General features: G+C 42.9%; 2 protein-coding genes across 5 annotated transcripts; one reads left to right on the top strand and one right to left on the bottom strand.

Annotated features, from left to right (window-relative positions):
- Positions 1-23,280: 23,280 nt before the first annotated feature.
- Positions 23,281-43,120, bottom strand: MAP3K8 (mitogen-activated protein kinase kinase kinase 8). 4 transcript variants are annotated; one of them, XM_069006563.1, is made up of 9 exons: positions 43,103-43,120; positions 39,511-39,637; positions 38,268-38,628; positions 35,043-35,207; positions 33,317-33,578; positions 30,723-30,829; positions 26,569-26,721; positions 25,704-25,950; positions 23,281-24,946 (listed from the first exon to the last, which is right to left on the bottom strand). In XM_069006563.1, exons 2-9 carry the CDS (start codon positions 39,543-39,545, stop codon positions 24,813-24,815), a joined length of 1,464 nt encoding a protein of 487 aa, XP_068862664.1. In that variant the 5' UTR covers positions 39,546-39,637; positions 43,103-43,120; the 3' UTR covers positions 23,281-24,812. The 4 variants fall into 4 exon arrangements, with proteins under 4 accessions (XP_068862664.1, XP_068862661.1, XP_068862662.1 ...); XM_069006560.1 differs by lacking the exon at positions 43,103-43,120 and adding an exon at positions 42,741-42,795; XM_069006561.1 differs by lacking the exon at positions 43,103-43,120 and adding an exon at positions 40,176-42,426.
- A 4,071-nt stretch (positions 43,121-47,191) lies between these two features.
- MTPAP (mitochondrial poly(A) polymerase) lies at positions 47,192-61,725 on the top strand. Its single transcript, XM_069006559.1, has 9 exons — positions 47,192-47,333; positions 49,112-49,284; positions 49,730-49,963; positions 50,287-50,511; positions 54,258-54,469; positions 56,658-56,884; positions 58,085-58,177; positions 58,276-58,349; positions 60,016-61,725. Exons 1-9 carry the CDS (start codon positions 47,192-47,194, stop codon positions 60,352-60,354), a joined length of 1,719 nt encoding a protein of 572 aa, XP_068862660.1. The 3' UTR covers positions 60,355-61,725.
- Positions 61,726-71,178: the final 9,453 nt, after the last annotated feature.

The following is a 71,178-nucleotide window of genomic DNA, read 5'->3' as shown; positions in this document are numbered from 1 at the left end:
AAAGATTGGACCCAAAGATATTGGAGACCTTTTCCAACATCAGTGATTCTATGATCCCATTGTCTGCAATCTTTCATGGGTGGGAGGCTACTACAGAAAATTCTAATGTGCACAAAGGACCCAGCATAGAAAGTTTAAATAAGTCATCTAAGGTCACATATTGTTATAAATAAAGCATGTAATTCGTGCTATTATGTATAAAACTGGAAAGTAATCAGACCATGTAGAGACAGAGTTTCAAAATCCCTCCACCAGCCTGGCTGAGAGAAAAATTTCACAACACTAAAATAAGTTCTCTCACAATAAGTAAGGATTCCACCTAGGTGGGGTTAGATCTTATCACCGGGACATTTGCACCATGACGACTTGATCACCACACTCTGATATCTACATCGCATCTGATAAGGAATTGGACATTCAGGGAACTAAAAATTACTGTTCCAGGAACCAGAGATGGCCCATTCATCATCAGAGATGGCCCTTCCATCACCAGAAATGGCCCACTCATCACCCAGGATGGACAATTCATCGGACCCAGGAAAGGCTTTGTGCAGCCCAACTCCGGGACAAGAAAACTTCATGAATATGCTAAAATTACGAGAAGAATAGAATTAATTCGAACTCTGCCCAAAAACTGTATAAGAAGGGACCAGCCGAAGCAGCAGTCGTGAACTTGGGAGGTCTGGTGCGATAGAGATCAGATCCATGTGTGTTCACCCTGCTCCAACCTCAGTCTCAGACCTGCTGTTTTCGATCGTGGCTTTCTGTGTGACCGATCTTTCAGCCGCAGAATAAAATCTATTTCTTTATTAAATTTAATTTGGCTGAATTTCTTTACCTCACATATCAAACTGAGGAGAAACCCCTGGGCCCCAGGTGTGTATTTTGCAAGTACTGCCTGTCTCCTGACATGGAAACACAGCTAAAAAATACCGAGAGCAGGGCCGTGTGGGGCTTTTTCTCCATACATGCAGCCAGATATGCCTCTTATCCCTCTCAGCCCGCTTCAGACATCACGTTAAACACCCTTCCCAGGTGTGTCCACACGTGGAACAGAACCATCCGGGGCCAAAAGAACCACCCCCTGTCCCCGCGGCTCGCCCGCAGCATCCTCACCCCGAGCCCTCCCTACTGCGGAGCCATCACCTTTGCCGGGGATGCGCCGCCACCTGCGCTGTGCTGAAACACACACACACCCCCGGGCGAGCCCGGGAGCCAGCGGGGAAAGGAAAGGCTCTCCTGCCCTCAAAACCACCGCTTGGGAAAGGGCCGGGCAAAGGGAGGGCGACGGCGGCCAGGGGAGAACCGAGCGATGCTCAGAAATCCCTGAGCAGAACGCGAAGGGGAGGACGATCCCTGGTGTGGGGACAGCATGGTGACACTCACCAAATGCAGAGGAAGCGCAGAGCTGGGCATGGAGAAATCGGCCTGGCCAGAGCTGAGGTGCTGCAAAACCAGGAGCCAGGCCTGCCTCCCTCCAGCTTAGAGACCACCAAGTTTCCTAATGCAGGCAGGGGGATAATGGGGTGATTTTCCAGCCTTTGACACCTTAAGCTACATAAACCTCACAGCAGTGGTCGTATCTCACAGCCATCCGGACCAGATGATTTTTAAATAAAAGCACAATTTTCATAAATATTTGCTGACTCCAAGAGTTAGGGAGTGTAAAAAACCCAAGCTATTGCAGAATTTGGGGTAATTTGCAAGTTTTAGTGTTGCAAGAACATAAATAGAGAAGTGCTGTCATTTAAAGAGGAAGGAAAGCTGTATAAAGTGTTTTAGAGGGCAGTTTAAATGTCTTTAAATATAACAACAAATTTCCCTGTCTGAGATTTTTCACTTTAGAGTTACACCAGATAGAAAGTTTTTGCAGGTATGTATTAGTTTATCAGACACTAAGGTTTCTTTTAGCTCCCAAATAAATTAATTCTTGTTAGAGATTTGTAAGCTTTCTAAGATTTTTCTTTAATGGAAGCATTCTCAGTGTTTAGTCTTGTAAGTGCTTGTATATAGAAGTGACACACAAGCATCCTTGCAAAACCAGCTCCCAAACTCAGATTCCCTGGCTGGTGAGCTCATCTATGCAGAAAATGCCAATATGGTATTCCCACAAGATCCATGAAAACCACCAGAGTCTTCCAGCCTCCCAATGCCAGCTCTTTCCTGCTTTAATCCCAAACAAAAATCTTAATGGTAAATGTATTATTTTCACTTAGTCTTAAATAGAAGTAACAATTTGTGCTCAAACTATTATAAAACCTGACCACTTTCCCCCAAATCCCAGGAAATAACAGTATAAAAGATTCATCAAGGTGAAGTTTGTGAAAACTTACATTAATTTAAGACCTACTTATAAAATCAGCTGCTAATGACAGACTGAGAGGCCCCTAAACCAACACAGTTACAAAAAATATTAATAGTGAAAAAAAAAATCAGAAATCTGCAAGTGACTGGGGATTCTTTTCAGTGGAAACCACTGCACACTAAAGCTTTGCTAAATGCCAGTGGTAAGAGGCTTGTGTACAACTTTTATCAAGATACACGTTCCAGGCTCGTAGAGGACAGGACCAATGGTTTGTACTTCAAGGAAATGACGTTGTACACTGATGATTATTTTTATACATCTTCTTGTTGCTACTGAAACATGAAAGCACTTATCTTTATGTAGTTTCCTCTATCTGTATCAACTAGTTGTAAACTGTGTTTGATTTTCCAGATCCTTTTCAGTCAAATGTCATTTAAAAAGAACTGTAGTGTATAGAGAGCAGAGCAGACAAATGGCAATTTTAAATTTGCAGGCCAAAGAAGCCTGTATTATAGTCAGGCAGGGAGGAACTTCCTGGCCATTTTATATAAACTAACAAAAATTTTGAGAGAAGGTAGCTGATCTTCTTGCTGTATGATTTCCCTTCACCTGGAACAGGAACCCTTTGCCAACAAAAAAGCAAAGCTGTTTGCAGAAGACAGCTATGCTCAGCCTTCCTGATCCTGTCTGCAGAGGAAGGAGGGAGGCAGCAGGATATGCTGCACATGTATTTCAGTCCTTGCATTGTTGCCAAGGAAGTGATACGAGCTTCTGGAAAATCCATAGTTCTTTAATATGTCAACAGCTTAGCACTGTTGTGCAGGCTGTATCTGGCTGTGCAAGCAAGGTGATGTTTATCTTGGCTGGATAGTGATAACAACACCTGGGTAAGTTCTGATTCCTTCTGGAAATATCATCTTTCCATATGAGTGTAAGCACAGGTGTTGACTTAATTTATCCTTACTGGCATGCTTTTGTTACGGGACACCAATTCATTCAGGAAATTCAACCTGTAAGTGTGGAATGCCTTCATCTTTGCTCAAAACCCACTGTACAGTACTTGTCCTTCATAACACATTTTGAGCTTGAGAACAAGTGCTCTTTTTAAAACCCTGTCCTCAACAAATGTTGGAGAAGTCTTTGAAAACTCGGAAGTCCGAAATGATGCAACATTTTTTTCTCTTGTTCTCTGCCTGGGAAGGGCCACTTGGCTTCAGCAGGGTTTTGAGGTGGGTCTCCAGAAAGTGTCCCTGGGTGCTGCCCTCCCTCCCAGCACGCACGCATGGATTGGGTGGCCCACAGGGAAAGCAAAGGACCTGCTACAGGGCAGGTGCAGGCTGGGGACTGTGTGGGCAACTAGTGAGAGAGGTCAGAACGACTTCCTATAATTTTTTTTGTCCCTTCAGTCCTCTCCTAAGGCATATGCGCTAAAAACCCATTATATCATAGCACAAGAAAGTACTGCCACCCTGAGAGATGCCAGCACATTTCAGGCCTTCTGCAAGCAGAAGGAATAATTAGATTGTTTTTCGTTGCCACATGAGGAAGAGCCAGGGCCAGCTCAGTGGTCTTACCAACAAGAATTGGATCAATGCTCAAGAAGGACGCAAAAAATGATTTTTTTCCTGATCACAAAGTCTTCAGAAACATCTGGAATTGGCAAGGGAAGCGTATTTTTTCATACTTAGAGGTTATTTGCCAAATGTTGAAGGAGAGAATCTGTATAATATTTGGTTTGTAGGTTTTTTTCCTGTGCCTTTCAGGATGAACACACCACATCCACGCTTTTGATCTCTTTGGGCCATAATCAACATTTGTGTTTTGTGAGATTTCAGTGGTAAATGGGTTGGGGTTTGGGGGTCGAAGCTATCTTCTTGCATTCCTTCTGCACTGCTGGCTTGAAATGCACTGGAAAACCTCTGCATCTATTGGGCATTTTTTCGTCCATGAACACATCTCCTAAATACTATTTTGAAGTGATGACACAAGCTAAGAATAATCCCAAAGACCTTGTTCTATAGTTTTGACCAGGATTAAAGTATAAATAAATTAAACCAGTCACTGGGAACAGTGAATGAACATTTTTTACAATTCTGTATCACTTTGTAGCTCTCCGTATTTTCAAAGGCAACTTCCTTCCGTTTATTTATTTTTGTGCTAGCTTTGTGGCTTTGTCCCTTCCACTCCACCCTGAGTGATCTCACTAGAAACTCCAGGTATGTCTCAACATAAAGTTTACGAATCCTCCCAAGCTTACAAGAAACCTTCTCACTGCCCTACTTCCCCAATTACTTTCCATTTGGTTATAAAATGTGGTTCTGTCAGTGTTCTTTCCAGTGTTGACCCCAGGCACCAGAAACATGCTGTGGCCAGCCTGATCTCAGCCTAAAAGAGCAAATATCTCCTTCCTCCTGTGCTGTGCAGAGAGAACCAACTGGGACTGAGTCATGCCTGGTGAAACTCTAGGTGATGTTATTATAGTGGAAAAGCCATTTGGAGGAAAGTGAGACCAAGAACTCAAGGGAGAAGCAGAAATGCTGCATATCAGCAGAGGTGCAGAGAGTAGAAAGCGCCGGTTGGATTTGCACAGCAGTGAAATCAGCATCAGGGCTGTGCCTAGAAACCTCTCAGTGCCACCCAGCCACCAGCACCAGTGAGAGCTCAGAGATGCACTCAGGTACCCCATGGGGAAGTAGAGAAGGAAGAGACTGGAATGGAAGAAGAGAGGATTCAAAAGAAAATGGAATTGGGCTCTAAAATGGGATGGAAAGCAAGCCACAGCTGTCAGAGTGTCTGTCCACAGTACACTGAGACTGCAGGGCTGGGATTGGAAGCTCAGCAGCAGTGCAGCAGAAAGCTCTCTAGTTGCCCATCCTTGCCTGTCCACTCTCATATTAATTCAAATTTATTGTGATGTCATTTTAAAATCAGATCTAGTCCCAGGAAGGAGGGAGACACTCTCTGCATGGGGATGGGAACAGGAGCCAGGAGCAGGGCCAGGAACTCCTTGTTCAAGCTTTGTAGCAGGGATGTGCTCACAGGACTCCACCTGTGTGAACTGCACCAGGCGAGGTAGCATGGAAGGACATAATAATTATGCTTTTTTTGAAGTTTTTTGTGTATTTATGTTTTCATCTTGTGAATCGAGATCCTCCTGCTCCCACTGCACAAATATCTTGGGTCACCTCTTAAGATTTTTCTGTTTAATAAAGTTCAGTTGTAGTGGATTAAATTTACGTTACTGGTAAGTTGAGAAGTGTTTGCCCTTTTCTAATGAACAGTTTAAAGAGTTTATCTTTGCATAGAGGATATTTATGTGCGTTGTGGTTCATCTGTTCTTTGAGTCACATTAATTCTTGCATCTGAAGTTTGTTCTATATTTTGTGGCAGTAATGCACATAAAATGCTTGTAACACCAAATTGCCAAGATATTTATATTCCTAATTTAATCCATGAAACACAAGGGAGTTGAAACAAAGCTCTCGGTACCCCTTAGCAGGACACTGGCTCGTGTCCCTGGGCTGCCACAGGTCAGCCGGTGGCCGCCAGCAGAGCAGGGCATGACAAGGTGGCAGCCACAGATACCCACTGGCAGCACGTAACCCCCGTGCCCTCCCCTTCACCTATGCAGGCTCAGACACACTTTGGACCCACAGCATTCCCAGGGGAAAGCGGGGAGCTGGCGCAGCGCGGAGCCAGCCCGCCCGCCCCGCTGCCAGCTGCGCTTCCGTCTCTCCATGCGAAATCCCGGGCTCCGGGGACGGGACTCCGTGCCCCCAGCCGTGCCACTCCCGAACATGTGGCTCTCGCAGGGACATCACTAGATGGCGATAGAAGTTTTAAAACCGAGTCGGAGTCCCCTGAGGGTTTGCCAAGGCTGCGGTTCAGGCTGTAGCCGAACCCTAAAGGGGCAGGACCTGCAGCTTGGGAGGCTGAGGGGTCCCTTTAGCTCCGGCCATCGCCCCTTTCCCTCACAGAGAGCCAATACGCCACGTTCTGCTATACTTCTGTTCCAAGGCAAGAATCCAGCACGCCGGGCTGGAGGTACAGAGGTAGCTGGAGGGCGTCTCGTGTGCCAGAGAGGCAAAGCAGGCAATCACGTCCCGTTACGCCTGCTGCTGTTCCTGAACGTGGCTGAGTAACCTCAGACCAGAATAATAACGCTGAGGTGCCCAGAGTGGCATTTGCCACATCATTCGGGAATATCAGTCTTTAGACTCACTCCTAGGCTGCAGCACACTGCCTTCTCACCAGTCAGCCATCCCCAAGAGCCCTGGCCTGGGGCATCTCCGTTCTGCACTCAGGCTTAGGGTTATTTTAATTCCATGCAAAAAGAGTGAGGGGGGAAAAAAAGAAAAAAAAAAAGAGAGAGAGGAAAAAAGGGGAAAAAAAAGAAAAAGAAATGGTCAAAAGAGGAGAAACCAAGAAAAAATAATTTTATATATAATAAAAGTCATCTTCAAGGAAGTCTCTTGCCATCCTGGGTGTTAGGCTAGCTTCTGAGGGAATTGTGGGAAGTGTATCTCCTTATTATATGCTGTAAACATGATTAACTTGCTTTTCTGTATAAAAGAACCCTGTGATTCATTGCTGTCAGACAACCTGCAGAGAGTTTCAGTTCCAACTGAATTTATAAAAAATGGTTTGAGCAAATTGTTGGTGTTTTCTGGCCCATGAGGCAAAGCTGTAAAGTCACAAAAGGGTTAATTATTGAAAAGACTTTGGAATATTACTGAAGTTATTATATTACTGCTCCTTGCTGTACTCTGCTAGGGGAGCAGAGGTGGCATCTGTAAGTGATGACAGGTCACCACCTCACAGCAAGGACAACAGGACCTGTTGAGGCACTGAAACTTGACTCCTGCTCCTCCAGTCCCCATAGCACATCAGCTTCAACATGATATTCACAGACTTGCAGGGATATATTTTGACAGCCTTTATATGTGCCCTTGTACCACATTTCCCTAAGGAAACTCAGGAAATAACAGACTACCCTAAGAACAGATTGTCTCTTCCTGGGAGTCAGTGTCAAATGTAGGGACAGGCAGGGTCTGGTGGCCTCTCTGCAGCATGAAAAGGAGTCTTTTCCATTCCAGGGTGAAAACAAGGACAAAAGCAATTTTCTAGGGGCTTCAAATTCTAGCAGCACCCTCTAAGTGCCCTGTCTGTTTTATACACCCCACATCATGCAGGAGGGTCTGGATGAAATTGGACCCAGTAAGCTAGATAGAAAGAACCAACCGTGGTCTAGATGACAGTCTTTTGGTTTCTAAGGGCCAAATCTCAGTCAGAGAGTCTATCTGCATAGACTTCAAAGTTTTTATCTTCTCAATAGCTGTATGAGCAGGAAAGTGCAGATGCACCAAGGCATCAGGAGCAGGAGTGACCCACCAGCATCCTGAGAACCTGCTGCAGAGGAGGGAGTTGTACCAGCTGTTGAACCACCCTTTCAGCCACAGCTGGGTCATTTTCAGGAGAATGAGTCTTTCAGTGGCACTGAGAATAGAGAATATTAATCACTCCTGCAAAAGTGGTTCAACCACTGCAAGGCCCGGTGGGCAGGACACTGCCCTGCAGGACTTCGGGGTAATAACACATCGGTGAGCATCTGCTGTGCTGGGGCAGACAGCCTGACATGTGCCCTTATTACCAGGCTGGTATCAGCATGACTTTTTTTATCAGGATGGTGCTCACAGCTGACAGCAAGAATAGTTGCTTTGTTTTTCCCCAGAAGTAGAAACCCAAACCACATACTCCCCCACCCTCAGTCACTGTTCATAAGCCAGGTGGGTTTTTTTTAGAAAACATACTGTTGGACTGTTTGAGAGAATTTTATGGGTTTTTCTGGTGCTGTTTCTCACCTCTTGTGGTAATCCAGGTGTGTTAGTACCCACCAAACATCTAACTGTGACATGGTTAAGTGCTGGAAATCCTGGAACATCACAGAAGCCATTAAAAGCACATTTCTATGTTTCTAAGGTGGTTTATGAAAAGAGAATGAAACCATGTTGTGTCCTTCCCGACCTGCTCCTCAAACTGGTAGTGGGAGCTAAAAGGCAAGAGCAACCTGAGAGGGGAGCAAGAAGAGGCACAGCCCAGTGGTGCCAGGGCTGGGTGCAGTGGAGGAGCCCCTGGTGGGGAGCATTGAGGAGACAGAGGACAAAACCCTCAGGGTGCATCTGCTGCAAGGGCAGAAGGTTACCTCAAAAGGCAGGGGCTGCTACACCAAAAACTCACCCACTGTCTGGATGGGTTCCTGCCAGGGCCAAGGATGCTGCTGGGTGCTTCCCATGGTTCTAGAGGGTTGTCTGAGGGAAGGTTGGAATTGCACCACCTGCTTTTCATACCAGTGGAAACTGCTCACAAACCCCTGCTCACCCTGGCAGGACTCAGGCTGACCTAGCAAGCAGTGTTCTTGTCAGAACCAGGGGCTTGGGATCAAGGGCCCCCTGCCTGGTGCCAAGGCAAGATCCTGGGAATTCCTCCCTGAAGGACATTCGTACCTGGGAAAAAGGGAAAAGGAAACTCCCTCAAGCTCCAAAGCTGCATTTTTGCCATTCACAGTCAATGTCAGTGATTCAGATAATCCCTGCATCTGGGTGGGCACTCCCCAGACAGACTGGAGGCAAATAACCTGGCTCTCACCCCATACACTGGCAGAAACAACTGCAGTGACACCAGCCTCCTCCCTTCAGGTTCCACTGAAAGCTCAGGCCAATCCGGGAAGTTTTAGCTTTTTTTTTCCACTGGTAGTTCAAAGGAGTGAACGTAATTCTCCTTCTCCCGTCACTGCCGTTTTCGTGCATGCTGGAGCTTCTGGTTTCCAGTTACCACTGAAAGCAGAAGTGAAAACAGAAAGAAAAGCTTCTCTCAGGGTATTTTAGGTTCAAGCAGAGTCAGGAAGTTTTAGAAACAAAACAGGGGCACTATGAGATAATTTGGTTTGTGCTTAGCTAAAGGCAAATCAAACTTTGACACTTGCCTACCCTGTGAACCAGCCACAAATTCTCCTCCCTCTTGAATACCTGCTCGGTATCAGCATCCACAGATTAGTCCCAGTTTTGCCTAGCAGAAGGTGTTTATGAATAATAAAATTCTGCTGTCCAGTCGGAATTCCTGTCCGAAGGTCTCAAAAGAGCTGTAAAATTAAAATTTTGCCAAAGTTAGAGCTGAGTAATAACAGAGTAACTCATTTGTACAGGTTTGGTGTTAGCCACCCAGAGATGCAGTGGCAGAGATTAGAACAATGCTGGAGTGCCTTAGCTAGAGGCACAGCTGTGCTTCAGCAGCTCACCCAGCTGTCCTCCCAGTTGTCCTCCTACTACGGACCAAGGATGCGTGGGGGGATCAAGTCTTGAGACAGCCTCTGATAACTTCAGTCACTCAAATATCATGAGAAGTGTTGGAACAGATCCAACAGAAAGGCTCTGATTTTTATGTTGCTCTAAATCGGCCCTGTGTACAATGTTGCCTTGTAGTGAAGATGGCCTGGACCCAGAAACCAAAGATGAACAAAGAGATTTCAGGAAAAAAACAGAAGAACAACAGGTCAGGATGGAGAGGTGAGATCCAGATCCATTTATCTGCCTGTACACTTTTTATGAGGGAGGATGACAAGTTTCTGTGCAGAGCAAATGTGCTTGCCAAGAGGAATGACACCAAGTGAAGATCTGAAAGCACAAAGTGAAGATCTGAAAGTGCAAATATAATCTGAGAGCAGTGAAAGCCTGCAGGTTTTCTTTGTTAGACCAAATGACTGTTCCTACTGGAGTAGGTCAGCAGCAGGCTCACGGCAAAGAAGTTTAGGTGATGTCCAGTGGAGTTTTCTGGCCACAGAAAGGAGAGTGAAGCCCTGACTGCAAAGTGAAAACAAAGAAATATTTCAAGACTTCACGCAGTAATGACATTTTGGCAATGTGACAACCTAAAAGACATGCACAACATGAAATCTATGTAGCTGAAAGACTAAACTTTAGGGGCTGGATCTGTCCTGGCTGATCCTAGTTGATACTTCAAGTTCAAAAAAAAACTTCTGAAACTTAGATCTGGAGAGGGAATTATTCTTGCAGCCTCCGACATGTCATCAGAGGGACTTCCCATTCAGCTCCAAGTTTCAATTGCTGAAAAACTTTGTTTGCTGTGCCTACTCTCACTAGACAGGAAGAGAACAGTAAGATAGAATAGGATATACAAGAAGTCTAGTGGGCAAGAGAATGTGCATCAAGGAGAAAGGAAGTAGTTATGCTGATAAGAACAGCTACTAAGGAAATATAACAGTAAATGAGAGAATTGTGCCTGTTTCCATTAAGAAATATGGTGATGAAAGAAAGAAGGAAAGAGAGAAAGAGACAAAGAGACAAAGAGAGAAGAAGAGAAAGAGAGGAAGGAGAGAAAGAGAGGAAGAGAGAAAAAGAAAAAGAAAAAGAAAAAGAAAAAGAAAAAGAAAAAGAAAAAGAAAAAGAAAAAGAAAAAGAAAAAGAAAAAGAAAAAGAAAAAGAAAAAGAAAAAGAAAAAGAAAAAGAAAAAGAAAAAGAAAAAGAAAAAGAAAAAGAAAAAGAAAAAGAAAAAGAAAAAGAAAAAGAAAAAGAGAAAAAGGATCATGCATAAATGCAGCCATAAATAAATAATAAAGGTAATAAAATGGAGGAGTATCCTGATCTTCCAGTGAAAGACATTAAATCAGCTAGTACAGAGATAGCAGCAGAAATCTCAGTTAAAGTTGTAGGGTCAATATGGAGCAGGGAAGAGAATAGTACAGGGGAGGGGATGGACAGATTTCCTCACTTTGGGAATGGGAAAGAAAGTAATTTTGATGTGTGCAAAATTCAATTTGTTGAACTGGTCATAAAGAAGTTCTAGCACAGCAGTGTTAGGAATCTGTTATAAATTTCTTAAGATAAAATTTGTGATAGCATTCTCCCGAGAAGGGACAATTTTGGAGGCCAGGAGGTTTTTCTTCCCTTGTGGACTGGATGTGCTGAGGTGCAGGGCCAGTGTGTGACATCCATCCCTGCTGCAGAACCAGACATGTTCCTGCCACATTTCCCCCCTTCTTCCAGGGGGATGCTGTTGCATGCCCAAGAGCTGTCTCTTTGGTTTAATGACAGATGCTCACAGATCAGGTAGGAGGGAAAAAACACAGAGCCCTTGATAGCCAGAGCAGCAGAAAATGGGCCGTGGGCTGGCAGGGCAATTCCCTATCCAGGTGTAAGTGTTGACAAGCTTACAGGCTATACACTATCCAAACCTCCAGCAAGAAGAAGATGCAGAAGATGTTTGGAGAAACACCTCTTGAGAGAAATAAGAAGGCATGGAAAGGCTTCAACCCTAATGGAATGAGTTGGTAGCAGAGTGAGGGTTTCAGTGGAAGTGGGAACCTACAGGGGCAAGGAAAAGGCTCTGAGCAGACAAGTTCATGCCTTGGGCACCTCAGTGCAAGGGGAAAGTGAGAGTGAAGAGGCATGTAAAATCAGTCAAAGGATATTAAAACAAACAGAAAAGTATGGGTTAAATGAAGTGGAGAAAGAACTCCCTGGTGAGAACTCTTCCTCTTTTGTGCAAGGGCTGCTGTGTGATGCAGCAGTGCTGGAGGTGTTGCACAAACCCAGCACTACTGCACAGACATTTTCCCTGACAGTGTTTTTTACTACATCCTCTTAGTTTCTCTGTAGTTCTAGATTTCCTCCAGTTTCTAGGGAAGTCTGAGCATAAAGAAAAAATAGACAGCCTTTAGACATGATCAAGGGTTGGCATCAGCTGATCAGGTGCTGGACATCAGTTCCTATGTCCTTTTTAGGATCTGGCTGTAGACACCTTCCTCATTTGAGCGCTCAGGAAATCCCCAAGCTAGAAGGGCTGAAAATAAAACTAGCCTAGATTTACAGGAGTATGGAAAGGCACTTGAAAATATAACAGGAAAAAAAACCTTTTCTTTGCATTCAGCTAAGTACGAAAGTGGTTTTTAGAGCAAACTTTCCTCACTGCCACCTCATTTCTGCACTCATCTCACGCATAAGAAAACATCAGCCTGAGACAGACTTTTCCAAGAAAATGGTAAGAAGGTGCAAAATGGAAGCAGCCCCTTGCTGAGGGGTCACCTCCCTTTCTCCCTTCATGTGGGCTCACATTGTCCAAGGAAGGTGGGTGGGCAGGGTGGGCAAGTCACAGGGGAGGTGGGCAGGGGAATGCTAACACTTTGGAGCCCGTGAGTGCTCACTCCATCTGCTGCAAGTACACTAAAACCATTGGGGCATCAAGAAACAGCCTGGGAGAGAAGGCAAAGCCTGGGTCTCATTGCTCCATGAAGGAGAAGGATGAGAGCAGAGGGGATTAGGGACTCAAAAAACATGGAGACATGAGACAGATGAAGCCATAGACAGGGCTGTGGCTCCTGGAGTGGCCAGCACAATGCTGGGGGCATGGAATGGACCTGAGACTGTAGCCAGCTCCTGTGTCCTTCTAACATAGCACTTTGCACTGCCATCAGCAGAGGCATGAGAGGACCCTCTGCTGCTCCTGCCCCAGCCCAGGGGTGCTCACGGTGCCCACACTGCCCAGCCCGGCTCAGTGCAGGTCCTCCTGCATTTCTGTGTGCAGCAGAAATCCACGTAGCTCATGTCCATGAGGCCAGTTTTTACAGCTGGGATCCCTCAGCAGTGGCATTTGGGTCTTCTTGTATTTCTGAAGTACTTCATCCACTGCTCTCTATTCCTTCTGCACTGGGGGGCAGGGCAGAGGAGCTGAAGGAGTTTCTGCAAGGAGTCCTTCAGCTTGTCTTATGCAACAGGTTAGACAAAATGGTAATTATTCCTTTCATATTTTAGGGTTCTCAACCATTTCTTGTCTCTATCTCACACATCTGCTCTGTTAATTTTGCCCCACACTAGAGGTTTCTCCTCTGTCCAAGCTGGTCTGCAGCAAGGCCTGATTCCCAGGGCATCTCCACCAACCCTCAGGGACTCCCCAAAACCTTGCTGTGGAAAGCACCTCAGAGGCTGGGGAACCACTTTGGAGGGAGGCACAAGACAGGAAATATGCCATTGCTGAAATGCCCAGCCCAAACTGGGGGGAGCTGCATTCCCCCTGCAGTCCTGAGGGCCACGGCTTTCCTCTCAGTGAGGGAGACCATTTACCAAGCAGGACAAGCACAGGAAGATCTCCTGCTGCTGGCAGCAGGCCTGTACAGTCAGTGGCGTGACACAGGGAGTCAGCGACGCACCAGGAGTGAGCCCGTGGGAGCTGTGGAGGTTGTGACTAATCCTGCGTGCACCACCCGGGGATGGAAAGCTGTGTGAAGTTCATCACTAGCAGCAACACATCTCTCTAAGTACATGTGGCTGCCTGTTGACCCAGCAGACGTGAAAGAGGTGGGCTCTGTGTGGGGTTTCTGAGGTGCATGCCCAGGACTATGCTGCTAGCTGCTGGGAAGGAGATAATTGTAAGGATACTGCTGTAAATGAGTGGCTCAGGGCTCAAGTGGCTGAGTGACAGGAGGCAGCTCAGCTGCCATGGCTGGGCTGGGGCAGGAGCAGGCTCACTGAAAGCAGGCAGCTTGCCTGTTTTGCTGCCTAGATAGCTCCATACAGACTAGTGGGATATGGGCAGATGCAAGGCAAGGGGCATGAAAGAATCACCCTAGCAAAGGTGTAAATGTCTCAGGGTACTTGAGGGCAAGGTAACACAAAGTGCACCGTTCCTTTTCTTAGAGAAGAGGAGGGATTTAAAGTGAGAAACACCAGCCTGCTCATCATGGCACAGAGTGCCGCTAGTTAGTGTCCTGAAAAGTGTGCAGTGCTAGTTAAAGGCCAGTAAAGGTCTTATTTGAAATTATATGTGGATGTTATGTAAATGCACCAGGCATATAAATAGACTACATCCTGTGTCTCTGGACAGCTTCTGCATCCCCATTTCCTTTTGGTGCGTGTATCACCCAATGGCTTTGACTCACACATTGGCACCGGAACAGCTTTGGGTGTACTGTCTCGTGTCCTGAGAGGAAATGAGGTGGACACATTGACATTGCTTGGAAAGTGGAAATAATCCTTAATCACTGGACTCTGTATTACAGCAGTGTGCTGAGGGCCACACTCAGCACCAGCTGGTGGGTAGCACACGACCTGATCCCATAACCAGTGGCTTCCCAAAATACATGACATCCAAGCCAGCCCAGCACTGCCAGGGCGCTGACTTAGGGCAAGCACAGGGCACAGGTCACCTCTGCTCTTCAGCAGATTTTGGTACACAGTGTATCTATGCCAAGTATTGTACCTCTACCAAAGGCTTGTACCCTTCCTGGCTTTCTGCCTGCCTTCTCTCCCAGTAAAACCTTCCCTGGCAGGGGCTGGCAGAAGAGAGGGGAGTGGCTTTCATGTCACAGATCAATGATGTGGATTGTACCACTCCGGAAGGCACTGAGGTCTTGGCTGTCCCTCTCCCAGTGACTGCAGGGGAGAGGGGACAGAAGGTGACAGAGGCAGGCAGGAGGAAAGCATGGGGGGACATTGCCCCACAGCATGTTAAAAGTTGCCTGAATGGGGGAAACAAGTCTCCTCCTGTAGCTTCATCCAGGCACAAGGAATAACCTGGGAGAATTGCAGGGAGAGGGAATAAAACACACTTTCTTGAGAAGGTGAAATTTATAAAATCCATTCCTGAGATCTTGTGAGATTGGGTAGGAGGCTGAGGTAATCAAGCACAGAGGAGGAAGGATCCCAATGCTCTGGGACATCAGACAGAGGCAAGGGTCCAGGCAAATGCTGAAGGGAGACAAGGTTTGCCTTTTTGTGCCTGTATTTTTGTGTATCAGCCTCTACTCTCTCTCCAAAACATGGGTCAGTGGGCAACAGTGTGCAGGGTGGCCCAGCTTTCTCCTGCTTCCCCTCAAGGTTGGGTGCCCATGGATCAGGAAGTATCTCTAGTCCAACCGCTGCTCCACATGGAGCAGACTGCAAGGTCACACTCAGTTATTTGGGCTATCCCATTCAAGCTTTGAAAATATATCCCCATGTCTGTAAAAATAAAAATTTCCAAACTTAAAGTGACCTTATAAATTAAACTTGAAATTGTGTCTGCAATCTTATGCACCGAGTTGTTTGTTTGTATTTCCAAGCCGCGGGTCTGAAACTGTTATGTCACTGTCAGTGCATGACTTCAGCTGAATAATCCCTCAAGGGACCTGGGAGAGGAGCACCCGGCCGGGAATGTTGCAGACACGAGTCATCCTCAGCAGGCCCATATTTAATAGCTGGACATGTTTCCCTGGTGTCTAACTCTGCCTCATTTCTTAATCTTTCAGGGACAGAGGTGATCGTGCTGGGACAACATTTACTAATACAACACCAACAGTATCATTTCGGAAAAGATGATCTATCTTCATGGCTTCTTGTACTAATTAGGTCTATGAGAAGCTTGACCCTGACATGATAACTTTTCTTATAGCAGCCCTATCCAGTTCACTAAAACACTTCCTAAATACAAATAAGAGCCTTTCCAATCAAAAAGGCACAATGAAGTCCTGTAACCAGCAGTATTGCAAAATCTAGAATAGTATCAACTGACATGCAAAGGCTGGGCATGCAAACATTAGAGTCTAAGGGAAGGCAGAATTCCAGCATACAACAGCTGGAGTTAGCTGAAGTTTGCAAGGAGCTAAAGTTTGGAAGGAGCACTGTATTTCCTTGTATAAATACAGAATTTTCCTCCTTTCCCCATGTAGCTGAGTGATGGAAGGTCTCTATTGCTGCCCATCTCCAGCAGCCTTCCTACCATGCTGGTTTGGTTTCCCATGTGTCCTAACAAGTGGTCTGGAGGCAAAAAAAAAGTGGCTCTTGCCCGAGACTTGCCTATGGAGGGGGTTTCTGGGTGGCCCTTCTTGTCCTTTGGTATGCCAGAACAAGGGGTGTGCAGGGACAGGCACGTGCACTAACTCTGACTTCAGGTGTCTGAATGTGCAAATTCGCTGTGGAAGTCATTCCCCTTCACCATGGAACAGGGAATGCTTCAGCCCCATTTACAAATTTCATGGGGTGCAGGAAGAAATACCACACCTCTCTTCGAGATATGTGCTCTCAGAGACTCACCTTGAGGCCTCCTCCTTCCAGGTAATTTCTGACTTCTTATCAAATCTGCACTTACCCACACATAGTACAGAGAAGGCCAAGAGAAGATGCTGCAGTTAATACTGGAGTCTTGCTGCAAGGCTGGGAAGTAACAGCCTAGCTGGGGTACTACTTGCATAAAACAGTGCAGAAAGGGAGACAGATCTTCCTGAACATTTTTAACATTATTTGGCTTATTTCCCATGTTGCTCTTTTGGCAAAATGAATTATCGATAGGTTGTAGACAAAGATGTTTTCCTATTTCTAAGAAAGAGCCAACTTAATGTCACAGGGTACTTGTTGCTTGCTTTAAAACCTCCTTTCTTATGCAGAAAATGGTCTGATTTTCCCTGAAGACAACTCAGTGCGTACTTGGAAATGCCATGGTGTTTGGCTAGCTCTGCCTGAGACAGTGAAATCTGGTCTCCTGCTCTTTCAAAACCACCTACACTCAAACCCACAAGGATGCAGTATATGTGTCCCTCCTCAGAGGGTCTGCAGGGTAGGCAGGGAGCCAGTTAGCCCAGTCATCACATGGGGTTTTTAGACCACTTTTCAAACATGTCCCTTAGTGGAAGCCTTTGCTGGCTTATTGCCATCTCTGTATGCCAGAAGGTACAGCCGTGGTCCTCACAGTACCCAGCCCCAGTGTCCCAGTGCTCCCAGGGGTCCAGGTTGTCTTTGGGCCACCAGTATCTGGGGGATGGGAGCACAGTGTCACCGGGCTGCTGTCATCCCTGGGGCACAGCCATGCTTCTGGCTCTGCTCAGGACAGCAGTTGGAACCAGACACCTCCAGGCACCATGGCAGGAGCTCAGTGGGAGAAGGAGGCAGGGGTTCCTAAACACCTCCACCTGTGCCACTACTGGCAGATGCCATCCAAGGGCCTGGGGACCCAGTGCAGAGGCAGATCCATGTGCCAGCCTCCCACTAAGTCCCTCTGCACCTGTATCAGAGGGCCACCACGCTGGCTGGCACTGCAGGATGTGCAGTGCAGACAGTGGCTCCTGAGGACCAGACAGAGCTGCAGAGGGAGAGCAAGCACTGTGAGATGGGAGGGAAGCTGCATGGGTGGTGGGGACACCAGGTCAGGCTTGGAAACTACTGTCATTACACACAAAAATAAGGAGAAACAGTTCAGATTTTGGAGGGGATCTTTGAACCACTGGTGAATAAAGGCTACTGAAGGAGCACCTGCAGTGATGGTGGGTTACAAACACAGGCTCTGCTCAGGGTCAGCTCTGCCATGAGCTTACCTGCACCAGGACCACATGCAGCAGCTCCTGTTCACTTGCAATTTGAACAAGCACTTGACAAAGGGAAAACTTTGACCTACACTGGAAATTCACACGAGTTTTGCAGACTTCCTCTTTGGGGAAACTGTGTTTTTCTTTCCTTTTATTTTTTTTTTTTTTTTTTTTGGAGGGGGGAATGTGTTCTTGTTTCAGCTGGAATAGAATTATTTTTCCTCCTTAGTAGCTGATACAGTGCTGTGTTTTGGATTTAGAACAAAACTCGTGTTGATAACACACTGATGTTTGGGTTGTTGTTAAGTAGTGCTTAGACTAAGACAAGGACTTTCCAGTGTCTCATGCTCTGCCAGTGAGGAGGAGCACAAAAATCTGGGAGGGAGCACAGCCAGGAAACCTGCCTCTGACTGGGCCAAAGCATGTTCCCCACCACAGAAAATCATGCTTAGTATATAAACTGGAGGGAGCTGGTCAGAGGGAGTCAATTGCTGCTCAGGGATGGGCTGGGCATTGGTCAGTGTGTGGTCAGCAATTGAATTGTACATCACTCATTTTTTATTCAGTTTTATTTTTTCTTCTTTTAAATTACAATATCTATTATTATTATTATCACATTTAACTTTGCTTCAATTATTAAACTGTTCTTGTCTCAACCCACAAGTTTTGTTTTCTTTTCCTTTTTTTTTTTTTTTCTGAGTCCCTTGTGTTCTTTCTTTCCCTCCAGGGATGGGGAGGGGGTGAGCAAGCAGCTGCACTTGGGTGCCAGCTGTGGTTACATCGTAAGAGAAGGGGGAGAAAAGTTGACCTTGGCTTACTGTAAGTGAGCGTTAGAGAAGAGGGCAACCCTTTGCTTGGCTGGCAGCCTTGATAAGCCCCCAGGCTGATCACTGGCTGTGGCACTTCACCTCTGGAGGTTCAATGCACACCCTCCTGCCACCCTGTCCTCTTGGGCTACACATACACCTTGTGGAGTCCCTCCCGGCCTTCGCTCATTTCCATCTGTTGCCCTTCTTCGGCTGCATGATTTCAGCATGTGACCTTCTATCAGCACCAGGAAGGATTTAAACTTTGCAAACATCACTAATTATTTGACTTTTACATATTGACAAAGCTATGCTCAGTGTCATCGCTTGCAAGTGGGGCATTGGTCTCTCTGTGCATGGGCACCATGGTAGCATCCCTCCTCTGACAATGGCTCCTGCAGGAACAGGGTTGTCATAGGTTAGCAAGCATAGTCCTGGAAGGGATGTCCTTGCTAAGGGGTGCTTACAGCTTCCTCTGGGACCTGATAGAACCTATCAGCTGGCCAGTCTGAATATGGACAATTCTTTAAGCCACTTAAAGTTGTGACCGCCTCTGTGACACACACTTAAGAATAGACAAACTCCCCCCCAAGCTCTCTCTCGTTTCCGGCGCTGGCACAGGTGGCTGCAGGCCCCGTGCGGGGGCCAGCGGGCCCGGCCAGGCCCTGCTTGGGCCAGGCCAGGCCGGGCCACGGCCAGCCTGGAGCCATGGGCCTGTTCCATCCGTGGAACCCCCCCCACTGCCTTGCCGTGGGCAGCCAGAGCGGCTCGGAACCCCCCCCTCCACTGCGGCCGAGATTCAGCAAAGCGGCCCCGCTGTCCGGCAGAGGTCAGGTGACCAACTGCGATAAGCCACATTCCAGCTGCAAGGCCGAGGTGAGATTAACCCTTTTATTGCTGTGAAGAGCTGAAAACCTGAGGGAAGAGAGAGGAGAGGCTTAAAGCTGAAAGTCTGTTGTGAAGCTATGATATATCAGAGTATCCTGTTGTAATTTCATGAAGATCTGGGGGGTGGAGTGTTCAACTCGTAAGCAATAGGCAGATGCTGCCGCAGCTGAAATTTCATGAGAAGTTTGGACAGAGAAAGATGAACCAGATGAACCAGATGAGGACTTTTGCTCCAAACGGGAAAGGAGAAAACCTCAGTTCCTAGAGATGCTCCCAGAGATAGTCTTAAAGATGAAGATGAGAAAGACCCTTTGCTCCCAGGGAAGGAGAAGGGCCTGTTTTTTGTTTCTGAATGGCTCAACCTTAAAATTGTACCCCAAAAAAACTTCAAGAGTGGACCCTCGAAAGCAGTTGCGGGAAAAGCTGCAAGTCGGGGGAAGGGACTCACATTGCGAGCAGAGAGACTCCTCTTCCTAAATGGACTGAACAATATTTGGAAGTGGGTGGCTGTCTCGTTGTGATAATGTTTTCATAGCACGAGCAAGAAGAGACTTCTCTTTCTAAATGGACTGAACAAGGTTATTAGGGAAGTGGTAAACAGACTGAACATCTTAAGGGTTGTCTTTTTACATTGTCAGTGGGAGAAGGGAGGAAGGTGGGGGGAGGAGGAGAGTTCTGAAGGTGGTATAATTTTGTTTTTTCCTTTTCTTCTTTTAGGTCTGTTAATAAACTTCTTTATATTCTTTCAAGTTGGTGCCTGCTTTGCATTTCTCCTAATTCTTATCTCACAGAAGATAAACAGTAAGGAGTATTTTAGCCCAAACCACTACACTAAATTGGTGTTTCTGCCTGGTTACAAACCCAACCCACGACAAGGGTTCACACTCGAGACCAGATTTATGGGTGAGCATGAGGCTGTCATTGCATGTAGCTTTGATGAGGATCAGATACAGCCATTTTCTCTTGCACACCTCACTCTGCGAGCATCCTCCTTCTGGCAGCCTCTCTCTGGACAAACCCACCTGCCCCCGGACATGTTCAGGTTGCCCCTGTGGCCATGCTACCTCCCTGCTCAGGTGCCACGTGCTGCTGCCTCGCCAGGAGCTGTGGGTGCAGGTGAGCAAAGCTGTCGCAGCAGCTCACCTCCTTCCTGGTGAGTCACCGTGACCCAGTATCTGTCAGCATGGCTGTGTCTGGTGACCAGTCTGAAGCAGCACGAGTGCACCCATGGGACTATAATGAGCCACTCCCAAAGTCTAGCTGGATTTTTTTTGGGCGTTGCTGAGTTTGGTCAGTACACAATTTATAAAGGACTTGTTTTCACCTTGCCTGGATTGTTAGCTTTGGATGGTAACAGTTTTAGAAATGGACTTTGCTGGGCCTTTCCTATGAGAAAAGGAAGGCTGCTTGGGCTCCAGACAGTGCTTTGGTGGTCTTATGCCAGGAATTTACAAAGTCCCTGGACATGGGATGCAAAGAAAAGGAAGCAAAGAAAGCCTTCATCCATGATGTCTGAGCCAGCCTCAGAAGGAGCTAGCACAGCCCCAAGGGAAGCTGTACCCAGCCATGAAAATATTCCCAGTTTTGGCCATGCACAGCACCAGCCATCTCCCTACATCCCAGTCCTTCCCAGACAACCAACTTGGCCTTCCCAGCTGTGGCAGGGTCACACCTCCAGTGACTCTTCCCCAGCTGCTTCTTTGCTTCTGCCAATTAGCCAGAGCAACACACAGTTTTCCTCAAGGTCCCAACAAACAGACTAATGTTTGGCCAAGGGCCTCCTTCCCCATTCCTGTCAGCTCTGCACACAGGGAGGGCTGGCAAACTGCTCTGTACTTCTACTGCAGCTTCTCTCAAGCTTCCAAACATGAGGAAGCCTTGCTGAGGAGCATGGCGGTGATCTCAGTCACAGGGGCACAGGCTGATCTAAGAAACCTCCTAAGCCCAGGAGAATAAAAGGCACATTTGGCTCCCTAATTTCATCAGTGTTGTGATTTACCCTCAGCAGGCAACCAATCCTTGTGCAGCCACTTGCTCACTCCCCTCTGGTGGGATGTGGGAGAGGACTGAAATGGTACAAGTGAGAAAACTCATGGTTGTGAGATAAACACAGTCTAAAGGGTGAAACAAATGCTTTGCACACAAGCAAAGCAAAACAAGGAATTAATGTACCACTTTCCATGGGCTGAAAGGTGGTCAGCCATCTCCAGGACAGCAGGGCTCCATCATGCATAACAGTAACTTGGGAAGGCAAACCCCATCACTCAGAATGTTCCACCTTCTGCCCTCAGCTTTATACACTGAGCATGACATCATATGGCCTGGAATATCCCTTGGGTCAGGAGGGGCCCGCTGTCCTGGCTGTGTCCCCTCCTAGCTCCTGGTGCACTCCCAGCTTCCTCCCTGGCAAGATGCAGAGAAGGCCTTGACAGGGTGTAAGCCCCGCTCAGCAATAACAGAAACATCCCTTGTTACCAACACCGTTCTCAGCACAAAGCTGAAACACAGCCCTGCCCTGGCTACTGTGGAGAAAATTAGCTCTACCCCAGCCAAAACCAGCACAATCAGTTATTTTGAGCAGTGGGTTTCCCCATGCACTTGTTTTCCTTTGCAGTCTGGCATGAGTCTCAGTATTTCCTCAAGAGAAAATGAAACTACACCCCAGAAATCAACACAGAGGCAAACCATTTGCAAAATCCCATGGCTCAGTGCTGACCAGCCAAACCCTGGGGCTAGTTCTCATCAGGTTTTCCCACCATCCATTTTCATTCCCTCCCCCTCACCTCCAGCCTCGGTTGCTCTGAGTACACAGGTGCTCAGGCAACCAGATTAGAGGAGTAGTCTTTCCCCTCCCAGGATATTTCTAACCCAGTTTATTTCCCTGACCTCATTCCCCAGGTGCTGATGTAAACAGGTGGACCTACACAATGCAGCAGGGATCACTACTGTGGGATATGCTTGAGTGAAGTGGTATGTTTGGGATATTGCTCCAGAGAGAAATTCCTGCTATGCTGCAGCCTAAGGGTCACCTGAGAAATAGTCCTCAGCTATTAGAAAGCTGACAGAGCTGGAAGCAATGATTGGTGTTCAGCATACCTGAGCAGCTGCTTGTTGATTGTGTACCAGTCCTCTGAAGCGATATTTATCCTGAAGCCCTCATACTGTTTAGACATGTGGACGTGTCTATAAAGAGCTATTGGTTCACTCAGCCAAACCTTATCACTTCTGTCTACCAATACATAACACTGTAACTATTTGGGATAACCTCATCACTTAGTACTTTCTTAGTAAGAAGATATATAACAGCCATAACTAAACCCAAATATTACATAGTGAGCCTATATTAAATAGTGTCTCCATATGCAGATTTCCATGCTAAAACATTTAATTGGGTGGGGGAAAGGAGAATGGCATTGCAGAAAAAAATAAAAGAAGAAAAGACAGTGTAACATTTTTAAAGCAAAGGTAAAATACCCCTAACAGCCTCCAATTTTGACACAGATCTCATTGTTGAAGTATACAAGCACTCAATAAGCATTTGCATAACCCTTAGCCATTGTCTTGTGAGAATAAACACCTTAATTTTATAGAAGGGAAACTGGGGGAGAGATTATAAACCCACCTCCAGTTACCTGAAAAGCTGCTTCCAACTAATTCTATTAATCTCCTTAAAGATCAAAAGCTATCAGCAAAAGATCATAAAATTGAACACAGGTCTCTGAAGCCAAAGGTGACCATCCAAACCATTTGGTCATGTTTTCTTTAAGTCAGCCACATTCAAAGTCTGATCCCTGAATATCCTGATCAGTCAGCATAAATACTAAGAGGGCTCCCTCACACAGCTCTCCTCCAAGCAACTAGTCATCTAGGGATTTTGCACAAAGCACTAGAGCAGTGGGTTATTCCAACAGGATTCTTTGCAGCAATTAACATCAGGACTGAAGTGCTCCATGTTGTACACAACTGCTGTGCAACACGCAGGTAGTCCATAAGGAACGTTGAGGTGTGAGAAGGAGAGTTGCCAGAAATACTTACCATCTATTACCAGAGTCCAAAATCCATCAACAATCACCTTCACCCAACATCCCAATAAATGGAATGGTGCCTGTAGTGTACCTGGGCTATGGTAGGGGGTGTTGGCCCAAATGCAGTTGCAGCCCCATGCTGTTTTTGAAGATGAAGGAAGAATGACCACATCTCAAGGCACTGAGCTGGATTTATTCATTTGACCATATCAGTATCAAACTAGAAATCATCTGTTTAAGATCATGTGTTAGAGAAGAGCAGCATTAAATAACAGACACGAAAAAGAGACTGTGCTTCAGAAAAGATTCAGAGTATAACATACACAGTATGCCATTTAACACAAATGCTTATAAAGAGTCATTCTAAGCATCAAAGAGAGTTTTATAAAAGTTTACGTTCTCATCCAATGGGATGTACAGAACTATGCAGTTTACATAGTTTTACTATCATCCAAAACATCATGTTTCAAATGTATGAGGGACAGCAAGAACAATATAATTTCATTTCCATAGGAACATAAACACTGCTTGTCACTAATGACACGCTTTACAAACCATAGCACTCACAGCAATTATACATGTGTACAATTTTAAAGTATTAAAAAGCAAGAATTTGGAGCCTGCTCACTATTACCAATAGGGAATAACATTTGATCTACCCTTGAAAACTATCCTACCTTGCAGTAGTTGTAACATCAGAAGGAGTTGGAGTCACCGTCATTCTTTGTCAGGGCCAACTTGCTGTGCTAATCCCAAAGCTAACTGATACCACCAGTGAAGGGCTCCCTAGACCCACAGAGAAGGGGACAGCCTCCTGCTTAGCTCCCACTGCCCAGGGAAGATGCAAATCTAAAACACATCTGTAAATAAGAGAGAATCTGACTCCAAAGACAGCTGACAGAAATTAGCTCAGAGGCCCTGATTTTCTTTAAGAATGACTAGAGACTGACCAACTCTTAAAGACAGAACAAGACTGAACCAGTCTTTGGTTAAATCAAGGACTTTTTTTTTTTTTGGGGAGTGGGGGGGTGGGGGGTTGGCAGGAAGGTTTTCTCTAAGGACAGCTCAGAGAGACTTGAATCTTACAATCCACATGCTCAATTATATTATACTTTTCCCTGACATTACTTGCAAGCATATATTACAAGTTTTATAAAAGTGCAAGGCCCAGCTCAGGAAGATATCCTGGATTAAGACACTCCCAGCAGTGTTCTTTTAAACATCATCTTGTTGTCAAGCAGCAGACACACAAGCATCACTGCTTGGGATCAGCTTATCAGAGCCCCTAAGGGTTTAGCTTAATCATCTGTGCAATTAAACACTATTCACATTTGACAGCCTATAATGGCAGCAGTTTTATATACAAATTGGAAAATCAAGTCTTAAAATCAAGTTTTAAGAGGTAGAGGTCCATTTCTGACCCATCAACATAAAATGTTACTGAGTCAGTCATATTCTAAGGCTGGTGGTCCCCTAACAATATTGAAGTAACCAGCTAGAGCTCCAATGTCTATGTAGAGTGATCTTTGTCTCTTTAGCAGGTCTGACTCTTCCATGCTCCCATTACACAAGGAGGAATCTAGTAAGAAAATAGAGAAACCATGTCATTAGTGCACAAATAGGGCATATCTTTAAAAATATTTATCCCAATTAAATAAACCACTTGTCTGGGAAGAGTCTTTCAATGCCTTTTGTCAGAACCCTCCTAACGTATTTGGTAAGTAGAAGAAAAGCATTTTGAAGCCTGTTGGCAGGTTGTTGGCACCAAATCTTGCTTGGGCTTAAAAGGGCTATTTTCTACCTGATTCTGTATTATCCTTCATTAAGCACTTACTAATGCACAAGGGCAAGTGCATTCTATCCCACAGTCATTTTTGGTTTTAAAACAAAGGGCTTGTACTGCTGACACTCAGCAACACTAGTTACAGTTTTGTGTGTGTTCTTCCTTAAAAAGGCAAAAAGTGTTGGATTTGCTGGTGGTTGTTGGACTTTGTTTACAAATCAAGAGTATAAAACATCTCTGGTATTGTGGCAAATTGAGGGCATTTGGGACAACAATTTACACTTCATGAAGTGCCCTGAATGACTGCCATGGCTTTTCCAAGAGCCAGTCCTTCTGGAGCCCCGACGACAGCAGGCTAAATTCCTCCCTATTGAAGTCAATGGGCGTTTTACAGATCACTTAATGGCCTCTGAGTCTGATCTCATCTGAGTGGGATTTTCACCGGTTGCTTTCCAGATGTGTTTCGAGTTTCGCTGGCTCCTTACCACTCCTTCAAATCAAGATTTGACACAAAGTGAAGTCTACTAAGTACAAGGCAACCTGATACCATTACCTGTAATGTTTTCTGGCAGCTGCAGATCCTTCCTCGCAAGCAGTCTTTTCCTTTCAAACAACGCCGAGTCCAGACTCTGGCACCTCGGCTGCTCTTCTGGGGGTGGGTGTAAGGCTTCGTGTTTCAGTAAGTCTGCTGCAGACAGCCTGTGATTAGGATTCCTTTCCAGAGCTGCTTCTAGCAATTCTCTCATGGAAGTGCTGCAGTCCTCAGCAATATCCTCTAAGGGGGGAGCTTGCTTGTGTATCTGTTGGAAAGAAAAAAGACCATGGAAACAGTTATTCCAAAAACAATGGAAGAGGAAGTCACAGATAACCACATGAGTGGTCTGGGAATCCCCCAATTAGGATTCATCACCTCCCTAAGTAGGGGTGATCAACTAGAACAGAACAGGCAAGTACACAAAAATCACTTCTTAAAAATCAGATTTTGTAACAAATTTTAAAACTCAAAGAAACTTCAGGTAAGCCTAAAATCCAGCGCAATGCAAATTCACCAGATTTCTGTACCACACTGGAGGAACCAGAGAATCAAATCTGCCAGGGTCCAGTTTTTATCTGCAACTTCTAAGGAAAATAGACAACTAGAAAACAGGTGGGTCTCACACTGATCTAACCCTGTCCTTTCAGTAAACTCAAGGTTTGTAAATTGAAACACAAATCACAGAGACAACTCCAGCTCAGTCTCTGTTTTCCCCTAAATGATCAAAACCCACTTCTTCCCTCCCTCCCTTCCCCTGAAGCAAAAAGGATGATATCACCTCTGACAAATATTTTGATCGTTTTTTATAGGACTGGAGCTTTCCCAACAAGAGTACAGGAAACCCTTCAACTGATACTGAGCTGGCTTTCCTAAGGACACTTACAATATAGAGGTAGGATGGATATGCAGAACGGGGGTATCTGTTCACCCAGGGCGGGATGCCTGTTTGCATATGAATGATAGTAGCTCCCATGCTGTAGATGTCTGCTTTTGTTGTGTGGCCTCTGCAAAGGATAACTTCAGGGCTCATGTAAATCTGTGAAAAATAGTTAAAAAAAAAAAAAAAAAGATTACTCAACAGCAGAAAACAACAACCAAAGATGACTTAATGACATTTTGTGATCCTGGAAACCCCCTTCTGAAGAGATGCATCCCACTAGTACATGCATCATAAAGACCAAGCACCATTTGGGAAATAAGATTTTTCTGTTCTGCATATGAGTACAACCAAAAAGACAGTACCTGGACAAACTCATATTCCAGATTTGCCCTCCTCAGACAGGCCACAGCTCAGTGGCTATGGGCCTTAGCTGAGCTGTGAGAGGCTGAGGTTCAAGCCATGGCTCTGCCTCGTTCAGATGAGTGGCAGAAACCTCATCCCTCTACAGCAAAAGGAGGTGCCTGAATTGCCAGTTTGTTTTGTGGGGCACTGCTGGGACTGCTCCATTCTGCTTGAACAGTGGCTGTGCATGAACTAAAGAGAGGGGGGTGACCTGCACTGACAGCCACCCAGATGGGGGTAGGAATCCACTCCTCAGATCCCTGTTACACAGAATACTACACAACCCCTCTGAGCAGAACTGACTGAGAGACACCTTCCTGTCTTCCTTGCTCTTCTTACCTCCTCCCTCTGATCCACTAACCTGCATTTTGGAGCATTATCCTGACAAATGGGATGATGAGGAACATGCCAGGTCTAGGCAATGGATAAATTAAAAGTTAGGTGCCCTTTCTACCAGGTTACCCCCAGAGCAGCTATGAAGACAAGAATCCCTCTTCTAACCTTTTTTCAAACCAAGAATTCTAATCTTTCTTGATGGAAACCAAAATAGTTTCCATCCAAACATTTCACTGAAACATTTGAATTTGCCAAGAGTCTGAATAAGGATCTTGGAAGCTCCTGCCAGCTACAGGCAACTCCGAGTGCAGCTGGAGGAGAACCAGACAGGCAGGATGCAGGAGGCACACCCTGCACAGCTCTGCCACCACCACTGGCCCAGAGAGCAGGTCACCACATAGGCACAGCCCACAGGACACCAGGTCAGCAAGCTACCATATTTGCTTCTGGTTTCTGCTTTTCCCTCACCCAATTTCCCTCTAAAGGATTCAAACAAACTTTAATTAGTTCAAGTCATCTTGACACAAAGAATCACATTAAAAGCCATTAACTGACATGAGGGCAGGAACTTAAGTCATCACCACATGGTTTGACTGCTTATTACCACAGATTGAGAACGGCTGTTGGGCTCACACAAATTCCAAGGAGTATTTCCCAGTAAATTACATTCCGTATCTGCAAACAGAACTTGCAATTGGAAGTGTTTGCAAAGGCTCAGCAGGTGTCTGCAGCTGCTGCTGACTCCTATCCATTGCTTTCCTCAGGGCTAAGCGAGAATCAGTGCATCTGCACCCTCCACCTTTAAGTCTCATAAGGTGCAAAGAACAGAATTTCTAATTTTGTAAAAAGAAGTCTTTGGAAAATGCAGTGCAACTTGAGTGAAATCGACATAAGCAAAAAGCAGCTGCCTTCAAAAAAGAATGCTGGCACAAGATCCTGTCTTGCAGTTAAGGTGAGAAAATGGTCAAGATGCACCTTGACTGCACAGGGACAAAAATCAAAAATGCTCTGATTCCAGACTGGTCCAAGAGTCTGTTGTCACCAAAGCAGACAGCCCAAGCCATGGATACCTTCCCATTCTCATTCCTTCTGACTGGTGTGCTGGCACTTGCCTGCCAGTCAGACCAGTGTTACAGCCCAGCTAAAAACCAGTCCTTTCTTCATGCTGAGCTAGTTTTAGTTTAGCATTCCTGAAAATGAATCATACCTTCCACACTCAATAAACTTTAACAGAAAACTTTTACCCTCAAATGGTTGTAACTGAAGCTTACATATTTTAACCAAGTGACAGAAGCATAACAGAAAGCATAGCAACTGCCTAGAAAAAGTATTTCCTGCAGAGCAGTTTCATAACAACCACAGTTTAATGTTCTGCATGACTTGTACACAAAAGGAGGACACCAGGTTTTTCACACTACACCAGCTGAACAAAATTTAACTATCTTTCAATCATGTTGTTTTTATAAACACAAAGAAGATTCATTACATTCAGACTTTCTGTGCTATAGAAGTGAATAAAAATCCTAACTCCCAGAGGAAAACATGCATAGGACAAAGGTTACTCCACCTGCCACTTCCCTCAAGGGCACAAGTCCCTGCCAATACCAGATGTCAGAGAAACCAGCCAGCTCACAGGCACGATGCTGCGTGGCAGTGACAGAGCCCTAACCAGGGGCTGCACAATTGCATGCAGAAACAGCAGGACAACTGCACCACTTCTTAAGGCTGCATAACACAGGGTGCAAAACTCAAGAGGACTTTGGAGAATTAAGATCTTACTTTGGGGAAAAAAAAAACCATCAAGAAAGCCAGACTACAGAGGGCATTTGTGGGCAACAGGATTAGGCACTGTGGAGAAGATGCCTAGAATGAAGACTGTGGGAGGAAATGAAGGGAGAAAAACCTATAGGAGCATCAGGAACATTCGTGTGTAAGTCTTTCACTGGTATCTGAAAATCTCCTTTCCCAGTGCTCTCTCTCCAACCTCACTTCTGGCTGCGATGCTGCAGCAGGATTGCTGCTCCCCTGAGAGAGCAAACACCAAACATGGCCATATTTCAGGGTGGGGAGGATTATCAGCTTTCTGAGGACAGGACTGCACGTATTAAACTCTGTGGAATCATTTTCCTCCTATTAAATGAAGAACTAAGTGTTTTTCACTCGGCAAAGTGAAAACACAAGTGTTTTCACTTTTCACTTATCTTACCAACATGAACTTGGCCTATCCTCCAAGACCCAGAAGTGGATCCTCGCCAGTCTGCTCCACAATGATGGAAATTTCCTGTTTACAGACATCTCCATCCTTGGGAAATACCCTACCAACTCATACCCACCACTGTTCTTATTCTCATTAACAGCACACAAAACCCCCTTGAACAAACAAAAAACCCCAAACCAAAGTAAAAACCCCACAAAGCTCATACATGAAATGCCAGAAAGCATGCTGCTTCCAGTTCAGCAAGCATTTTAACTCCCCTGACTACAGACATTGAAAACAAATATTCAAGTGTTTTCTCAATTGTCTTGAAAAAAGTAAACAAACAAGCCTGACCTTCTGTGAAATCTTGGTTTATCCTACTCTTCTAAAAAGTGAAATGTTTTTTGTCCATTACACAAGTATCTCCTCTTTACACATGTGGCAGACTACTAAAAGGGTAAGTGCCAACATTTCAAATAAAGCATTTCCTGTAAACAATCTCCTCAAGCAACAGAGAGCACAAATGCCACATCTGCAGCAGCTATCCAAGCTAATTGTTGCTGCTTGGTTGTTTGCTAAATCTTCAGCCCTGGAAGCACCTCGGCAGGAATGCAGCCCAAGTGGTGTGCAGGATCTAAAGTCACTGAGAACATTCAAAAGGACCCCACCTCCATCACGGTAATGTCTAAGCAATTTTAACAGATAATCATCAACCGTGCCATGCACAACCTCTGAAGAACCAAAGGGTTACATGTAGCTGGGGAACAAAGCTTAGGAGTGCTAAGGGATGAAACCCAGACATCTATAATTTCTGTGGTTTTGGAGGGGGAGTCAAAGTATGGTGTTGAGCAGGTCACCCCAGTCCATAGCGAGTATCTCAGAAGAAATCTTTGCCAGAGCAAAGAACAAATTCCTGTTTGAAATGTCTCTGACCAGCAGCTGATACACTGCAAACAACCCTCCTCAGAGTACTGTTTGACTTCGGTGAATAATTGCTAACAAATGGGACTGCAGAGAAAGTGACATGGCTTTCAAAGAATTCCATTCAGCAAGTTGAAAATAAAAATATAATTGAGACTGTATTAATGTTTGTAACTTTTTTATAGGTTTTAAAGTAACTATTTTAGCCAGGCTTCTAGCCCTCCAGCTTCAAATTTGAGCCTAAGCACCACAAGCATAGGACTAATGCAATATAAGGGCTTCTGTCCCTTCAGCTTCTTACCTCTGTTCCTCTAAGGTCTTTGGGATAGTAAATGTCTTCAGTCATTTGAACACTCAGGCCAAAATCCACCAAAACAGCCTTAGTTGACATAAAGACAATGTTGCTTGCTAAAAGAAAAGCAAAAGTGACAACATTTAAATTTCTGGCATGCCTGGCATTTATTTTACAACACTCCTGTTTCATTCAGATGCTAGCCTGAAAAGGGAGAGAGATTAGCACAACCACTCTCTACAGCCAATATCCTTCTAGCCAAAATAGCTCTGGTAATTATTTGGTTCAATTTTAAATCATATCTTAAAAATCAAACTGGACTGGTTTATGTCAAAGAATCAATTTTTGGTCATTTTCTTAGCTTAAAAAAAAAAAGGACAGAGAGAGAGAGGGGAAAAAGGCTAAGGGTAGATGAGGAAAGTAGAAGACTGGTAGGCACTTCAGCACAGTGCTCTGAAGATGTTTAATGGTTTCCAAGGTGCAGATCATGCTGTGCAGCTCTGGCTATAAACAGCACAACTGTTGCTTACCAAGAGGTTTTTCTAGAGTAACAATTTAAGTAAAGACAGAAACAAAAGAGTAACCAGGGCCCCTCCACAGCAGCCACAGCATTTCAAACTCCCTCTGAACTGCAGCAGAATCTAGGAGCTTAATTTACTTTCGTTCATAAAACTCTGCCTAAGGCACAACTTTGTACTCAGAGGCTTCACTTCTGATCAAATATTTATGAATGTAGTGCTTGGTGTGAGCCTTGAGAAATTCTTGTTTGCTGTTTCAGAAGATGTGGTAAAATGAAGTCTCCAAGTTACACAACAGAAACACATTTTCTCTTACAGGAAATTGTGGGCCATTTTCCATCTTAACAGTGCCTACCATGACCATCCAGTGGGAGGGCAGACTTGATTTCAGCAGTACTGATTCCTGAAGCAATGCTTCACACAGCTGCTTCCTTACCAGTACTACATACTACGTAAATCTGTAATTTTAGGGATAACTTTGAAGATATGAATTTTAAACACCCCGTAATGGATGGTGCAAGGGGCCACACTGCCACAGTGCAGCAGGATCTGCTGCCTGCCTGGGATTGTACTCAGCCCCAGCTGCAGCTGGTTTTAGACTACAGCTCCCCCACCAAACAGCCTCATGGTTTAACTGCTCTCCAACCAAGGGTTAAAATGAGTGGCAGCACTGAACACCTCCCAAGAACCAGAACGTCCTCCTCCCCTTTTCATCTCAATAAAATCCTCATCTCCTTCAGCAGGACAGACTCAATTGAAGCTCAACAGAAGCAGACAGAATGAGGAAGAAATCAGAGGTGTTGGGAAACAGCCTTTTCTATTGATTCCACCTGGGGAGAGAAAACACACACTGCTCCCTGCATGGAGGCTGCCTTTCCAGGCAGTGGGCATGGCTCTATGTCGGGCCTGGACTACCCAGCTCACTCCTGGTGCCAAACAGGCAGGAGCGTGGTCAGGGCTCACCCCAGGCACCTCTGGGGCAACCACATCTGTCCCAGGCAATGTCTGCCTCATCACCTGCCCTGCATCCACCAACACAGGAAAAGGCTGGAAAAACTCTCATATCCACTGCATTCACAATGGGCTGGTTCTCCTATTCACTATCTAGATGTAGTAGGCTTTGGGCTGATTTGGTTTCTAGATCGTTTAATTAACGTCATTGTTACTGCCAATTAAAATAAACCCATAGGAAAGACCCTTATTACAAGTGAAAAAAACAATTAAGGGAAAAAATAAGCAGCTTTGTAGTCGTCAATCTCAAAAGCTTACATCTAAAGTACTGACCCATAATAAATTAAAAAACCCCAAAAATACAAAAATGCAAAAGTGAGATAAAAATTTAGCAATTCCTAATAATCATCTTCTGTGAACTATTGTAATGCTTCAGTCTGAATATTTCTATTTTAAATCCTCAAGTTTAGCTAAATAAACTCACAGAAATGCATCTATCTGTGGGCCAAGGTGGTACTGGGAGAAACAACATTTAATACTGATTTAAATGCAACACATTAAAATTGAATTTTGAAGTAGTTTAATACTAGCATATTTAATTTAAACTTAAAATCAGTATGTTTGATTGTTTATACATGTTAATATCCAGAGTTTTTTGAAAGCAAATATATATTAAAATTTTCTGTAATTGTTGAAAGTAAAAAGACCAACACAAATTATGTGTTTACTTCCAAAGTGTCTCAAACTGAGGAACAGCTGTGTAGAAATGTACAACTTAAAAGGTGCACGTTGAAGGTGAGCATGGAAACATTCAGGCTGAATTTATATTGAAAGCAGGAAACTTCTGGCTGAACACAGACTGATAATTTCACTCTTTAGGTTTTTATTTAAATTGAGTTGCTCATGAATGGCATAGGATCTATGACTTTCTAATTATCCTCTTTGCTGGGGTGAATTAATAAATAGTATAAGTAACTATTATCTCCAGACCCTGACCTTGCCATTTGTTAAGCATTATGCATTGCTCCCACTCAGAGATGTAAGGCTACATGGCCCAGCTCAGTCCCAGGCACTCCACCAGGGCCCCAGCCCAGCCTGGCCCAGAAAGTACCCCAAGGAACCACACAAACATACGTTTGATATCATGGTGGATAATCCTCTTGGAGTGGAGAAAGTCAAGTCCTTTCAGAATATGCTTTGTCACCCAAATTATTTCAAACTCTCTCATAGGACCACAACTCTCCAGCTTTTCCATGACAGATCCTCCCTCTCCAGCTTCCATAAAGAGATGGATTGTCTCATCCCACAAAATAGCACCGTATAATTCAGCAATGTTTTCATGACGGAAACATGCCTGTATTTCAACATCTGATGGTTTGAACTGTTCCACTGGCACCTACGACATTGAAACAAAATCAAAGAAAAGCAGCTCAATAAACAAGTTATCCATATGGACACTAATTATCCTATAGATTAACATAAAAGAAGAAAGTAAAGCACTCGAATACACTTGTTAAAATACTGAGCTTTACTTTGCTCCTGCAACTTTTCTTCCTTGGCAGTTGAGAGAGATCCTGTTAAAAGTTGAGAGATATTTTGGAATCATGCCCAAATAAAAAGTGCAATCTTCCAGAAAAAGCAATGTAGCAAGAGTTATTCCCGTCAAAATCCAGTGATTACGCAAAAGCTTTATGCAAACTTCCTGGTGAAGGAGATAAAATTCCCACTGCTTTTTCCATTAGCTTTGTGCACTCATCTGCACTACCAGGACTACACACCCACCTGACAGGTGGATCAGTGCTTGCAGTGCTCAGGACCATTACTGACCTCAATTCAGTCCTTATCAGCACTGGTTTATAGCTTACAAGAAATGAAACCTGCTTTGAAGGGAGCGCCAGCAGCGCCGTATTTCTTTAAAAAGTACTGACGACAGATTGCCGAGACAATAAAAGCAGTGTTTGCTTACACACAGGAAAGCTACTACTGCTCTTTTTAGTTTTCTTCCCTTGGACTTGTGCCTGTGAACCAAATAAGAGGCTGGTATTTTTATTTCAGTGAGAAATACCGTTTGCATTTTCAGAAACAGTAGATACTTTTAATTCTGCAGTGGGTTATGCAGAAGCAGCTAACTAAATCTGTCTCCATGAGGACACAAGGCTGGCTGCAAGGGAAGGACATACAGCTTCCCAACTCTTTCACATACAGAATTAATACAGGTACTTATTCATAAGCTGGGGGATCTAGAGCAATGTCCCAGCTGAGCCTTTACTGGCCCTGAATATTTACTGCTCAATTTGGAATAGTATGTTATAAGGCATAGCTGAAAGAAAATTTTGGCTTGCGTAAAAGTAGGGCAGTGCTCAGCAGTTCTCTTGAGACATCTCACAATTCCATCAGTGCCCAAAACACATTAAGAGTTGCACATACTGAGTTCTCAGGGACTTTAATAGTACTGGAGTAAAGAAAACTAAAGTCTGAGCATCTCAGTTAAAGGACAAGAGCTTAAAACCATCTGCAGCTGCAGGATTTTGCTACCACTTTCAACAGGGATGTGGTCTCCCACTGATATTTTACCACAGTGAGCACAGCAGGACAAGTAGAAAATCCACTCTGCACCACAGCCCATGTGCCAGTTACACATACTTCCACATACTTTCAAGATGCTGAGACATTTGCAGCTTCACTGCCAAAAAATTTAAACAAGCTAACCGAAGTGTGCATTTTTCCCACCTTGTTTAGGCAAACAAAACCAAGATGATCATCAGCCAACAGCCAATTGATGCAGACATATTTCAAAATATACTGTAAGTAGTATGTCATACAATATTTGCTCAGAGATAAAACTACTGAACTAACATACCAGTTTGCATGCCATTCGTTTCTTGGTTTCTCTGTCTTGGGCTAAGTACACTTTCCCAAAAGCTCCCCGAGGAATAAAATCAGAACCAATGTTCCTGTAAGTCAACTTCCATGGAAACAGGAGCACATCTGAGTCAATTTGATAGCGCCCATTCTTGGGTGTGATCTGTGGAGTTAAATAAATAAAAAAAAATCACAGTGAAGTTAAAACTACTTCAAATCTAATTAACTTTATACATATAGTGGAATAAAAATATATCACTTATGTGTATGATGCACATGATCTGCTTAGCAGTCTTTATTTAGAAATATCAAATGGGAACAGCATGTGAGGTGTGGCATTCATTCATAGCCCAGGCATCCACGTTTCTCTCCAGTGACTAATTTACGAAGTGTAAGTTGCAATTAATTGTCTTGAAACAACAACAACAGCAGCTGGGTTAATGAAATTACCCACCTCTTGTTATTAGATTTACCTGCACATGTTTGTCCTTCCTGTAATCTGTTAACTTGTTATGCCACATACCTGTTACTCAGGTTATCTATGAGCAAGAGTTTCAGCATTTCCTAATATCACATGTACTGCTAGGGGTTTGATTTTCCATCTTGTATTGGAGTTTCTGCTGCTTAGTAAAAGGTCAAAGAAGTCTGTCATGATTCTACCAGCCACCTTCCTCTAGTTTTACACCACAGTTTAAAAAAGAAGAGTGGGAATAACATTGTCTGCGCTAGGTGGGCAATGTTGGGAGCTTTGGTTCTTCTGTATCACCAACTAGCAAGGAGGGGATTCAGGGCACCTAAGTCAGTATCATGTCCTAAATCTTTCTCTGAAACAGCTCCCTCCCTCTGCACATGACACAGAGAGACCAAACACCTAACTACAGCCATGTGAGTACTGCTTGATCTCTGATGTTGCTTCTTCAGTCTCTCAGCTACAAAACTAATAGTATTTCCCATGAATATGCTTCTAATTATTTCAGCCAATATTTGGAATATCATTAATCTCCTTACTGCTACTTTATCAAGATTCATGAAGAGATGTAAAATCACATCAAGGATTTTTATTATTTCATGCCTGTCATAGGACCTCAAATACTCAGCTCTTCAGCTACGCTTTTTAAGATAACAGCATATCAGGAAGATTATATGGTTTAGATTTCTATTTAAGATGTAACATATAATCTTTCATTTTTAATCTACCCTCATGTTTTTCAATCAGGAAAGTACCTTCTTGACTGCTAAAATTGTCATTTGTGATTTGTACCTACATGAAATAAATTAATTCTTCCAAGTTCCTAAATCTGGGGAGGAGAAGTTCTTAACCTTTGACCAAGGGGGCATGAGGGACTGTCCTTTAACAAAAAGTATTCTGCTTAGGATAGAGAGAACAAGCCTTCCCTCTACTGATTAGAGCCAGGGTAAAGCAATCTGTACATGTCTAAAAATCTGCACCTCTTGCTTGCCTATTGCATTCCAAAGGGTTGAGACTAATCCACATGCGTTACACCTTATCCTGGAAAGGAAGAGAGGCTGAGAAGAGTTGATTTACAGAGCAAGAGAGCAACGACCACCATACTATTCATGTTTTCAGGAGGCTTTTAGGACTAGTTCCTAGCCTGACCCTGTGAACGTTTGTCTGTGGCTACAATGGATCTTTCAGTTCAGTTTCAACTGAAAGAAATCCAGCTTGTGCACTTCAAGACCGTTTCCAATGCAAGCCACAATGCAGTCAGTGAGGGTCACCAGGCAATCAGAAACACTCCTGATCCTAACCAAAATGCTGTAGATATTTACAGAGCAGATGCCCCTGCTGAAACATGTGCACAGGTAATGCCTCCAACCCTCAGTTGCATAATGGGATCACGTGCACCTAACAGGACTTGGTTCATACCAGTTGTATGCATCTATAGAAACAATATGCAAGCAAAACAACCACGAGTATGTAGAACAGTGTCTACCCTAAGTATAGGAAACATTCAATATTACTAAGTGTCATTTCAACGTTACAGAGTTGAAAAGTGATTGTTTTGCAATACTGTGAATTGCAAAACACTCCCTCCAAATCAGAATAAAGTAATACCCTAGGGTATTTCACACCTGAGTAACCAGTAAGCCTCAAGCAACCAGTGTTCACATATAAAATACATTACATACAAGATATTTAAGATGATAGATGTAGAGCATCTTAAAAAAAAATACAGCAGCAGCACCAACATATATGAATAGAATTCCATTGCAACACTGTTTCCAGAGCAACTGATCTCAAACAAAAGTTAAATGACACTAATATCCAGAGATGCTTGTAGAACACAAACAATTTTAGGGAAAAAAATGAACATCTCAAAACAAGATATCTATACTTGAATTTAGCAGTGTGAGATATTACATAATATTGTAACTCTTAAAATCACACTTTATAGTATGTGCTTTTTCTCCTAACATTACTACTACTGACATTTGGTGCATATAGAGCGAATTTAGGAACTATATCTTTAGATCCTAGTTCTTTATTTTTAGGAACATTTTACTGCATGAACACAAGGCACTGGAAGACTGACTCTTACTGTCTCCCAGACCTGTAAACCCCCATAATTCATAGAATCATAGATAGGCTTTGGTTGGAAGGGATCTTAAGGATCATCTAGATGCAATTCCCCTACTATGGGAAGGGATGTCACCCCCTAGGTCAGGTTGCTCAGGGCCCCACCCAATCTGGCCTTGAACACTTCCAGGGATGGGGCATCCATAATTTCTCTGTGCAGTCTGTTCCAGTGCCTTACTACCCTCAGAGTAAAGAAACCTCTACTGCTTTAGTTTAAAATTGTTCCTCCCTGTCCTATCACTACACACCCTTCTAAAAAGTCACTCTCTTTTTTATACATGTTGTGGATTTTGTAAGCCCCATTTAAGTACTGAAAGGACAAAATGAGTTGTAGATTTTGCTTTTTGACTGCTGGTCTCAAGTTTGTATTCAATACTGGGAAATGTTATCTAACCTTCAGAGATACCAGGAGATAACAGAATGGATCCTTCTGAACAACAGACCTTCCTCCATAGCGGCCTGAGGCTGCAGGGGCTAGACTTGATAGCCTCAGAGCCTTCCAGCCCCAGGGATGCACAGGAAACCACAGCCTGTTACTCCTGGAACTGATCTTTATTTAGAATCATTAAAAACTTCTAATTCCTAAGGTCTGTGAAATGCCAAGTAAAAGGAAAACCAACGTACCATATTTAAGAGGATTCCAGATTCCTGTTGTCTGCATCCTTTAAATTGTTTTGCAGTGTTAGACACCTGATTTGCAAAAGCAAGCAGGTCTTCCACAGTCCCGTATTTGACGGAGGACATAAAAGAGACCTCCCTTTCACAAAACAGTAACGATTCTGCACGTTCATCATTTTGATTTGCCTCTTCACACATTGTAATTAAGCTGTCTTCATAGACTGCAATGTCTTCACCTGGATAATGGTTTTCCATGATGGCTATCACCTCAGACATATTTAGATCAGCTAGCAACAAGTCAATTGCTTCTTTGCTATCACTACCTGTGCTCATATACTCCATCACTGTCCACTTTGCAAAATCACTCCTGGAAAAAAAAGAAGCAAACTTGAAAACACTTTTCACCTAAATTTGTTTTAGCAAAGTAAGAATGAAAAGGAGTTATCAGAGTGATCAATAGCTCATCATTACACAGTTAGATTTAAAATGAATAACTTGTATTATGAAGAAAATCATAATTAGTATCCAGGGTGAAGACCAAATGGAGAAATATTTGCTAGTGAAATTTATTTAGAAGTTATTAGTTAACCTCCCCTGTCATTCATTCTTGGAATTTATACGATCAAGCATTTCCTTAGAGGAACAGGTACAGTAAGAATACACCACTGTGATAGATATGCAAAAATGAAGGAGCACCCTCAATACAAACAAAGGAATTCATTGTTTGGAAAAGAATGACAAAGAGAGATATTAACATTCTCAATTAGTTTATGTCTATGTTTTTATTGACAATTTATGTGGTGTATCCTGAAAGAAGGAAAGGTCACAAAGCAAGGTCATTCCTTGTAATAGTAATAGGCATCTGTTAGTTTCATTGAACAAAGCACAATTGTCACTGCCTGAGATATGAATCCCTATTTTTTTTGCAAATAACTAGTCAGAACTAGACCTGAACTGAAATTTTCACCCTGACTTTCAGAACAAAGTAAGAAACTGAGCTATCATAAAATCAATGAGCTTTTGAAGTGGTTTCCAGCAGTTTGTTCTGCCCCCACTAATCCTAACAATAACTTTTTAGGTTATTGCAACTATTTTGCTGGAATGGATTTACAGCAAGCTGGGTTCAACGTCCCAAAAAGTCCCTTTCTATTCCAGAGAGTTACATATTCAAGTTAAAAACGTATGCATGGTCAGTCATTAAAATACTGACACAAATAGTTTCCAACACATAAATGTCTAGAGCACTTACCTTGTATTTAACCTGATTACATCACTCAAAACCATTTAAAAACATCTCAATAGAATCCCTGAAGTCATCACGTTTTTCTGAACCCGTATTTACCACTGATGATAATTCTGCAGTGTTCTGTGGCAATCTATTAAAAAAGACAAAACAAATAAAGCCATTGCATACCAGCTCAAGCAGAAGGACTGGTTTGTACTCAGATAGGTCACTCGCTTCATGGAAAGAAGAGCTAGTAATCACAAGGCTGAGATAACAGGGGATTTTTCTGCAGAAAAAGATGACAACTCAATAAAGAATCAAGCTACTGTATCATCCAGATTTCCAAGTAGTAGTGAAAAATAGTTTTTCCATCGTTAGGTCCCGAGTTTTATTCTCTCTGTCTCATGCTTGCTTAAGCAAAGAGTAGGACCTCCTTTTCGTTTAGCAGAACTGACTGGAGCATGCCCTCTTTAGAGAGCTCTCATTTCCCTTTTTCATAATCCACTACACCATCTATTTTGAGCAAAAAATAACAACCAAGCAAAAATACACTTAAAAAATTAAAAAGAAAAAAGAAAAACAGCAAACAAAACCTCATCTCAAGGACAAGCAGCAGACTCGGTTCCCTGAGGCCATAGAGCAGTGTGTTTACCCAGGTAGTTTCTGGTTATGATCACTATCTTTCTTACCCTCACCACAAGGACGTAGAAGTTCTGTGGCACATATTTCTCATGGGTTAGAGTATTTACGTCAGCTCTAATGTGAAGAAAACCAAGAAAAATGACGTGTCTGAGTTGGCAAAGAAGTCAGACCATGTACTGAAAATTCAAAAGGCAGGACAGGACAGCAGATGCAGTATCAGAAAAGGCAAACAGAGTGCCTGTTCCTTTTCAAATTCAGACCCAAATCCTGTGACGGTGGCAGAGCAGTACTGTGCCCCCTGTTCCCCCAAGACAGGCACAGTGACTTTCACCAGCACTCTACACCAGTTCACCCAGCCCTAGTCAACCCACACCCCCAGCGTGAGGGCAGCCAGGTTGGAAACTTTGTGGTCACTAGCACTACTCGATCGGGGAGGCTGCAGGCTTTGTATCCTGGGTGCTCAGAGGTCACAAAAAGGAAAAGATGCTGTGGGTGTTTTCTAGCCCCTATCACCCCAACTTCCTGCTCCATGACCAAGCTGTTAACAAAGCCTGAATATGGTTACTTTTTAATATAAATGAGATTTCTATTTTTCCCCAGAGCAGGACTTCTATTTGTTGCTTTTTTTTTGGTGCTGAATTAGTGGGGCTCCTAAGAAATGAAACAGTGCTGTCATAAAAGGAACTGAGAGACCTCATGTGTAAAGTCAGGTAAAGTTACAAACTAGTCCTGAGGGACTTTCTGAAGAAAAAACATGAGCCCCTAGATACTCTGGTCTTTTGTGGATAAAGACAAATACGTACCACAATTAAACTAATTTACTCTCTGACAGCATTTTCATGCACAAAGCATCTGTACAGAGTAGACCAAATGTAGATTTCTGGAGGTGTCAGCTCTGCTCTGTTCCTTAAAATATTCCCAAACTAGAGCACAATACTAATAATACTCTTGGCAGTTTCACTACTACCCAAAAAGCTCTGAATAACACGAAGAAGTGACTATAACCTGCATATCCTCAGTTCTGTGCTTTCAGCGCTTGAGAAAAGCTGCAAACCCTTCACCATTACAACTACCTGAAAGGAAGATGTAGTGAGGTGGGAGTAGGTCTCTTATCTCAAATAACAAGTGATCAGACAAGGGGAAATGGCCTCAAGTCGTGCCAGGAGAGGTTTACATTGGATATTAGGAAAAATTTCTTCACTGAAAGAGTTACCAAGCACTGGAACAGGCTGCCCAGGGAAGCCATCCCAGGGGGGATTTAAAAGACATACCTGTAGATGTGACACTTAGGGACATGGTTAAGTGGTGGGCTTGGTAGTGCTGGGTTGGATTTGATAATTTTACAGGTCTTTTCCAACCTAAATGATGATTTTATTTTTCCCTGTATCTAGCAAATTCTAAGCACTAAATGGTTACACAATAAAAGCAGTGTCTAGACTACAAAAATTGATTTTTTAAACTATGTGGCAATTTAGTATTATATTTCCCCTACAAGCAAAAAAAAAGAGTCCATTTTCCAATGTGAAATTCACTCTTCCTATTTATCCCTAAAATCCTGTACTAGTATCAGTGGTGGGCACTCATGTAGTATTCTAAATCATCCTATATAGGTTCATGAAGAAATTACATCAGTAAATATGCTTTACTTAGATTCTCAGGTAAAAAAACCTAGGTTTACTTGCAGTGGAAAAATAAAATTGCATGCAAGCACTTGAGACAGTTGCTAAAGCACAAGACACTCTTTCTCTAGTTTTGCCAATATTTCAACATCATCACATGAGTAATTTGCAAGCCAAAGGTTTACTTCCCTATTCTCTGCGTAGCTTTTCAACCCCTTTTGCCTAAGAAGTGTGCTGCCAGAGACCATCCTTATATCCATCATATTAAGTAAGAGGAACTGGATACCTGATGTCTGAGCCCCTGTGGGACTTTTTGCGTGTCAAAGATCAATGATGGAAAAAATGGAACAAAATCGACAATAAAAATAAAATTAAAAGCCCCAAAACACACGGACAAAAACCCCCAACACTTCCCCTCAAAAGAAAAGCTAGCCACAAACTGCACGGACTGGCTTAACACAATCATACACCACAATAAAGATCTCTTGTACTGTTTTTAGAGAATAATTTTCTGGTCTGACAAGTGACCGCCCACTAGAAATGAAAAAAAAGTCCCTATTTACTTTTTAAGAAAACGTATCGACAGACCTTGAAAAACACAATCTCGCCGAAAAAAACTCCTACTGTTAAGGGAAAAAAAATATCAACAACTTCAATTTCCACACCACTTCACATATTCGCTTGGAATAAGAAAATCCGCGAGCCTCCCAGCGCTGGCAGCAGCAGAGCCCAGCCCCAGCCCCTTCCCGCCCTGCAGCCCCGGGGACGGCGCAGGTGCCGCAGCCCCGGCAGCTCCCGCGGCACCCTCGGGGAGCCGAGGGCAGCCGGGGCCCTGTCCGCGACAGCGCTGCGGCCCCACACGGGGACCGAGCCGCCTCCGCCCGGCAGCGCAGCACCGTCCCCCTCCGCTCCATCCCGCCAGGGCTCTACCGGCGCTCCCCCTCCCCTGCCAGCCTCAGCCTCGGCCTCGGCTTTGACCCCGGCCCCGCTCACCCGCGGGAGAGCCCGCACCGCCCGTCCGTCCGCCCGCAGCCGGAGCGGCTCCGCCAGGTTCCGCGGGAAACTCCCGGGGGCGGGGAAGGGCGCAGGTAGCACCGCCCGCCCTGGCCGAGGGCGGGGGATCGGGGTGGCCTCGGCTCCGGTTTCTATTTCGCTTTCCCGTCAGGAGCAAGCGCTGCCCTGTCCCAGGCCGGCCTCAAGCCCGGCCAGCGATCGCCTCCTGTCCCGGCAGTGGCATCGCCTGGCGGCAATGGCTTGTCCCCGGTGGTGGCATCGGTGAACCCCCCTCCTACCACCTCATGTTTCCGTGCGCACCTAGAGGGCGTCCACCAGCGTCCTATGAGTTTAAACATTACCTGAATCAAACTTCAGCTGACACTCGGGTGGAATTTAGGACAACAATGTGAAGAATTTGTTAGTGGCAGTAGTATTAAAATACTCTGGGACACAGTAGCGTGAGTTGGGTAATTGCTAAAATTGGGCGGGGCTACTTTTTATTTTTTATCCATAAGGAAGTAATTCTTGCAAAACCGTGCTGCCCAATAGCTCCTCTTCAGTCACTTCGTTTTTAAGGAGACAAGTAGCACCTTTAGTAAAAACAGCGGCCACAGCACTAGGAGCTGATAAACTGAATCTGTCTCAAGGTGTCAAGAGACACAAGATGGATTTTTAATTCATTATCTGCAGAGTAAAGATTATTTGCTTACTGAAGTCAATGGCAAAACCATCATTATAAAGTTTCAGGACAAACATTCACCTTAGGCTTCAGCGTTTAGTAGTAGTTCATACAACTCCTTTTCTGTTTATGTTATCCAGATACTCTGACTCCCTTGTTTAAAAGTTTTATGTTTGCTACCTCTCCTAGGGCATTCAAAATGGTCCAAAGTATGTCACAAATGACATTCTGAAATGTACAAGGGTTTAGACACCACAGGATGCTCCTTTCCTTAGCATCATAACTATGTATTTGGAAATCTGCTAGCAGGGTTAACCTTTGCTCATACATGGTTTCTTTTCCAGACTATACAGATGTTAAATACATTGGCAAGCCTCCATAAGGAAATAGGTGTCTTCTTTGTTGAGTTTGACCTTATTCAATTGCACCACCCAGTGCATTTGCTAAAAAAAAGTCTGTGAAAAAAAAAGGCAAGAAAGCTGAAGATTATTATAGGAAGAAAAAAGAGAGGAAGGACTGAAGAATAAATTAGGCTATAGGAGAGGCCAGGCCAAGGAGAGGGCAGAATTGGCAGCACCTTGAAAGTGGGCGGTTGAAGAGGCTGAGTAACACATCCTCAATGTGCAGGAGCTCTCACGCTAGGATACTTTGGGTATCCTCTTTCAGGAACTTGCTTGCGCTATTAGTTTTCCCAAACCCACAATTAATTTTAATGAAACCCTTTTCTATTTTTAGACCAACTTCAAAGAGGGAAAGAGGAGGAGTTCCTCTCTTCACATCAATGAATTTATGCAGGGCAAGTCTTAGGATTCCAGAGGAAACTCGCCATGGAGAGCTGGAGGAAACATAAGTTTCTGCTCCGTGGCTTGCATAAGTAGGATACAAATTGAAATGCTCTATTTTAAAAGCAATCTACTCTCTGTCTTAATGATCATCCTAGAATACAAAACCAAAATAATTAGGTCATAGCAATTACTTACAGACCCTGGCTTACTGGGACGCTGCCAAGAGTATATGCAGCACTGCACTGAAGACCTACTAACACACAAGTACCCTAACATACACTACAGATGTGCCCACAAGTTTTACATAAATTACTGTTTTTAAATACTAAAGAAAATGACATTTTCTTCAGTACATGCCTGGGGAACCGTGCTGCAGACCAATGACTACTTGCTGGGTGCCCTGCAGCTCTCTGCCCCAACCACCTCATTTCTGATCTCACATGCCACCTTCACTGCAGTAACTCTGCCTTCACAGCCTTGGCCCAGGACCAGACACACAGAATCACAAAATCAGTTAGGTTGGAAAAGACCTCTGAGATCATCAAGTCCTACCTATCACCAAACACTACCATGTCGACTCCAGGGATGGTGACTCCACCACCTCCCTGGGCAGTCTGTTCCAATGTCCAATCCCCTCTTCTGTGAAGAAATTCTTCCTAATGTCCAATCTAAAACTACCCTGGCCCATCTTAAGACTATGTCCTTTTGTCCTGCCACTGGTCGCCTGAGAGAAGAGGCCAACCCCCACGGGGCTACAACCTCCTTTTCTTCAAGCTAAACAATCACAGCTCCCTCACCCATTCCTCATATGGCTCATTTTCCAGACCCCTTCTCAGCTCTGTTGCCCTTCTCTGGACTCACTCCAGCACCTCAATGTCCTTCCTGAATTGAGGGGCCCAGAACTGGACATTGCACTTAAGGTGTGGCCTCACCAGTGCCAAATACACTTCCCTAGTCCTGCTGGATAACATCACTGATATAGGCCAAAGGTTTTACTTCCCTGAGTAGTCAGTCTGCCAAAACCTACATTAGATCCCCATCACCTCGGCCATCCCACCCTTCAGGTTTACTCCTGTTGGGGTTTTAGGAGCTCTCCTGCCTGGTTTTTTATTCTGTTAAAGGAGTTTTGCCCATACAGGTTGCCAGGGGAGCAAATGGCTGGGTACTTAAGAAAAACAAAAGAGCTGGCTACAGAATGGGGCGCATCTGGCTACTCTTTTGTTTTCACCTGAGTGTGTGGGGGCAGTCGGTCTCCACGGTCTCGGTCTCGGTGTTTGGAGAGAGAGGGAAGCTGCTTCTTTGACCGCTTTTCTTTCCACTGGAGAAACATCGAGATTCCAAGCCCGCTTTCCCTGCCCCGCTGGAAGCCGGGCTGTGGCCGCCCTGCCCCTGCCATTGCTTCGAGCCTTCACTACGCTGTAGCCCTGCCTGCCCTGACCTTTGGGGAGTTCTCTGTTTGGATACACCTCGTCTGCCATCTGGGATTTCTGCTCTTCCCTGCCGTTCCAGCCTGCTGTTCCCGAGGGTCTGGCCAGACACCGGGGCCAGCTGCCCAGGGGTTTGTGAAGCCTTTGTCCCATCCCTCCCCGGGATCCCAGGGCACCGGTGCCGCTGCTCCCCGAGCTCGCTCCGGAGCGCCCCCTGCAGCCGCGGGGGAACCATCGCACCTGCCCTGCTCACCGGGAGCCGCCAGCGCCCCTGCCGGCTGCGAGCGGAACTGCACCCGAGGGGAAAGGGCCCGGCAGCCGAGAAGGCTGGGACTGGGTTTGGGATTGTTTGCTGTTACTGCTGTAGGTATTGTTGTTTGTTTGACTGGTTATACACATACAGTTATATAATAGTAAAGAACTGTTATTCCTATTTCCCACATCTTTGCCTAAAAGCCCCTTGATTTCAAAATTATAATAACTTGGAGGGAAGGGGGTTGCATCTGCCATTCCAAAGGGGGCTCCTGCCTTCCTTAGCAGACACCTGTCTTTCAAAGCAAGGCAACCCCCATGCCCACCCTCACCCTCCTGCCCTTGGCTGGCAGGGCTCATGCAAGGGTTGACGGCCAGCCCTGGCCTGGGCTGCTGGGTGCTTCCTCACACAGGGCAGGCAGCTCTCACACCCCAGGCCTCAAGCCTGCCCTGGGAAGCTCACAGAATCACAGAATAAGCTGAGTTGAAAGGAACCAACAAGGATCATTGAAGTCCAGCTCCTGGCCCTGCACAGGACAGCCCCAAGAAACACATCATGAGCCTGAGAGGGTTGTCAAAAAGTTTTTTGAACTCTCAGGCTTGGTGCTGTGACCACTTCCGTGGGGAGCCTGTTCCAGTGCCCAGCCACCCTCTGAGTGAAGAATCTTTTTTTAATATCCAACCTAAACCTGCCCTGGCACAACGACAGGCCGTTCCCTCAGGTTCTGTCACTGGTCACCGCAGAGAAGAGATCAATGTCTGTCCCTCCTCTTCTCATGAGGAAGCTGTTGACTTCTATGAGGTCTCTCCTCCATCTCCTCCAGGCTGAACAGCCCAAGTGACCTCAGCCACTCCTCATTCGGCTTCCCCTCAAGGCCCTTCATGGTCTTCGCTGCCCTCCTTTGGAGGTTCTCTAACAGGTTTATATCCTTCTTACATTGTGGCACCCAAAACTGCACGCAGGCTTCAAGGAGAGGCCGCCCCAGTGCACAGCAGAGCGGGACAATCCCCTCACTTGCCCGGCGGGCGATGCTGGGCCTGATGCCCCCCACAGCTGGCCCTCCTGGCTGCCAGGGCACACTGCTGACAGCTGTTTGCTCCCTCTGCCCGGAGCAGGCAGCTGCCCGCACCCTCGGCTGGCCGGTTAGGTTTGCTCCCTCCTTCCAGAGCGCTCAGACGCGCCGGGCATCCCCAGCCCTTCCCCGCCGCGCCGGTGCCCCAAGGCAAAGCACACGGAGCCGGCTGAGCCCCGCCGGCCGCCGTGGAACGCGGCGCCTGCGCAGAGACGGCGCGGCCCTGCCGGCCATGGCGCTCCGCGCGGGAGGGCCGGCGCTGGTGCTGCTGCGGGGCCGCCTGCGCCTCCCCGGCCCCGCCGCCCGCGGGCACGCCCGGCTCGGCCGCTCCGGCGCCGCCGCCGCGCAGCCGGCTACCGAGGAGCCGGGGGAAGGTAGGGACGGGCCGCCGGGCCGCGCTGCATTCGCCGCGAGCCTCGGTGCCGCACAGTGGGCTGTGCCGGCGACGTGGGGAGGGAGCGGCCGCCTGTCCCGCTCGGCCCCACCGGAGGCGCCGGGGCAATGCTCGCGTCCTGGGCGTGAGGAGCCCCGCAGGGCCCGGGCAGCTCGGCCGGGCAGTGGGTTCGGCTTGTGCCTTCCCGGGCTGCAGCCCAGGAGGCCAGAGTCCGCTGTCAGTGCGCGGGACTCGGTTTGTTAAACGTAGATACCTGCTAGAGGTAAATCAAGTGACGGGGCTTATCCCGAGAGACGCCCTCAAAAAGGCACAGGAAACGTGAGACTGCCGCTGTGTCTTTACTACAAACCGAGAACTAGTGAGGGGTGTCCATTGCTGCTGTGCATCAGTGCCATGCTCAGACTGTGCAGAGGACAGCAGAGCCAGAATTTGTCAGATCCCATCATGTCTGTAGTGACTAAGCATGTACAGGTAGTAAATCAGGCAAAAATTACAGCCGTTCTGGCCCAAAGCAGATACTTCCTGTTCATATCACCCATCCATGGGACTTGTCTTTTCTGCATTTTGGTTACTTCATCCTTCTCTGTTGCTATGGAAACTGTGATCTTTATCATCTTCATAAAGTGCTTCCTTAGTTTTTCGGATGAAAAATGCTGTATAAAACTGAGCTGTTGAAAGAGATACTGTGCTTATTATTTACAAACCTCTGTGACACCTCAGTAAACTTGTAAAATAAAGGACTTTTAAAAACAACTACTATCAAGTAATACTTACAATTATGTAATGATACTTACAGGTTTATTTGAGGCCACAATATGCCATGGGTTCTTCAAAACCAAAACCACAAAAACATAGAATAAAGACCTCTCTATTGAATCTTCCTGTGGCAGATAGTAGCTACTGGGAAATGCTCCCCAGCTTCCCAATTCGAACGACAAAGGGAAGTATTAACAGTTAACAGCTTCAGGCTCTGCTGATGTGATGTGGTCAGTGGATTAGTTTGAAAGGTATGCAGGGCAGTGATCATGATTTCAGATTTGTGAGATGGTCCATTTGCCTGTATGCAGTGAAGAAAAAAAGTTCCATGTTTCTGGATCTTCAGCATGTCTTGATTCCATGTGAATTCTGGAGGCTGTCAGCAGGAATACAGATTGCCAGTAGTGTGATGAGATATGACTGGTCTGTGGGTTTATTGTACTGGAGTAGATGAAAGTGTATTATTAAGTGAAAATTTTGAGTAGGAGTTTACTGTAAAGGAAAGTGCTGAGTTGTAAAAATAGCAAGTGTTGAATTGTTCTGAAGTGCTGGTTTTGTGGTGGTGAAGAGAGATTATCATTTCAGTGAAGCTTGCCAAAGGTCTAGACGTGCCTCACAGCCTAGCTGGCATTTCCAGACTCTTGTGTGTGCTGTTTTTTGATGGTGAACAGCAATTTAAAGAACAAAGATTCCTTGTGTTGTGAAGCTTCCTGTGCATCAAGGGAAGTCAGTATTCTTTTCTTCCTACCTTTCCTACTCCTTGTTATTACAAACGTATGCATTTGTGAGAGAAGTACACTTATATTTCTTTCTTTCATTCAATTTTCATTGTCTTTCATTTGTTCTTCATTCTTTTCATTTTTGCTGTCATGATCTTGGAGAGCCAGGACAACCTTTGTTCAGTTGGAACAACGATCCAGAGGAAGAGATTAAGTGTACTAAAACCAGCTGTATATCTTTCTGTTTATGTAGAAAAGCCTTGATGCTTGTTTCTTCTCACAGATGCTGAAATCAGTAGCAGAAAGAAGACATTTGCTGAAGTGCAAACAGAACGGCTGGATCAAGCTGAACGGACTGTTTTAATTAAGTGCCCATCAAAACTTAATGAAAAAAAATTATTGCAGTACTTATCCAGTCATGGAAATGTTAAGAGTCATTTCTTTTTTGAAAATCGTGTAAGTAATTAACAATGTAAGCTAAAATCTAGACTTAGATAAAAAGAAATACTAGAATGAAAATTTGGTTAAGGCTTCATACATAAGCAAATTATATACAATTCTATACAATTAGTGTGTTAGATCAGTTTTTATCTGTGGTAATGTTCACAAGTTGTTGAGCAGTTGATTTTTATTTGTAAATCAACTAAGCAACACCTCTGAGGAATAGCCAGCAACCTGTTTTGCACTAAATCTTTGAAATTTTACATAGCACCATTCATTTTTCTAACAGAGATAGCTCCTTTTTCATGTGTTTCTTGAGTATTTAAATTGTGAAGATTAATATATTTCAAAACTTTTATGTTTAGTGCTTACTGCTAAGAATAATACATCTTAAATACTTTTAACCTATATGCATTATATGCATTTATCTAACCCTGTATTTCCATTCTTAATGTCTTAGGGCATCAGTGCTTTAATAGAGTTTTCAGAAAAGAGCAGTATAGCCTCGTTACAGGATGCTGTTGGAATCCCAGATGCTTCAGAGCATCATGTTGTCCCTTTTAAATCAAGACTTTTTACGTTCACATTGAAAAACCCAGTGAGTCAACGCGTGGAAGAGACACCACTTCACCTCTCTCCTCAGTGTCACATTCCAGTGAAAGACCTTATTCAAAAGCTTTGTCTTGCAGACAGTGTAAGTAGAGGTTTGTAGATATCTCTTAATTAAAAATGAACCATGTTCATTTCAGATTTGCAAGGGGTTATGTGAAACTTATAAAGCAATTTATTTTTATTTTAAAAAGTAATGTATTAGAATTTTGTGGGAATGGTTCTCCTATACTGAAATATAGAAATGAAATTATTAATTTGAATTGTGAAAATAATTTCTCTGTATGAAAGAAACCTTTTGAAATTTATAAAATAACCTAATTGCATTGATATTAAATAGATGAAAATATATGTTAATAGATAGAACATGGGTCATTGTATTTTTACAGTGTTTATTTTCTGAACTAGATAAGCAGTCAGATGTACATTCTACTGAATGAGTATCAGCTTACAGAAGAAAACATCAAGCTCCGATTTCTGGCCTGTTCTTTGGTTCGGGATTTTGCACGTGCATATTTCCCAGACAGCACAGTAAAGCCATTTGGCTCTTCAGTCAACACATTTGGCAAACTGGGATCTGATGTGGACATGTTTTTGGACTTCCATGATACAGGAAAGCATGCTACAAAAATGGTAAGATTGTGCTGTGCATCTTCAGTTTGTTGGATTTCTTCAACAGAGCAGCTCATTTGCTGTTTCACACACAGGAATCAGTTTGTTTTTATTTAGATTTTACATGGGTTCATACTATAGAGTGTGAACAAGTTTATTTGAATCTTTGGATTTGAAGACTTTCAAAAGCTGAATGTGACATGGAAGAGATCTTCTTTGCAATAGGAAGAAAATTATTTGGTGTTTAAGTAAATTTTATACTATTAGGGTGAATTTCACTATGAAGAAAACCCTCATCTTCCAAAATTGTTTCAGCAGAGTCAGACCTTTCAATTCTACTGGTGTGTTTTCTTCTCTGTAGCTTCTGTGCTTCAGCCATGCTCTGTTGAAGTTTGACTTTGTTTTTTAGGCTCCTCCATGTCCTAAAGCAAAGTAAGTTTGTGTATGTGTGCACATCTGTGTTTTGGGAGGGTTGTCAGGTTCTTTTCCTTACCTTGAAGAGATGACTTTATGCTCCAGGAAAGTTACTGGATTATTTACTGGGGTGTATCTGTATGTATACACACACATTGAGTGTGTGGAGGTGTGAAAGATCAGGATGTGGGATAGTAATGGTGAATACTTACAGGTGCCACACAGTCCAGAGAAAATTTCTGTGTTAATAGCACCTGATTTTCATTGTGAGGGGAACTAGCTGGCTTACTTCTTGAAAGGAGCTTGAGTGTGAGTTTTTATGTGTGAACTGTAGATGTTTTGGGGACCAGGGCCCAGGAGCAAACAGGAGCTGAGCCAAATCAATAATGCAGATGCTTTCAGTTGTCAGACTTTACATAAGGTGCCTCATAGTTATTCAAATGCCTCTTTGATAATACAACAGTAAGCATCAAGACAAGCAGAGATTACTAAGCATGCATAGTCTTGAATTTTTTGACCAAAGCACAGAATTTACACCAGTACCTTGAGAAGCCCAGGGCTACAAGACCTCCAGTAAGCAATATGCAGTCAGCAGTGTTGTCTTTTTCAGTGCACATACTAAATTTCATCTGAATCGTATCTTTACCCATAGTGTGATTTGGAAACTTGCACTATGTATCTGAGTTCACATGTTTAGTTTAGTTATTTAGTATTTGAGCAGCTTCAAATTGTAATGGTTATTTAGAGTATGTTCTGTCTTGGGCCGTGTGCATGTAGGCATAGAGAATAGGAAAAGACTAGACCAGGCATTTTTGGAAGGATCTTAGGTCTTGCTGCTGGTTTTTGACTGTGAATGGTGTAAGTATCCTGTAAGATTGGAGAATGAAGTAGGAGAGAGAGATAATGAGAATCAGGATAGGAAAAAGGGTGAATTGGGTCACAAAGGCCCAGTGGAGAAGTTGGGATTCTTCACAGATTCTGAATGAATAATCAAGTAAGCAATTCTCATGTTGTGAAAACTTCTCTTATTATTTGTGTGGTGACAGACAGTTTGGGAAAAACGAGCTCTGTTTTCCTTAAAAGACAATGGGCTTAAGCTTTTGAAGATTGAAAATTCTCTCAGCTTTTCTATACAATTTGTATATTGCCATGTAAGTTATTTTAAAGAAATAATCCTTCAAATATACAGTTTTTAGTATTACTGCAGTGATAAAACACAATGAAAGCAAATATGTCAGCTGAGGAGAAGGATCATCATGTGTATGAAGTGTTAAAATCTAGGAGCACTTTACATTTAAACAGTAAAGTTGCCTCTTAAATTTTGAAGGAATACCTTTCAAGTATAAAAAGTCTATTTTCAAATCATGTTTGTTAACTAGTTGTTTTCTTTAATATGTATCCTTTGTGAAGATAGAAGTTCTATTGTGAAATGTAGAGTATTTGATGATGAATGAGTTTGCTAGCAGCTGTGATTACCTGTGGATGGTTGAGAGACTTATTACTATGGGGGAGACAAAGGGGAGGTAGCTTTAGTTACAAGGTGATTCAGCAACAGCAGAGAAGGAATCTTCCGATTTCTTCACTTGTGTAGCCTTTCAGAAGGTCCCAACAATGGAGGAGGATCGGGCATTTCAGCACCTATTTACATGAAATTACTATTCTTGAGCCTTATGGCAAACTGATTACTAATTGTAAATTTAAAAAGGGGGCAAAAGTGGGAACATGCTTTACCAAGAATGGTTTATCAGTACAGTGCTAGACCACAGATAGGGCATTTTTAACCCATGGGCAGTTTGGGAGATTAGTGAGTGACTCAAAACAGGGCTCTGTGATATTTTTAGAGTAGCAGTTTTTGTTAAAACCAAGAAGTTATGCTTCTTGGTTACTGTATCAGTTTACCCAAAAGTAATAGTTTATCTGTACTTGCTGTTTTGGGCGACATGGCAAGAATAGAAGAACCACAGGGTTTGGGCAAGTGTATCAGTACTTCATACCCCCTAGCTAGGACCAAAGCTATATATGAAGGTTCTCTTAATTACTAAGAATATCTACTTTATCACAATAAAAAAGTCTTCATTCAGTTTTTGAAAGATAGTTAGGAGCTGTCTGGAAAGGCTCTTTGTGGTTTTTGTCACAAATATAACTATCAACACCAGCCCACCCCAAGTCAGCTGAGTCCCCATCTTTATCTTTCCTGTTAACTACCTCGATGTTAATAGTTACAGGCTCCTTTCACTTAGAGCCAGCCCTACTGCAGCATGCAGCTACACAGCCAGATGGGATTAGGGACCGCTGTCCTGGCATGTTCCACCACATGTGGTGCTGACTGGAGAGCCATTGGCAGGAGGGGGGGAGCAGGAACAGTCACCTCGGTGATTGCCAGGGAGACTCAGAAGTTCAGCACCTGAAGTGACTTCATGGGAAATGTTGCAAGGTCCATAAGTTTGGAATTGTTTCACCTGTCCGTGAGATCACTAATTTGTGGACAACAAAAGTAACGTGCTCTGTGTCTCAGTTACTGGTTAGATCACTGTGATTTTGTTTGTATAGTATGCATTCACGCATGACATGTTCCAAGGGGGAGGATAAGTCAGTGTCAAGTATTGGATTAGCAAGCAAAATTAGCTGATGTCTTAAAAACACAGAGTATAAAGAAAACAGAGATTTCACAGGTACGTTACTGAGGTAAAAACTACAAATATAACAAATCAAAATATGAAGACCTACAGAGAAGTTGATTTGTGATGTTAGAATATATCTTCACAATGTTTTTGTCTTTCAGGGAAACTATATATGACATGAATTGATTATTTTAAAGTCTTACAGAAAATCTTAATTTTGAAGGATTAAGTAATTTGCATGCTACATTTTTTACTTTTTTAAATGAAAAAGATTTTTCTTTACACTGCTACTTGATTTACTAATACTGCATTGTTTTTTGAGGATTTGAAACGGAATTACTAATAGTTTGAAGTTAGTGGTAGTTTGGTTGTATTGTCCCTCTGCAATGGTATTCTCCTCCTTTGCAGTCAGAGCATTTATGCTCTCCTGGTAATTCCAGAATTACTTTTTTAGCCAGTAGTGATATGTAGTACTATTGTACTTCTGTTTGAACATGTAGCTTTATAGTAAGTTGATCACTGTTAACCTGGAAAAATTGAATCACCAAAAAAGAATCTGAAAGAGAGAGCAATATGTTTTTACGAATTTTAAGTTGGACTGCTTTGAATAATTCTTGTCTTTCGGTTCTAGTTGTACAAACTCCTTTGCAAATTGCTGTGGTCTTTCAGGAGTATTTTTAGATGTCTCTTTTGCTTGAGAGCTAACAGCTTGCTTTTGAAATTCTGTGTTAGAAAAAAGGTCCCTTTGAAATGGAGTATCAGATGAAAAGATTACCATCAGAAAGATTAGCAACTCAGAGGATTCTTTCTGTGATTGGTGACTGCCTTGATAATTTTGGTCCTGGGTGTGTGAATGTACAGAAGATACTCAATGCCCGCTGCCCTCTGGTGAAATTTTCCCATCAGCCGACAGGATTCCAGTGTGATCTGTCAGTGAGCAACAGGTGAGACCTGGTTTTAAAAAGTTTGCAGAGAATTCTGATGTATTTAAAATGTTCTGAAAACCGGTAATACCAACTGTTTAGTCTTCTTTCCGTGTTATTAACAAATGTGAATGTTGGCTCTGAAAATAAAAAGGCTGTTTTTTTGACTTCTAGGGCTTAGAGTTTGATGTCCTCAAGTTATCTTTCTTCAGCATCAGAAATAGTTGCTAGCTGAAGCTGAAGACTCAAAAACCAGTCTATGGAATAAGGTTATATAACTGGGAAGAAGGCAGGCAGTGTTCATTAGTCATTACTTCCCTTTGGCATATGCACAGCCTTTCTTGATTGCTTTTCAGATTAAGCAGTTCCAGAATGTTAATTCTTAGTGCTTTGGCTTCTAGTTATTTTGGTGTCCTTTCCTTCTTCTTAAAGGCCGGCATACACCTGTTTGCTGGGAACATCCCTTGGATGCCTAGTGAATTCCCGGCGTCGGGAAGGGGCGGGAGCCTGCGGTGCTCCCGCCGTGCGGGGCCGCTCGCAGCAGTGGCCGCTAGGGGGCGCCGGCTGCCCAGCAATGCCCCTCAGGGCTTCTCGGTGGCCGCCGAGCACGGAAGCGGCTGTGCTGTCCCTTGTGCTTGTGCTATCGCATGTTTTAGTTAGAAATACCCCCCTCACTCCGGTAAACAACCCTGGCATAAGTGTGTGCAGCCGAAAATGAGTTACTCACCCTTTTCATTTTTGTTTGGGAATATAAAAATATGTGTGATTATTCTTCAGGATAGCAGTGACAGGAGCCAAGGGGATGGATGGCCTGAAGTTATGTCAGGGGAGGTTTAGGTTGGATATTAGGAAAAGGTTCATCACCCACAGGGTGGTCGAGCCCTGTAACAGGCTCTCCAGGGAAGCAATCACAGCACCAGCCTGACAGAGTTCAAGAAGCTTTTGGATGATATTCTCAGGCACAGGGTGTGACTCTTGGGGCTGCCATGGCAGGAACAGGAATTGGACTTTCATGATCCTTGTGGGCCCCTTCCAATTCAGAATATTTTGTGATTCTGTGATACCAGTTTCAGTGCAGTTTTGTCATTTGTCTACATTAGATACGATCAGATGAGATATACTAAGTTTTCTGAATTACCCAAAGTTCTGTTTCAGAATATGCAGGAGTTGTTAAGGCAGTATTGAACAAGTTTCTTGCAATGAAATTACTTCTCTATATGCAGCCACAGTGAAAGTCAGCATGTAGTTCTGTACAAGGTTCATTGTAATTCACTGCTGATGGTTTGGCTGGTAGGGACTGCATTTCTTGTCTTGTTATCATTTTTACTAGGAACAAACCTCTCTGGACACCATAAAGCACCTTACAGCTGAAATTTTAGAAGCCCAGATGCTACAAAGTTTTGACCTAGTAAATGTCTCCAAAAGGCTATGCTGAATTTTTAGAACAATTTTTAGCACTTCAGGCTAAAATTGAACCAAAGTTTTACTCTCATACTGTATTTTCATTTTTTTTCTGCTTTTTCTTGCCCTCCCATTTGTACAATATATGAATGGTTGTATAACAGTGTGATGAAGGAGATCAAAAACTGATCCATCTGAAAACCTTTATCCTTCAAGATTAGTTGTTTTTTTGGCTTGACTAAGCAGTAATCATTTGAAAATTACCAAACTGACTTGTTTTGCACATTTCATTGTGTCTCTGCACTTAGGTTATTTTTCAGTGCAGCATTTTATTACTTTTTATATAAAATATGTAAAAAAAGTTCTAGTTATATTTTATTTTATATTAGGATAGAGATATTATCTAATGTACCTCAAAGGCAACTGTGGCTAAATTAGGTTTTTTCGCCTCGGTTCTGCATAGTTTGACTCCACAGTACTTGATGGTGTTTTTTTACTTTGAGTTTTTTTTCCTCCCACTGTGATGTGGAACAAGGAAACAGGAAATAGTGCAAATGCAGTATTATTATTTACCCAGAACTGTATCTTTCTTGCTATGGAAAACTACCAGGTATTTAATCCTGGACAACTCCAAGCATTCCAACACAAACCATTCTACTATTCTATGATTCTCTTCTATTTTTTAAAACCTGTAAAAGTTAATTTTTTTTTTTATGGAGGTCCTCTTCTCTTATAGTAAACAATGAACACTGCGTCTGATACTTCATAATTCTCTCATCATTTACATGTCTTCTCATTTCTTCTTCAGCATTGCAATAAGAAGTTCAGAACTCTTGTATATCTATGGCTGTCTTGATTCCCGTGTACGAGCATTAGTGTTCACTATACGATGTTGGGCCCGTGTTCATGGACTTACAAACAGTGCTCCTGGTACCTGGATTACAAACTTCTCCCTGACCATGATGGTCATGTTTTTTCTGCAAAAGAGATCTCCACCTATCATTCCAACACTAGACCAACTTAAAGAACTGGCAGGTAAGCACAGCTGTTTCTGTGTTTATTGCAGTTTATTGTACATTTGTTTTCTCTAAAGTGGTAAATAAATGCAAGCTATTTCTATATGCTCTCAAATACTAATGATTATTATGTGTGCTTTAAGTTTGAGGGAATACACAAGTTTTACATGTATTTTTTAGTGAAAATAATGCATCTTTAAAGGCAAAATAAATCCCTTTTCAATACAATACTAATTCAATTTAAAGGGGTTAGACTTATTCTGTGCCTTGGATAATTAAAAGTAATTTACTTGTTCAATGCTCCTGGGCTGAATTTTTTTGTTTGTTTGTGTTTTAGAAGACCTTCAGGGTCTTGAACGTTTCTGGAGTTAAGGATTTTGTGCAGACTGATAGGATGTGTATTGTTTTATAGATACCAAATGCTTAAAAGAAAGGCTGTATTTTTGTCTTCAGTTTATAATGTCCTTGAGACTGTTCAGGCCATTTGCAAATAATTCTTATATCTTCACAAACAAGCTGTTCTGGCGGTTTCATACACAGCATTCTGGGTGTGTTATCTTCAGTGAATCGTATGAAAGCATAGAGAATGACACCTCAAGTTCTTGATTCCTCACTCATGTCTTTTGCTTATTGACATGCTTCCTTGGAAGCTTTGAGTGCTTTCAGTGAAGAAAAAGGCCTGTGTTCGGTTGCTTTAAAATAATTTTAAACATTTCCATCAGAATCCTGTAGAAATTTTTATACAAAAAACACATGTTCTGATATTTTACAAGAGTATTCCTAATCCTCTGAAGTTTTTCAGAAAAAGACAGTGAACGCTCTGAGTCTGATTTTTTTGAAACCTTCATGTAGAAGAGTTGTGCTGTTTAGTGTATAATACAGCCCTCTATACAGAGGTACCCTGTTTGTTACTTATTAGAAGTATTTTCAGAGATACGAAGATCTTACTCGTATTCCTGTAGGATTAGGACCATTTATCCTATTCCTGTAGGATTTTGAAAATGTGCCGTTTGGTCATGATGCTTATCCTTTGCCCATCTATAGGCTTTTTTCTTTTAAATCTTTTACCACTTAAATTGAATCTTAACCTGAAAGTTCACTTACATTTGATTTATATAATATGGGTAGCATTGATTTCAGTTTGTTATCTGAATTTTATTAAGTACAATGGCATTTTACTGTTTATTACTTCAAAATATGCCCACAATTTTTCTTTCAGATGAAAAAGACAAGCATATAATTGGAGGATATGATTGCTCATTTGTTAGTGATTTAAGGAAGATTAAACCTACAAAGAATACAGAAACGCTTGGTAGGTAGATCTTTCATGAGTTTTCTTTTTTTTATAAGGGTATTGAAAATAAACTTTTCCTTAATGTTACTGATGGCTTTTGTTTTTCTTTCCCTTAGATGTATTGTTGGGTGAGTTTTTTGAATATTTTGGAAACTTTGATTTCAGGAAGAATTCCATAAATCTTCGAAAGGTAAATGGATTTTAATTGCTCATCATTATCAACTGAATCTCTCTGTCTGCCATTTGACAAACTACATATGCTAGGCACCAATTTCTGTCACACTGAGTCCTTTCTGTGAAGGAGTGTTTTCCTCTCGGAGCCCAATAACTTACAATGCCATTAAGAACATTTACAGTGTCATTACTTGGATATGGTGGAAAGCAGAAAGTGATGCAAAGCCAGTGTAATTTTACTGGAAAGCCCGGTAATAAAAGTGGCAGTTTTAAAAAATCAAAGCTATTTTGCTTCTGTGTGAGGAAAGCTATTAAAATGTTATGATGTCTGTCATAGCAAAAGTCTGCAACAAACCCTGTGTGCTGACAGGCTTTGCATTTAAAGTTGGGAGTCCAGACCCAACCGGAGCCTACATTAAAACTTACAGCTGAGTTCTGGGTATGCTTTTGGCACTGCGGTTTCCTACTGCAGTTTGTATCAGCCCACAGTAACTGTACTGCAGCTCAGTAAGTATGCCATAGCAAGATAATGCTGTGCTCTCACTTTGCTCTGCTTTGTATGTTTAAGTCGTCCTGTTGATCTGTGTGTGCATGCCAGTACAATAGAAATACATGAAAATGTAACTACCATAACTCACACCTGTTCCTGCTGGACTGCTTCCAGAGTAGGGGTTTCAGTGCGCTGTTGCTGTGTGGGCACTCAGTTATGTTCTGTTTGCTCTTTGGGCATTATGGATCGCTGGCATAAGAGCTCTTTTTGTAGGTTGATCCTAGAAACTGATTTATTTAGGTGGAGAATTTCTGTTTGCTATTAAACCTCAAAAAGGCAAGCAAAAACACTTTTGGAGCCTGAGCTAGTCAGGGGAGGTATCTGTGCTGCTGATGTTTTTCTGACAGTCCTCTTGGCCCTGGGGCAGGAGTATGTAACGTGTACATAGACACTTCCTGGACCAGCAATCGCTGGTGGATTCCTGCTAGAGCTTGTGGTGGAAAGGCTTGAAGAGGTTCTGCTATACAGAACAGGTCAGCTAAGAAACACTGATAAGCACTGAGATGGAAGTGCATTTAAATAGCAAACTACACAGTTGTCAGCTATTTGTGTTGTACTATACCAGGTGCCCAACAGTGGACTATGACCTGAATAGCTCTGTGCTTAAAGGACAGACCAAACTGGGAGGAATTTCAGCCAAGGCAGCAATCTTGTTCAGTTACACCAGCACTGTGAGCTCTCTGAGCACTGTGGGAGGAATAGTTTGAACAGTTTAAGGGCTTGCAATATTTTATCCAACTGGACTGTGCAGGTTGATATGACACACTGATGCGGCATACACAAGTGGAGATTAGGAGTAGGAGGTTGCAGTGAGTGAGGTCTGAGGTTTGTTGGAAAGCAAATGGAAGAATGGCCAAAAAGATTAAACTGTAATTGTGTGTTCTTTACCTTGAAGGAAATCTAAGTTGAATGTGGCAAAGAAAACCACCACTGAGAGGATTCAGAGAACACGAATCATACAGTCAGGTTGACAGGAAAATTAACTTGATTAATAATGATTGGGTGTTTTGCAAAATGTTCTCTAGTAGGTCAAAACACTTCTAATGCTAATGTAATAACTCAAGTGATTTGTTATTTGCTCTGCCTATAATGCACATATGCAACTTTGGCTTTTTCTTTATACTCTCTGCAGGGAAAGGAAGTAAATAAGCCTGAGTCCTCTCCTCTTTATATCTGGAATCCCTTTGAACAAGACCTTAATATCAGCAAGAATGTTAATCAGCCACAGCTGGAGAAATTTATAGCTATGGCCAGAGAAAGTGCCTGGATTTTACAGAAGGAAGATAAAACTCAGCAAATGATCAATAAAGAACCTTGGGGACTGGCAGCACTACTGATACCATTTGGAAAAAGTAATTCCAGCAGGATGAAGAATAGGATGAAAGGAATAGGAAGTGAAACAATCAAAAGCCTCTTGGACTCTTTAAAGTTAAATAATGCAAACAGTCAACAAAAAGCAGTGGGAAAATGACTTTAAGCACAGAAACGCAGTAGCTAATATTCTGTTTTAGGAATTGAATGTAACACACAGTCCAAAGAACATTACTTTTAATGTTTCTATTATGGGGAATGGAGAATCAAGCAATCTCCGTTTTTCATAGTGATGATTTTTGTACAGGTCTGCTTTCTTTCTGTACATTTTTCTCCTCCTTACTCCTCACTTCTCCATCTGTTTTATGAATGAAGAGTATTCAAGTAAGTTTTACAGATGCATTTTGGAAGTAGCCTTCAGCTGGGCACTCTTCTGTAAAAAAGGCTGACAGGAGCAGTATGAGAAAAAGCCTTTGGGAATTCTCTTGGCTAGCATACAAATAATATGCTAATGAAAAGCTGAAGAAACAACCACCCTTCCATGAAACCACAGTCTGAAAGAAGATAAATGTGTTGGAACTATTGTTTCCAATATGGCCATGTTTTGGCAGCCAGTAAAACCGAAGTGCATGTATCTATTTTTTGCAATTGTTTTCCATTCCTGTAGATAGTGCCAAGACAAAATAAAGAGAATGGAATTAGATAGTAAAGGTGTGCAGTTTGTTAAAGCATTGCACCACCACAGCTCTCCAAGGATAGTGCCACTGTTTTGTGTTGGAAAAGTGGGTTTGCTCTTGTGTCTACCACCTGATTTCAAATGTCTTTAGTCAACTCTCCTTTGTTTTCTCTACCCAGGACTGATCCCCACCCACACTTGTTTCTTATTTTGCCTTCAGCTTCACTTTAAACCTGTATTTCAGGTTCAGGCAGGGGTTCTTGTATGCCCTCCTTGCTTCATCACTCTCCCCAAAGCTGCTGCCTACTAGGTGACATCAAAGCATTCCTGCAGATGGATCTGTCCAATGCAGAGATCCAGAGAATCACGTATCATGCTGGAGTCCGGTTCCCAGTCTTGCCTTGGTTTTCAGATATTCAGCAGAACAGTGACTGTCCCCTTCCAGATCAGTTGGGCCAGCAGAGTCAATGCTTTTCAGTGACTTAAAACACTGAGTGCTCTTTCCATCTGCCACAAAAATGTCTTTTCAGAGGAAGGGGGAGAGGGGAGGGAAGGAAGAAAATTGGAAATGGCAGGCAAATATCGAACTCTACCTTTGTGAGTATTTCACCTGTCCAGTTTGAGAGCCACTCATGCATCAAGACTAAATGGTAGCACCTGTTAGCAATTCCACAGAGTGTTTTCTTTATTCACAGAAATTCTGTAAATGAAATTATTCAGAGATAATCATATAAATGCAACATCAATCTTTGTGATTACTGTTTTATTTTCAGTACTTTTAGATTCTGTAATGTTGCAGTGGTATACGATCTTGTGTAGACATTTTTCTAATGCCTTGATCTGAACAATTTATAAGTGTTTTCTCTTTTCTCTGATATATTATTTATTGGAAATACTGTGGGCAATAATGCATACTTCCAAGTACTTGTAAAAACTGGGCAAGGAAAAGTATTTTCTCGTAGTTGGCAAACTAAAGGATTAGACCTTCAGGTCAATTCCATAATAGTTTATTCAGAGTTTTAAATAATACTCACATGTGTCCATTTCTGATTCATAAATGTTTTCTTAAATGACTCACATAGTCCTTATCTTGGTTGCTGAAATTAATTCTCATATTAACTTCTTCAAGACTGAGCCTTGAATTTGAAACTTAATTTTCTACCTTAATCCTGAAATTAGAACTTCTTTTTGGAGGCTGGTATGAAGTTTATTGTAACTTGCTATTGGTGCAAACCCAAACACTTTGATGGCAAGCTTGACACAGATGCTCTAAGGAGCCTGCTGCTACCAAAATCTTTACAGGACCTAGAGGTACATTTTCTGCTGTTTACCCAGGAATAGACTACATGGCTTTTTGAAGATTAGGGCAGTACTCAAGTACTTTTGAATTTTTTTTTTTTAGATTAACCGAATGGGTAGTAGTGTAATAATAAGAGTATGGGTCACCAAGGAGAGAAGCGTGGAGCAGAGCTGTGGCAGCGTGTACCTACTTGCATTATATTCAGATTCACTGACATAGGAAAGATTTTATATGAATTTTGACACATAGATACAGGACACTTGTAGACAAGTAACAATGAATTTTGTATTTTGGTTATATGGTTGAGCCATGCTGAAGCACAGGCTTCATTTGTAAATGGTTATAGATGTTCAAGCTGCTTAGTATTCCTTAAAAGGCAGGGCAGAACATGGTCACTGTACATGAAGCACCTTTCAGCATCGCTTTTCTGTTTAGACTGCCTGTCCCTTTTGGGAATAGTTCTGAACCCTTGTCATGGCTGCAGGCCAGTTTCTGAAAAGAGGAGAAAGAAGCCAAAAGCAGTGTTGTAGCAGTGGAATGCACAGATTTTTTCAGATATCTACAAGTTGAGGGAGCTGGTGACCAGGGAGCCAAGCCTCGAGGCTTCAAGGATCAGCTCTCATTGATGTAAGCCCAGCAGGCAGCTTTCCTAGAGGAGGCTGTAGCTGGAGGTGGAGGGCTGACCATGAGCTTCCCCTAAAGTATGAGCGATGTCTAGAGAAGAGCTGAGTGAAGCTGAAGCCACCTGTGGGAAGAGAACCAAGACTTGAGGGGGTGTATTTATCAAATCAAGACAGATGGTATGATTATAATTTCCTGAGGGCAGCGGTCTTATATTGAAGATATTTAGAAACCATCATTATGGTTCTGTCGCTGAAAACAAGAGCTGGATATATGTCAAGAAAAGACTATGAATATGATCTAGATTTGAGAGCTCATTTATATGCTCCAGAAATATGTAAACAATATCTCTGCAAGAGCGAGGCAGTCGGTTTTAGTTACTTCTCAGACTTGGTGCTGATCTGCTGTATTGGATGGTGGGTCTGTTAGGAAGGTCACAGGTAAGGAGCACCAGTGAATTAAACAGTTTCGCCCCTTTGCCCCTTTCTATTGCTGGGAATACTTTTTAGTGCAAGTCTCACATTTCCTGGCTCTTAAATGGTTAGGGAAACTGAAAACATTCGGAAGTTCCTTGTCCTGAGAAAATGTGCTTTGGGGTATTAACTTCAAAGTTAACATTTGTTGCCAGGGATTTTTTTTTTTATTTCCCTAGATGTTTGATGCTCACAAGTGTTGCAGGAATAGGTTCTTCTGCAACTGTCACTGTCCCATCATTCCTCTGTAACTTCCTGGGAATCTGCAGCCTTGGCCTACAGTTGACTCCTGGGTGAGCATCCTAGTGCCATGCTTTTGAAGGCACAGTCACAAAAAAGACTTCTTGCCTGATAGCAGATGCTCTATTCCTCTGCTTTGGTTTCAAAATTACAGTTCCTGTTTTGGATCCTATTCTTTAGAATTGGAATGACAGTATATTTGAGGTTGTGAGAGAGGTCTGAACCTAGTCCAGTTGCCTTGTTAAGTGGTATCAGCTGTGAGATTAGACCAGGACTTTTCATCTAGTCAGGCCTTGAAAATCTCCAAGGATGGAGATTGGAGATTGCATCTTGTTCTAGAACAGCCTGTTCTAGTGCTTGACTGTCCCCATCGCTGTGGTGGGCTGGGCTGAAATACGCTGCCCCATCCTTGTCACTCTTACTGGCTTCTTTTCTGATCCTGACACATGGTCTCAATCAGACTGCTGTCCACAACAAGTGTTCAAGCTGTTCCTTCACATAGAAAGCCCCGAGTCTTCTCTTCTTTCCCTGTCTTTCCAGAGGAACTCATACCCATCCATCACAGTGCTCCCGTCACATGCAAACCCTCCTACCATAGCTGTTATTCCAACAGTGTTAATAGTAACAGCACAAGGAGTTCTAGTTCCTCCTGCTTGTTCACCAAGCTGCCACACATTTTTATTTGTACATTTTAGGTGGGTATGTGTTCATGAAGTTTTATTATTATTGAGGTCCCTTTTGTTCCTGTCACCCTGTATCTTTTTCTCTCAATCCATGTCCACAAGCTGCCTGGCATAACTGGGGCTTATGGTTGTCCTCCTTACTGTTCTAGCTGATTGCTTTGATATGGCCACTATGCATATCCAGCTTACAAAGTCCTCGTGACATTCAAACCATAACTAAAAATAAATTTCTGAAAGGCTCTGCAGGAAAATAAGAGGATGTGAGTACCAGACTGGTTTATTGTACTGGCAGAAAAGCCCCAGAAAACACGACACCATGCAGAGATAGTGATGCAGGTGCAGAATCGCCATAGGGCACAGTGCTGTGTCTCTGGGACCTTGTTGCTTACACAAGTGCAGTCGTGTGGTACAGGATGCTGCTGCCCAGCAGAACTTGTCCCACTTGGATCTGACATGTTTGTAATGTTGTGTCACTTCTGGGTCTAGAGCTGTCAGGCTCTCAGCCGCAACCTGGCTGTGCTCTGTGCTTGTGCTGGGTCTCTGCTCATTGAGGAATTGTGTTCTTAGAACAGCAAGTCTTCCCTCATAGAAACAAATTTGCAAGTTCAATGTTTTTATACTCTCCAGAGTACAGGCTATGTTTTTGCTTAACAAAATTTTGTACTTTTGGAAAAAGAAAAGGAGACAAAGAAGCTCTATTTAAATAATTTTGCAAACAAACTAGTTAAAGGTCCATGCCACGTTCATCTGAAGCAAGTCTAAGATTTCCATCCTGGGCTGCTTTGGAGATATGATGAATCAACAATTAGTAGGTTTTTCAAAGCGAAATCATCCTGTTCACTGGAAAGCTCATTTCCAAATGCCTTACCTTGCTTATCACAAAATTACCACCAAGGTTCTCTTCTAGTACAAAGTTCTTCTAAACATCATAGGTAATTTGGGGTCAGTTTATTTAAAACAAGGGTTAGGATTTATATGAGGCTAACCTGTGCCTGGAGATAAAATCTCCTTCTCCATAAATCCTCTTAGTTGAAAGTCTTGATCCACTGCTTTTGCAGACCTGTTTCTCATACTTTCTTTAAGCAGGGGTTTGGTTTGCTTTCTTTTGCAGGACCTCCCTGCTTCTTTTCACTCTCCCCATTGTCTTTTCATCATATCTTTCTGATCTGATCTGTAATAAAATAGTCTTTGACTTCCCCTAGTATTTTGTGAAGCAGTATTGAATACAGCTACATTCAAGAAACAGGTAGTTTTCAAAAGGTCGTCCTCACATTGCAATGTAATTTTTTTTACTGCTTCATTTCTTGTGTAGACTGAATCTCCATACTGCATTTCTCACGGCTTGTAGCGGGATCAATTAGCTGGATTTGATGGGTCTCACCTTTATTGAACATGTATTTTTGCAAAGTCTCTTCAATAAAAAGACTTGTTTAACACAGTCTGTTGTATTAGAAAGCAGTTCTCTGCAAATTTTTGTGAGGCGCTCTACCCTTCAGGATTATTTCTGTTTTCCCTTGTTGTTATGGGGAAAACCATGTCCAATTTGTTTCACAGAATTACTTCAGAGATAGGTTTTTGTTCCCATGCTGAGCTCTCTTGTGCATACAGATTTGTAGTCAATATAAACAGTGCAGCCCTGTGCAGGAATTTTGCATGGAACAACTCCCAGAATATGTCTTGTAGGTATTATGCTCGCAGCCCAACAGGGGAGGTAAAAGCCCCACAAATTACTAAGGCATTTGTGGTGCTGACTCCACGAGATGGAACAATTTCCATAATTCTGTATTGCTTTTTCTCATGTTGGACAGAGGAAAGACCTTGCTTTCCTGCAAAGAAAAGGTAAACATGTTACAAGTTGGATTGTTGGGGTGAAGAGTTGTAGTACTTATTATGAATATTTCTATCTTAAGTCTGGTTTTCTAAAGCCCTTCTCTAGGAGCTATTTCTAGAGATTTTCAGGATGAGAGAAAGACCTGGGAGAATACATAGAGGCTTCGTATTTCAGGTAATCAGATAAATGGTACTTACTTTTAGACTAATTATCAAAAGTAATTACATAAGGGAAAATAACACATGTAACAATCCAGCAATAACAAGCATCACTGCCTTGTCTCTTTGAACCAGTTTTCCTGCCTTAATTTTCTGTAGTCCAGTGGTGCACTACTTTTATAGAGGGATGAGATTTCAGAGAGCATACTGAATGGAAACTACAGTATCCAATACATGGGAGGGGAGTACTTAGCCATTGCAGCAGATAAAAAGAAGCATTACCAACTCCATCACGAAATGAGATTCAGAGATATTTTACTCCAAGAATAAAACATACAGAATTTTTCTGTGAATCTTTAGGTGATTCCTAGTTCTTCCTTTTGAAAATTATCTTTGGACACCAATCAAAAGAGGGTTTGCTGTAATTGCTTGATATCTGAGCTTGCAAAGTAAGGTCTTATCTGAAATGACCATAATCTGTTTTGTTGGGACATTAAAGACCTTAGTGATTACAGTTCTGCTCTAAACCCTATGTTTAAGAGGGTTTGGATTGAAGTTGGCTTATGAATTTGGAATATTATCATTTTCAGTTATTCTAAGAATGCAAATGCTTACAGTTAGCAACAGACTTTCACACTTCTGCCACTTAGGCTGTTAGGACTTTATTCCTCCTTTTTACTATAGACAATATTTTCAATCTTGGAACTGTCTTGCAGCAATTAATTTTATATTTCTTCTATGAGATAAATAATAAAGTAAAACATGTCCTCTGTATTTGTTCTGTAAGTTACTGTTCCATTGTGCTGTTGAAGTCTTTGATTAGATAAAGAATAACATATCTGGTGCTTTCCTTCCTCAGATGCAGGCAGAGATTACTGAAATGAGGATGCATTTCAAAGAGCAATGGTTTGGAATGGTTGGTCTCTAAATGCCCCAGTCTACAGAGCTCACCAAAGAAGTAAGAAAACAAACCCCTGAAAAAGCCAATCTCATTGTCAGCCCGATTCAACTCACCCAACAGACATTTTTAACTTTGGGGATTTTCCAAACAGAACAAAGGTCAAACCAAATGCTGTCAAGTCATGGTTGGAGATGGAGTGCTTCTTGCCTTCCAAAATCACTTTATGATGAATAATTTGTTTAAGTAAATGCTGGTCTGTGAAGAGTATGTCTCTGTCACTTACAAAACATGGTTTCTAATGAAGAGAGCAGAAATAACATTTTGGATGTCTGACAAACTCTGTGAGCTATCTCTTAATGGGAAGAGAATAATTTTTTTCTAGCTAGATATCTGAAGTTCCTGAACCCTGCCCTGGCAAAAAACTTGCTTTTTATCCTTATAAATTATAAAGGGGGAATACAGGCATCTCTGATTGTCTTGATTTAATTTTATCCCACATGTATAGGGTTACAAGTATGTGGCAGTTAGGCATAAGTGATAGGATTTTATGCTCCAAATGCTGGTAAGAGAGAAGCTTCAGAACACATAGGTTAATGCAGGCTTGATTCAAAGACACCTAGTCCAAATCTCCTGCACTATTTTAGATCCTACCCACCATTGCAGCAGAAGATCATAAATATTAATGACTGCCAGCTGCTCGCTCCTGGTAGGGACGACTTCCCCTGGAGTTAATCTTTCTAAGTCAGTGGGGCCTTTAATTGCCAAGCTGACCTAGGGACTTCTGAAGCCTGAGAATGAATACAAAGAATGGTTTGCCATCTTCATGCCCCATTCCTAGCAAGACTTTTTTCCACCTGCCTCTAGTAACAGCAGGACATATCCCTAAATTTCTTCTCAAATGCAGAAATTGTGAGCAATGATGCTATAGCATGGCCATTTCTATTCCTCAGATTTGTGCAATTTATGGGTTTGGGTTTGTGCGTGCAAATTTTTATCTGGCATCTTTATTCTGTTTTTCAAAGAAGATTGATGGAAATTTTTTGTTTGTTTTTGTTGTCCCTGGAGTTTAATAAGCTAGAGCTTTCAGAGCTGTGCTTTACTTGTTCCCATGTTTTTCCTGGCAAAGAACAAAATTCAAAGCTGAACCTTTTTCTGCTGGATGTTTTTCTTTTCTGTGATAAACACAAAGTATGCAGTTAGTGTCATGAGAGCAGTAGGTGCAGGATTCAGCTGACACTTCCCAGCAGAAAAGTCTCCATCTTGCCAGGCCTTTGAGGAGACATGACAATGATTCATTTTGGTGATAACATAGCAGGAACACAAGTCCAATTGTTTGCTATGTAGGTCAGAATGGGATATGTTGGCATCTCTGTTTGCAGACTTTACAAAGATGTCTGAGAATGGGAAGCATGACAGCAAAAAACCTATTCTGATATAACTTAAATTGTTCCACTGGATGGAAATAGGCTATGAACAGTTTGCTATCAAATACTTGCTGTCTAGCTGTCAGAGCTGGACATTGTCTATATATGAGGAGGTTTAGTCTTTCACATTAAACAGCTCATTTACTCTTTACCCAACCTCTGCAATTAAAGTCTGTCTCTGTGCCAAGGAGAAGGCCCTTAGAAATACTCAGTCTTGCTGTTCCAGTATGAGTTCCTTATAGTAGCTGGTGCACAAGTACATGATGTACTTAAAAATCAGAGGAAGTTGACAGTTAACTTGGTTAGCTCAGGACTTTTCTTGCAGCCTTGTGCTTTTTAATGTCTGTGCTTCAGAAGCTTGTACAGCAGTCAGTTTGGGTTTTGCTTGCTTGGTCAAAAGTGGCTTTGGGAATGTAATTTTTTGTAACACATTAAAACATTTTGCTGCACATCCCATTGCACATCATGCATGAAAATGATAATGTCTTTTTATGGGAGTCTACCAGCTCTCCCCTGATGTCTTTTCCTTCCAGGAAGCCCTCTGGTTATTGAACATGAAGAACAAAGCTCTTCTCTCTTTCCCTACGTGAGTGGTCCTGTGGTGGACCCTGGGACTGCTTTTGTTTGGTATGTTTGGATGGTGTCACACATTCTTTGGACCAAGCATGTCCCCTGGCTTGTGTCTGTGCAAACACCTCGTTCTCACTTCCAGGTTTGTCCTCTGATCCTCTGTGTCCATCATCTACATAAACAGCAGTATTACTGCTAATTCTGCTCCATAGCAAGGAGAAGCTGAGGTACCTTCCAATTTTGGGGAGAATGACTCTTTCCCAAATGATGCATCTCCTTTAAATTAACTGTCAGCTTCTTCTCATACCAGTGGGAGAAATGTGCAGTACCTTACAGCATTGCTCAGATATATGTTGTGACAAACATTACAGCCAAAACCATACTTTTTTTAGGTTCCACACCACACACATTCAAGGAAAAATATTCTCTCTTTGTCACATGTCTTGAGAGCTGAATAGATTTTTGAAGCAGTTGGAGGCAGTGTTCCAAGATCAGAGATCAGACCGTGTACCTTTTTTCTTTCTTCTTGAAAGGAAATAAATCCTGATGGCTGGACATAATGTTGTCTGTGATCATACTTTGTCTTGGCATGTTTATTAGCTCAATGTGGACTTTTATGAGACTGTTCTCCTCCTTCTATCAGTCCTAAGCATTTATAGCAATTACTTTCTCTGGGGTTCTGTTGGTTATCTGATGAAAATCTGTCTCATACAGGAAAGATACCCAGTCAGGTGATAATAAGTTTGAAATAAATTCATGTACAACAATTTGAAGTTGCAACACAGTTCAGAAGGGAAGTGGGTGGTAACTGATGTTTTTATTTCAGCCTCATCAAAAGAATTTGATTGAATCTGGTTTTTTTATTGCTGGCGAGGCTTATTTTAAAATAAAAAACAACCCATAAACCAACGCAAAAAGGAAAGTTCTGTCTACCTGCCCGAAGGTGAGATTTCTCTTCTAGGAGGGCTAAAGCCCTCAACAGTGCTTGTGGAAGTATCTGTAGCTTAATGTCTTTCAACAGCAGTCCCTAGCTAAGGTTCTTGATTGTTCTTGATTATGGAGAAAGACATAAAGAATAATTATGGGAGGGGATCTTTATTTCTGCTACTGCACTCTTTATGTGAGATGCATGCCAACACAGAGCAGAGCACCACATTCTGATACAGAGAAGCATCTGTATGTAAATGAACTTGAGTTTTCAAAGGGCTCCAGTGTTGAGTTCCAAATCTTTTTAGCAACTTTGAAAATTCACTAAAAAAATCAATTACAGAGTAGTTTATGCTGGGAAGAGGAAACGGAGCATGTCCTCTGCTGAAGCATCACGCTGTGATGAATGGCTAGTAGGTCTGGCGAGCCAGTTGTCTGTTCCAGTTTGGTCTTTGTTTCTGTAAATGAGCCAGTGTATATCAGGAAGAAAGGGAAGTTGTCTGGAAACTTGATCCAACTGATCCAACAAATAGCTCAGTTGTTACTGTGATAAAAGCATAGGATGATGATTTCAAATGTTTAAAGGTGATATTTTTAATTAAATGAGTTATTATAACCTTCTTTTACACTGGAATTACTGTTTGTTGCTGAAATAAGTAGAAGAAAAGGAGTATAGGTCATACACTACATTCTAATCTTTCCATTTAAATAGCTCTAAAACCAGAAGTAGCATAATAGGATGAAAAAACATCTTCTGCTGAATCTTTATCACACACACTTTGACTACCAGGCTTAAAGATTGTATTTAGATTTGGATGGTGTAATAATTGGTGTTATATTAGGCTATTTTTATATGTATTTATTTAATGCACTAATCTAAATAAAGCTACTTTTAAGAAGTGCTAGGTTTGGTCTGATTACTATAAAAATTAAGAGAAATGGTATCCCCCTTGGTTTTCTCCTTTGGCACTAAGGGTGCAACTGAGAAGATGCTCAAAATCCCCACATTGTTCAAAGCTGAATTTCTCAGTTGCTCATCAAAGTTTTCTTGTTCCTCCTTAACAGTTCTGAGGTATTTTATACACATTTACATAAAATATTTTTTTTGCATAGTTAATCAGTGGAGGTAGAGTAGGGGAATTTTCCCATAATCAGTAAAAAATAAAAATATTAAATTCTG

The sequence above is a fragment of the Aphelocoma coerulescens genome, chromosome 2 (assembly GCF_041296385.1).
Source record: "Aphelocoma coerulescens isolate FSJ_1873_10779 chromosome 2, UR_Acoe_1.0, whole genome shotgun sequence".
Taxonomy (NCBI): domain Eukaryota; kingdom Metazoa; phylum Chordata; class Aves; order Passeriformes; family Corvidae; genus Aphelocoma; species Aphelocoma coerulescens.
This window is presented reverse-complemented; position numbering and strand designations above follow the sequence as displayed.

What these genes read in the sequence shown, in the direction of transcription:
- MAP3K8 (XM_069006563.1), bottom strand. Translation starts at nt 39,545, where the DNA reads ATGGTTTTGAGTGATGTAATCAGGTTAAATACAAG. An exon ending in GTAATCAGGTTAAATACAAG is followed by an intron (nt 38,629 to 39,510) that starts GTAAGTGCTCTA and finishes TTTTTTTTCCAG; the next exon opens with GAGTGATTTTGCAAAGTGGA. An exon ending in GCTGCCAGAAAACATTACAG is followed by an intron (nt 24,947 to 25,703) that starts GTAATGGTATCA and finishes TTTTCTTACTAG; the next exon opens with ATTCCTCCTTGTGTAATGGG.
- MTPAP (XM_069006559.1), top strand. Translation starts at nt 47,192, where the DNA reads ATGGCGCTCCGCGCGGGAGGGCCGGCGCTGGTGCTGCTGCGGGGCCGC. An exon ending in AGCTTTGTCTTGCAGACAGT is followed by an intron (nt 49,964 to 50,286) that starts GTAAGTAGAGGT and finishes TTTCTGAACTAG; the next exon opens with ATAAGCAGTCAGATGTACAT. An exon ending in AAAGAATACAGAAACGCTTG is followed by an intron (nt 58,178 to 58,275) that starts GTAGGTAGATCT and finishes TCTTTCCCTTAG; the next exon opens with ATGTATTGTTGGGTGAGTTT.